This window comes from Medicago truncatula, chromosome 6, assembly GCF_003473485.1.
Source record: "Medicago truncatula cultivar Jemalong A17 chromosome 6, MtrunA17r5.0-ANR, whole genome shotgun sequence".
NCBI lineage: Eukaryota > Viridiplantae > Streptophyta > Magnoliopsida > Fabales > Fabaceae > Medicago > Medicago truncatula.
Genome location: NC_053047.1, coordinates 29,938,164 through 30,010,252, shown reverse-complemented (window position 1 = coordinate 30,010,252; position 72,089 = coordinate 29,938,164). Strand labels below are relative to the sequence as shown.

General features: G+C 34.5%; 1 protein-coding gene and 2 long non-coding RNA genes across 3 annotated transcripts; 2 read left to right on the top strand and 1 right to left on the bottom strand.

The window, feature by feature from the left end:
* Positions 1-4,341: 4,341 nt before the first annotated feature.
* LOC120576085 (uncharacterized) lies at positions 4,342-8,485 on the bottom strand. The gene is made up of 2 exons (XM_039827064.1): positions 8,203-8,485; positions 4,342-7,913 (listed from the first exon to the last, which is right to left on the bottom strand). Exons 1-2 carry the CDS (start codon positions 8,483-8,485, stop codon positions 4,342-4,344), a joined length of 3,855 nt encoding a protein of 1,284 aa, XP_039682998.1.
* A 37,693-nt stretch (positions 8,486-46,178) lies between these two features.
* On the top strand, positions 46,179-48,995 carry LOC120580896 (uncharacterized). Its single transcript, XR_005646660.1, has 3 exons — positions 46,179-46,338; positions 46,432-47,878; positions 48,123-48,995. It is a non-coding gene; the product is annotated as an uncharacterized lncRNA (long non-coding RNA).
* Positions 48,996-58,859: 9,864 nt separating this feature from the next.
* LOC120575959 (uncharacterized) lies at positions 58,860-59,642 on the top strand. Its single transcript, XR_005642214.1, has 2 exons — positions 58,860-59,014; positions 59,143-59,642. It is a non-coding gene; the product is annotated as an uncharacterized lncRNA (long non-coding RNA).
* Positions 59,643-72,089: the final 12,447 nt, after the last annotated feature.

The window sequence follows — 72,089 nt, the reverse complement described above, 5'->3', positions numbered from 1 at the left end:
TGATCGAACAAATACTTCAAACTCTTGTGATCACTAAACACTTCAAATCTCGAACCATACAAGTAATGTCTCCATATCTTCAATACAAAGACTACGGCCGCCAACTCGAGATCATGCGTAGGATAATTCTTCTCATGAATTCTCAACTGTCTTGAAGCATAAGCTACCACTTTACCTTCTTGCATAAGTACACCTCCTAAACCCAACTTGGACGCATCACAATATACCACAAAAGGTTCATCTGACTTCGGCAAAATTAACACTGGAGCAGTCGTCAAACGCTTCTTCAATTCACCGAAACTTTTCTCACACTGGACGTCCCACACAAAAGTTTTACCTTTACAAGTCAACTGCGTTAGCGGAAGAGCTAACTTAGAAAACCCTTCAATAAACCTTCTATAGTAACCAGCTAAACCCAAGAAACTTCTAATCTCAGTAACTGACTTAGGAGTCTCCCACTGTGATACCGCTTCAACTTTAGACGGATCCACTGCAATTCCATCACCAGAAATAACATGGCCTAGAAAACTCACTTCTTTCAACCAGAATTCACACTTAGACAATTTAGCATAAAACTTCTTCTCTTTCAACACTTGCAAAACAATCTTCAGATGCTCAGCATGTTCTTCTTCAGTCTTGGAGTAAATCAAAATATCATCGATAAACACAACCACAAACCGATCCAAAAATGCATGGAAGATGAGATTCATATACTCCATAAACACTCCAGGTGCATTGGTAACACCAAAAGGCATAACTTTATATTCATAGTGACCATAACGCGTTCTGAAAGCTGTCTTCTGCATATCTTCATCCTTTGCTTTAATCTGGTGATATCCTGACCTCAAATCAATCTTGCTAAAAACACGTGCACCCACTAGCTGATCCATCAAATCATCAATTCTCGGAAGTGGATACCTATTCTTGATAGTTACCTTGTTCAACTGTCGATAATCAATACATAGCCTCATACTACCATCTTTCTTCTTTACTAACAAAATCGGCGCTCCCCAAGGTGAAACACTCGGTCTAACAAACTTCTTCTCAAGCAAGTCTTCCAACTGTTTCTTCAACTCAGATAACTCAGAAGCAGACATACGATAAGGTGCCATCGAGACCGGCTTCGTTCCAGGAACAAGATCAATAGAAAACTCAACTTCTCTCTCTGGAGGCACATCAGGAATCTCATCTGGAAAAACTTCAGGAAATTCACACACCACCGGTAACCTATCAATCACTGCTTGATTCTCAATAGATAAAGTAGCCATCAACGAAAACATCAAGATGCCGTCGCGTTTCAGCTGCTTCAGCTGCTTAGTAGATAAAAACTCCGCACCACTTTCCGTTGCAATTAAAGCAAACAATGTCTGTACGATTGCAATCAGCCACCACATGACCCTTCTTACCACACCAGACACACTTCTTGATTTCCTCAGGACAGGCGTTGCTCTTGTGGCCTTTCTCACCACAACTGAAGCACACAATCTCTGCAGCATCCTTCTTCTTAGGCCGCCTAACATCGACCATCTTCTGTTTCCCTTTGTCAGCGGGGGCACTGTACGGCTTAGGACGACTCTGCTGTCCCTTGCCCTTCCTTTCATTCACTACCTTGTAGTGAGCCTTCGTATCCTCTTCGTAGATCCTGCAGCTATTAACCAAATCCTGAAAAACTCTCAGCTGTTGGTATCCAATCGCCCTCTTAATGTCGGGCCTCAAACCGTTCTCGAACTTGATGCATCTCGAGAACTCAGCATTCTCTGCAGTATAGTGCGGATAGAACTTAGACAGCTCCACGAACTTGGCAGCATACTCTGTCACGGACATATTTCCTTGCTTCAGCTCAAGGAATTCGATCTCCTTCTTCCCGCGAACATCTTCCGGAAAGTATCTTCTCAGGAACTCTCTCCTGAAAACAGCCCAAGTCACAGCAGCTCCCTCCTGCCCAAGGGTAGGCAGAAGAGCAACCCACCAGTCATCAGCTTCCTCGGCCAGCTGGTGAGTACCAAACCGCACTTTCTGATCCTCCGTGCACTGCATAACCCGGAAAATCCTCTCAATCTCCTTAAGCCACGTCTGGGCTCCATCAGGGTCATAACATCCTCTGAAAGCCGGAGGGTTCTTCTTCATGAACGTCTCCAACATTCTAGCTTCAGCATTTGCACCAGCATTCACGTTAGGTTGTTGTCCCACAGCTTGGGCAACAGCTTGTAGAGCAGCAGCTAACGCAGCATCGTTTCTTCCAGCCATTTCCGAGATTCTACAAAAGTAGCAACAATAACATAAGATAGTAATATAAATATTACTAAGACTCGACACGACTCTTCTAATTGACCGGACGGATCGACCTGCTCTGATACCAATTGTAACACCCCGTTTTCCCAATATGAAATTTTCTTAAGACATTTATCAGAGTAAGCATCGTAAACAACGGGATATCACATAAACGTAATCCAAAAACAGTTAAATAATGATTTAACCAAATATCTTAAACATCGCAGCGGAAATTATGTCATAGTCATAAAACGTTTTGGCACGCAGGCCTCATCTTAAATCTTAAAAGAAATTAGTTCATAATCATAAACAGCATAAAAGTCACGTAATAGAATGAAGCATGCATAATCATAAAGCCCCATCCCGTTACGTATCAGAGCGACCTAGACGACACGGTGAAGGCAAGGCCACTCACGACGGAAACAGCACACTAAGCTCAATCACCTGCACGTTACCCACGGTCGAGGTAACATTCAAACAGAAGGGGTGAGATTTCATAACAGAATAGCGTTAATCAATGCAATTAAGAATCATAAATTAACATCCTGATCAATCTTGATCATAATCATTTTAAACATAATCGTCATTGTATCCTTAATAAGCATTTATCACGTAATCACATAATCAATCATCATCAACAAAGCATAATAGACATGACAATGTGACAATGCTCCTAGACTCCGTATATGCATGTGGTACCAATCGTCATCATAAGTATAAATATACTTTAATCGTGCGGAGGACAAAGCTCCTAATAAAATGTGGTGAGGACTAAGCTCAATGATATGCTATGCATGGACTCTTAACAACAAAACATCGTAATCATGTGCATTCAATAACTTGAAGCGAAACGTCATCATTTTCATTATATTCATAAGTAAACATTGCATACTCAGTTAAATAACAGCAGCAGCATAGTCAAGTCACATATCAGCAGGGAGATATCAATATATCAACAGCAATTCAATAGAATCATAATCGTTTCATTATATCTCACATATTGCATAATACATTAATCATGCTCAATTAATATCAACATATCTTAATAGCTTTACAGACTGCATTAAACGTTATCATAAGGTTTCATTACCAATTAGGGGTTCACTCCTGATCAAAAGGTGCGACACAGATCGCACAACCACTCAAACAGCTACATTCTGGACTTGCTCGCGAGGCGAGAGTTCTCACTCGCCATGGCGAGTACCACTCAAATTCCCAACTAATGTTGTTTTGGGTTCAATCCTGTCCTAAAATCATTCCTAATCATCTCTAGGTATGTTTAGGCACTTAAAGGCACTCAAGGTCCAACTAAAAAGTCGAAACTACAAAATATGACATGCACTCTGCCTAAGCTCGCGAGGCGAGGATCATAGCTCGCCGTGGCGAGCGATGAACGTTGCTACGGCCAGGCTTCCTAAAAACACAAAAATCCGTCGATTCACATGGTTCTAAGCATGGTTTTGATTCCAGAATTCATCCTAAACATATTCTAAGGTTAAAGGACGGTTCTTTCAACAATCTAAACAAGTTTTACCATTTATTCTCAAATTTTAGGGTTTTGACCTAATTCCAAAACTTCTCTAAATCAATCCTAACTTTGTCAACTAATCATCAGAATTACAGAGATTAATGTTACTGAGTTATTAGTCCCACCCTTACCTGGTTATGAAGAAATCGCAGCCCTCTTTGGTCTCTTGCTCCTCTCTAAGCTTTTTCTCCCTTTTCCAAAAGTTTTCACGTACAAAATGTTTTTTCTAAACCTAGGTCTATTCTTTTATATCTCCTCTTAAAATACTTATCTTATCTCACTTTCTCCCCCAAAACTATCTAAAATATCAAAACAGCCCTCAACTAAATATTTTATATTATTTTCAAATCTTTATTCCATTTATCAATAAAATAATTCTCATAACATAATCAAATCCTCCAAAACTCATAACTTATCACGTCATCAATCAAATCACTAAATTCACCACAAATCATCAAAACATATCAAAATCATGCATATACTATATAATTATAATATAATGGCCTAAACTCGATTAAATAACGATTAAACGAAAGTGGGCGTTACATGTGCCGCCACCCTTTACAAGCTGCAAACTCAATAGCGATAATAAAACCCAGCACCTCCGAATAAAAAACTGACTGAATACCAATATTACAACAAAAAGCTCCTCTAAAAGTACCCAGATAATCACGAAAAATACCCCCACAAGCAGCGTGCCCTCCTAACACTGAGCCATCCGTGTTAACCTTTAACCAAGGGGAGGACGGCGCCTTCCACAAAACCAATAGCATATCCTTGGTACGACGGTTATGATGTGGCACCATGAACGAATCCAGAAACGAGTAATCCGAAGTCATGCATTTACCTTTAGAGGTCGACCCAGACAAAGCAATAGAAGAGTGGATACGTACCTTAGCTGAGTGTAATAAGGGCTGGAACGCAGAGAAATGGATAGCATTGCGAGCCCACCAAATAGAATGAAGAGTATGCAAGATTGCTGCTAAAAAAATGTCGGCCACTTGGGAGGAGCAACTCGCTGGACGACAAGACATCAGGGAATCAAAGGAGGATGCGTCAACAAAATGATTCAGCCTAGAGCCAATCCAATCCCAAAGACAGGAAGCAAAGGCGCAAGAAAGGAAAAGATGCTCAATTGTTTCATAATCTTGCAAGCACAAACTACAAACCGACACCACAATGCATCCACGGGTTCGAATGTTGTCGTCAGTGGGCATTTTCCCATGATGAATCCGCCAATAAAGAAAAGAAACAGAGGGCGGAATGGCAGCACTCCAAATGACTTCCGCCCAAGGCACCAAAGTGGCACGCGGGCACAAAAAAGCGAAGGCGTGCTTGGAAGAAAGGGAGCCATCAGAAGAATGCTGCCAAACAAACAAATCCGGCAGCGGACTGGAGGGTAAAACGATGCTATCCATTCGGGCCTGAATGTCACCAGAAGCTGCTATAGTCGTAGGCAATAACAAGGCACCATTAATAATAGCTTCGGAATGTTTACCTATGAGATGACCGTGAAATTCCTTGTCTAAATTCAACAACTCCACCAACGGAGCACCTAACCAATTATCCGTCCAAAAATTGATGCTATCACCGTTGCCCACTATCCATAAAGAGTTCACCAAGACCGTCCCTATAAACTCTTTAATACCTGACCAAACCGAGGATTTAAAGTAACGTGAGGAGGGCGTACCATTGGAGAAGTACCGCCATTTTAAGAGGTTAGACCATTGAGAATCCGTAGCAAGTAAATCCCAAGACAATTTAAGAATTAGCGCTTCATTAATCAAACGCGTAGGCTTGATATCCAGCCTACCTTCATTCCAAGGTCGACACAAAACTTTCCAAGCCACCGTGCAAACTTTCCTGGTATGAACATCACCACTCCAAATGAAATTTTTTAACCACGAGTCCAAAAGCCGCAATAACCTTCTAGGCCAGAGATACACATGAAAAGAGTACACAAGCATGCCATGAATTATTGATTTAACTAGCTGCACCCGTCCCATAATTGACAAAATACGACCTTTCCAAGTTGCCAATTTATTTTTTATTTTATCGATAATCCCACGGAAGTGAATTGCTTTTGGTTTGCCTTGGAAAATAGTGCAACCAAGATACTGAAAAGGAACAGTTCCCACCGAGAAACCCAGCAAAGAAGCAATCATGTGTGTCCGAGTGCCCGACATAGCTCCTGTATAGAACCTGTTTTTTGCGTTGTTTATAACCTGACCAGACACCTTTGAGTATCTCTGAAAAATACGGAGAAGCTCTCTAATATTACTCTTCAGCCCTGTGCAAAAAATCATAATATCGTCCGCATACAGCACATGAGTCGGAATAAAAGATCCCCGACAATAAGAGATATTAGTAAGGCGCCCCCTGGTAGAAGAGATAGAAATAGCTCTACTAAGAACCTCCTCTACAAGACAAAATAAAAGAGGGGAAAGAGGATCTCCCTGCCGAACCCCAAGGGTGCAAGAGAAAAATCCAACCGCATTACCATTAATTAAAATAGATAAACGAGCAGAGTGAAGAATAGCAAGTATCCAGTTGAGGAAAGTAGTAGAGAAACCGAAGTTGTTAAGCACATCAATCAGGAAATTCCAATCTAGAATGTCGAAAGCTATGGAGATGTCAACCTTAATAGCTATATTACCACCATACTGGCGTTTATCAAGAGAGTTGATAGCCTCAGATGCTATAATGACACAGTCAGAAATATTACGGTCTCGAACAAAACCTCGCTGCTCAACAGATATGATGCGCGACGTTATGCAAGCAAGCCTATCAGCTAAAATTTTAGTTATTATTTTGAACTGAAAATTCGCAAGAGCAATAGGACGGTAGTCACCCATAGCCCGCGCGCCTTGAATCTTTGGAATCAAGACAATCATGCTGGAATTAATATTAGGAGGAACCAAACCATGAAGGAAAAATGCTTGAACGGATTGAACCACATCACTCCCCACAACATCCCAAAAGGTTTGGTAAAAATGACCTCCAAACCCATCTGGTCCTGGTGCCCCATCCGCATTTAGAGCAAAAACCGCTGCCTTGATTTCATACGACAAAGGAAAATGCATAAGCATTTGATTGTCCTCCTTCGTAACTAGCGCTGGAATGATCTCATCCACTAAAGTATTCTGACCACAGTTATTATCCATGCTGAAAATACCCTGAAAGTAAGATAGAATATGCAACTCTATATCCGAAGGCTCTGAGAGAATATTATCACCATCTTGCAACAAAGAAATAGAGTTGGTGGCTGCCCGGATTTTAGATACTCGGTGAAAGTAAGCAGTGTTACGGTCACCATGAATAAAATGTTGGTTGCGCGCCTTCTCCTTCCAAAATTGTTCCTGTACATTTAAGGCATTTGTTAAGAGCATTTGTGCTTCTAAATCCTGCAAATAAAGAGTATCAGAAAAGCCTTCAGTGTCAATTAAAAGTTGAATACGATTCACTTCATCCACCGCTAGTCTCACTTGTCTATCTACATCACCAAAAACATTGCGATTCCAAGCCTTAAAAGAATTTTTAACATTTCGGAGCTTAGCCTGTAACCGCAACATACCCCTACCTCTAACCTCCTTAGACCAAACTTCAGTCACCAAATTTCGACAGTCCACATGTGATGTCCAACCCTTAAAGAATTTGAAAGGGTTGGCGTGTTGAACAGAGGAGAAAACAAGGGAGAGCAAAAGAGGATGGTGATCAGACTGATGTCGAACTAAAGCAAAGCAAGTAGATTGGTGCCAAAAATTCACCCAAGCCTCATTACAAACTGCCCTATCTAGGCGAAGGGCCACATTTTCCATGCCGAAACGACCATTAGACCAAGTGAAAAAAGAGCCCAAAGTAGGGAGATGATGTAAAACATTTGCATTCGTCCAGTTTAAAAAATCTTCACAAGACAAAGGTGGCGGAGGTCGCCTGCCCCGTTTTTCATGAGCACCTAAAATACAATTAAAATCCCCCACAAAAAGCCACGAACCTTGGAAGCATCCTTGAAGGTTAGTAAGATCATCCCAAAGTTCACGCCGTTTAACATAGTAATTATATGCATAAATAGCAGCCAAATAAACAGTTGAATTAAAGCAAGAAATCTCCAAAGCTATACATTGGTCAGAAACAAAATAACAGTTGCAAACACATCAGTACCCCAGAGCGCCCACAAATTAGGAATAGAAGTACCTCTGTCATTTGTGCAATATTTCGTAACTCCTATCAAAGGCCAATACCAAGAAGGAATTTGAGCAAAGCTAACCATTGGTTCCGCCACAAAAATAATAGTTGGTTTATGCGACAAAAATAAATTTTTTAAAGCAAGCCGAGTATCGGAATTACCAATACCGCGAACATTCCAATAGAGAATATTCATTGGGACGATGGCTGGTTGTTACCCCGCGGCCGAGGCTTATGAGGCTGTGTTGCAAGAACGTGTTGAACCTTAAGCTTTTGCTTCTGATTGCGTGTGAGAACCGGCAATAATTCTTCTTTAGTGGCACTAGCTTCAGCTGCAGCTCTAGCATCATATTCACGGACCCGTTCCCATAATTCAAGGCCATGTTGAATGTTTAGGCTAGGGTGAACCTCTTGTCGTTGCAATTCAAGGTCCTTCTCCACGGGCATAGCCTCAGCTGCCACATTAGAAGGTGCGTCAACCACAGGTTCAGTGAAAGTCATGGCAATATCACGGGCGTGCACTGCTACCGAGAGCGGGTCATGAAGGGATGGTCCTAGAACAGTCACACGAGCACCTTGGGGACTCTTCTCCAGCTCCCGAAGGCTCACATGGTCCTACTCCACACCATCCTGAAGCGGTTCAGAAAAATCATCAATCTTGGGGTTCTCCAACTCCTCCCGCGATGTCTGAGTTAACTGAACCTCTCCGTTAGGTCGTACGTCCTCACGCCCAAGAGGGGATGAGTGCGGAACACGCTCAGTAGGGCCCTTGGGACTCTCCCCCAGCTCCCGCGGGTGCCTAAGATTGTGTTCCGGACTATCCAGAAGAGGGGAAGTAACATTAGTCAACGCGGGGTTCTCCAACTCCTCCCGCGCAGACTGATGAGATTCTCCCACTTCCACAGGTTGCACGTCATCGTGCGCTACAGGGGAAACAACCTTCTCCAACATAGGTGTCGCTAAATCCTTCTCTTCATTCGTAGGTCGATCAATAAGATCAAAAACATTGTGAAGCGGTAGACTGAAAGAGTGTGAAGAGATGTAGGAAACTGGTACTGAAGTTAAAGAAACTGGAATTGATTGCGTGAAATTACTGACAGAAGTAGCCTGTGTTGTCGTGGCAACAGATGTCCTAGTAGTGGTGGTAACTGTGGAGGGTAAAGGAATCCACGACGCTGCACCTTGCAAGGTCGAAGTAGAAGCACCCCCACCCTTGTGCTCCTGATGGGCCGCTCCAACACTCGCCTTGGCCGGTTGTTTCCCACGATCCAATTTCTCCTTTGTCCCTTGCGGATTTAACCAGCGACAATTGTTAACATTATGCCCAATAGAGTAGCAATGATGACAAAACAATGGCCTTCGTTCATATTGAATTTCCACCATAAAAGCAAACCCATCGCGTTCGACCAGAACCTCATCATAAGCTTTCTTTGAAAGATCAATATCCACTAGGATGCGAGCATAGTGACCAAAAGTACGGTTGCGAGTTGGCCCATCAATATCTATAGCTGTGCCAATGGCACTTGCAATTTCCTTCAATGTACGTTCCCGCCAATACTCTTGCGGTAACTCAACCAAACGAATCCAAAACGATACATGCGTTTGCTTCTGCACCAAAAGTTTGAAATCTTTTGTCCATTGAGAGAAACGTAACAATCCAGGTTTGAGGTTTACCGTGCCAGTTGCCCAGACTTTTTGTAAATCATCCACCGATTCAAAGTGAAACTCATGAAATCCCTTACCTAGAGGAACCATTTTCCATCCTGCCGTCGTCTTCCAAATCTTACCAATTTTCTCCCTGAGATCACGGGCAGAAATTGGTTTATCGCCCTTAGAAAGCGTCAAGCGCGCTCGTAAAACCCTACTACAATCCTCAACCCCCTTCTGGTACTCATCCTGACAAATTTTGATGCTTAAAGCATCACCTTTGATGCACGGAGAAGGGAAAGGTCGTTCGTCCAAGGATTTTTTCCCTGAAACAGCAGCAGCAAATGATAGCGGAGTTGAAGCTGACGCTACCTGCGGTGGAACCCGAGTTGCCAAAATTTCCCTAGTCTGATATGGTACAGCCTCAGTTATCGTACGAGCAATTGATGCAGACTCCAAATTGCGCGGTGCAGCTGATGACAATTCTGCCTGCCAGTCGAAAGACATGGCAGAACCCTGAAAAAGCAGTCAGTGTTGTAAGAACAGCGTGAATGAACCAGCAGTAAAAGAACAACGGAGAAAATTCTTCAGAGAAAGTAGAATGATTGATTTCGCAGGAACAGGAACAGATCAAAGAAATCAAGAATCAGCAAGAAAGAAGATTGCGCAGGAAACCCTAGCAGAGCAAAAACGCGCCTTCATTCTCTAGCATACCCTAAGAAATAAAGCAAACATTGGCAAAATTTCCATGAAGAATACAAAAACACATATCAATTACTTTGAATCTTTCTACAATCCACTGTCAAAATAAAAATTATAAAACCGACAAATGTTTGTAAAACGTAAAATTAAAATTCACAATAAAAGATGATAAGAAGCAAATTTCTAGATGAAATGATATGTAAATTGCAGCGGAGAATAACAATGAGCTTACCTTTTAAACTGATTCCGTTTTGATTTGGTCATGTTTCTTGTGCTTTTTTTACTTGCTGTTTTAGAAATATTTTGCAGCACATACTCTTACGGTGACCAAGAATAACATAATTTGACCATCTTATCCTTTTTGCATATATTTATGCTCATCATTACCCCGTAGTGCTTCTTTCTCTCTTATAGGTTCATTATTCTAAATGTAGTTTAAAACTTTAAGAGTAAAAGTAAATTGGACACTCAAAACCGAAATTTGCACCCTAAAAAACAAAATAAAAAATAACAGTGGCAATTTCATTGTTAAAAGGTTAAAACTAAATATTACTGAATTTTCAAGGCTAAACTTTGGGTAATGGTTGATTTATGCGTGATTTCTGTAAAAGGGAATTAAAAAAATTAGAGAAGAAATGTCACAACAACAGAAGAGCAGTAGTGGAATAAATTTTTTGTTGCTATTCAACGAAAAGACGTTGTGATCAAACATCAAATAAGAATAAGTGAATGATGAATCTATCATGTGTTAGAGGACGTTCACAACAACAGAAAAATACAACCATAGAAGGATGAATTTCAACAATCTAGTAACTCGCAATACAAAATGGTAAATATGTAACTCATTAGTTAAAAATTACATAAATGACATAATTCTTTGGGCAAAATTAACAGTAGTGGTGATCATGACTAATGAATTACCAAACTACAGTTTACATTCTTTGAAGCATTACCAAACTGTTAAGACATGTTCATAATTTCATTTTTTATCACACTCTCACTCTACAGAAAATGGAAAGAAGAAAATTGGATGTAGAAACATAATAACAAATAGAGTTTAACAAAAAAAAAACAAACAAACCTCGTTTTCTCACCATTGGCGCAACCTTCCCCTTTTTCTTTCATCATTTGTTGGTAGTGGAGAGAAGAAATATATGATATGGCTTTAATTATCTCAGTGTCCCAATGGTAACCGTAACCTCTACCGGTTCTTTCATCATCATGATTTCCATGCTTCAATTGTTTGATTCTTTGCGGTTATAGTTTTGTAGTTTTTGGGAAAGGATCGGTTAACCCATTATTCTAAGTAGTTATTGCAAACGTAAATTACTAAATTATACATTCAATTACTTCTTAAAGTTGAAGAAATTGAAGGGTAATTTGGGAATAGAAAATATGCTACACCAAAGTAATGTATTGCCTTTATTAATAGGTATAGATAAATATATAGTGATTCTCTTTGGTAGTGTCTCTAGTAATTATAATTGAATTTACACTCTTTCTTTAATGCACATATGTGTTATTGTCGGTTTCTATTGCTATTTATATGGTTATTGGAGTTGAAACTTAAAAGATATGTGATAAATTGCAAGATATAAGACCAACTTGTATACAAGGTTAAACCAAACCAAACCAAGATATAAGGTTGAGTATTGTCAAATTATGATTATTAATGCATAAAAGAAAAGTTATGAGTTACTTCCTTATATTTAACGCATATAAACTAAAAGTTATGAGTTTATATTTGTTTACTGTTAAATCTTATTCAAGTCATAGTATATACCAACTTAACATGATCATTTATAAAGTTTATGACACACAAAGGTACACAAAATTCACCAACTTGTATGTTATCCAAAGAATAATGCAAAGTAATTTAATGAAAGTTAGTGGAACCTGTATCTTCTTGTAGTAGCCAAAATTGTTTGAAATGGTCCTCCACGTGATATCCACAAACATATTTCTTCTTCTCTCAATAATGTTTCAACCATTCAAGTGTTCAATGGATTTGGTTCCTTTAATTTCGTTTGATTTTTGTTTTGAAATAAATGATAGATTTTTTGTTGAGGAAGAAACAAAGGATGGTTGTAAGTTGCAATTGTTTCAATGTTTAAACTACCTGCAGTTTTCTTTTTCTTGCAGTTAACAAATTTTTCCCTTGCACCAGTTACGTGAAGTTACTTATGAAGTTATTCTTTTTGTTTTTTGTTTTTTTTTTTTTTAAATAAAAATGAAGTTAAAGTGAGTAAATTAGAGTAACCGTTGAGGGTAATTATGGAAGTAAATTAGGCTACATCAAAAGAAAAGTATTGCCTTTATTAATAGGTATAGATACAAGTCTATCAAAACCATTAAACCACAATTATATTTAGACAAAGGAAGAAATTCGATTTACAACGGAAGAAACAAAAGAGAGATGATGAGGTTTAAAAAAAAAGTGGTCATTGATTGATTAATTCACATTCGGTAATTGTTTTAAATGGTAATTGATTTAAATGTTATAAGTGTGTACTATAATTAGTGAATAATAGTTTAAATCTTTATCACATTTGTTCTTTTGTTTTATTACAAAACCATTAGACAATTATTTTGGTTACACAATGAAGATTATCAAAACCATTAAACCATATTTATGGTTTCAAGAATAATTTCAATGTATAACATCTTAATCATTATTTAAAACCATGTACCAATAATAATTTAATTTAAAACCATTACACAATTATCTTGGTTTGACATACAAGACTATCAAAACCATTAAACGATACTTATGGTTTCAGTAATAATTTCAGTGTATAACATCTTAATCATTATTTAAAACCATGTACCAATAAACATTTAATTTAAAACCATTACACAATTATCTTGGTTTGACATACAAGACTATCAAAACCATTAAACGATACTTATTGTTACGATTGGATCTTTTTGTCAAGGCCCAACTCCACGACCTCTAACCCTAATTTGTGTCCATCTTATTACTCATTATATAAAGAGCCGCCGATGCATATCTTTTTCTTATGCATTTTTATTCTTTATTTCTCGATTTTGATTTCCATTTTATATATCTTTTTTTTATCAGCTCTTTGTATCATTTGTTATTTGTTTCCAGTGTTGTTGTGTATTCTTTGTTCTTATACAACAACTCATCGCTTAAACGATTTATCCATTACTAAATCTATGATTTGGTTGACAAATTGAAGAGCAAATCGAGTCTCTTAACAATAGTACAAATGATTTCGATAGTAGTTTTGATCTTACAATTTTATAGGACCGGCTACGTTTTTAGTTTTGGGTCAAGTTAATATCTACGCTCAATAAAGATGAAGGCAAATATCTTGTCAAAAAAAAAAGATGAAGGCAAGGATGATGGGTTAGATGAAGATCTTCTTTATAAAATTAATCATTTATCGTACATATCAAATCGTTGAAGTACCACAGGTATATCGAACACTTGTTAATATTTGTCTTTATTATAAATAGGTATTGAACTTTCAATTTTATAACACAAATAAATTATTTATCGAATTGATCATATTTTTATCCATCTATTTTCTTTAAAATATTTCTGCATTTATATCATATTTTATAGTCTTATGATGTATGTGATAGTATATTATCTTTGTATTTAATTCATGTTTTTATCTAATCGTATTTTATTGTTTGTTAAAACTTTGTTTTAATTTAAAGTTTTTATTCTTTCTCTATAACATTAATCAAATATTCACTAAAATGATTGTTATTTGATTCATGTGTTTTTTATACTTTAATTTGATGCTTGGGACTCCAACATTTTTTTTTGTAGTATTCATAAAATCATATTCTTCTTTATGCAGTCCCATATTTGAAGCAATTTTTAGCTTAACTGCATCTTCACTTCTCAAATCACTTCAAGTGTGCTAAAAAGGATATTAATGAACGTTAACATTAATTCAAGTGTATATAATCATGACCTTTGACAAAAGTGTGTTTAATGAACCATAACATTGATTCAAGTAAAAGGGGTGTTTTCTCTCATGTGAAGGGTCATATAATGCACTATAAATGCTTGACATTTGGGCATTAGTTTGACACAACAACAACTATACACAATTTTGTACATAATTATGTTACATTAACAACATAATTCTCCATCCTTCTCTTACTCTAAATCATCAATCAATTCTCTAATGCATGAGTAAATTGCTAGAACCATAAATCTATAAAATACTGTTATGAGATACACTTGGTGTGGTTGTGCAATACACGTTAAGGAACTCATAGTATCATGAAGGGGATTCTCTGGTCATTCCTATTGCTTCCAATATACAGTTATTGCGGGGCAAATCGAACCTAAAGGTTAGTGTCACAACCCCATATGGGTTTTGAGTTTTACATGCATAAGCATTAAACTTTTAAGGTTTCAAGTGCTACAGCCTCTTCCCAACAATCAAGATATACAACAATATTTGAAATTTTTGTGCACTCTTCATCATTTTCTTGGTGAAGTTATTGCAGCAGACCTCCAACACAAACAAAATCCAACAATATTAATCAAACCTAAAGATTGTTGGATTTTGTTTGTGTTGGGGGTCTGCTGCAATAACTCCACCAAGAAGATGATGAAGATGAGTATGATGAAGTTTGCACATAAATTTCAAAGATTGTTGTATATCTTGATTGTTGGGAAGAGGCTGCTGCACTTGAAACTTGAAACGTTTAATGGTTATGCATGTAAAACTCAAAGCGCATGGGGTTGCCATACAAACCTTTAGGTTCGATTCTCCCCCACCAATAACTGTATATTGGATGCAATAGGAATGACCGGCGAATCCCCTTCAGAATACTATATGAGTTCCTTGACGTGTATTGCACAACCACACCAAGCGTATCTCCTAACGGTATTTTACAAATTTATGGTTCCAACAATTCACTCATGCTTTAGAGAATTGATGGATGATTTAGAGTAAAAGAATGATGGAGAATTATGTTGTTAATGTAACATAATTTTGTACAAAATTAATGCCCAAATGCCAAACATTTACAGTGCATAATATGACCCTTCTCATGAGAGAAAACACCTCTTTGACTTGAATCAATATTATGGTTCATTAAGCACCTTTTTGCCAAAGGTTATTATCTTATACACTTGAATTAATGTTAAGGTTCATTAAACACCCCTTTACCAAAGGTCATGATCATATACACTTGAATCAATGCAAAAGTTCATTAAGCACTCATTTACCAAATGTTTCAATGTATATGAAAGATCACCTAACATGTTGCTGTAGAACAATCACTAGCAAGGTGATGCATGACATGAATTTGACTTCACGAATTTGAGGAATTTTTCATTACGTAAAGTCCATAGCTTGCATCATTCTTTTAGTGAATGATCTAATGTATAATTTACCCTTATATATAGTTAAGCTTCAACTTAACATTGCAATGCTTTTGTATCATAAAGAGAAAATAGATTTTTCCATGGAATCCAGTTCCAAATATGAAGTTTTAGACAACGAGAAAATAAAATATTCTTCTTAAAGCGATATGTTTTTTAACGGTGATGCATGACATGAATTTGACTTCACGAATTTGAGGAATTTTTCATTACGTAAAGGATTACGTAAAGGAATTTGATGAATTTGACTTCTTGAAGCATTACCAAACTGTTAAGACATGTTCATAATTTCATTTTTTATCACACTCTCACTCTACAGAAAATGGGAAGAAGAAAATTGGATGTAGAAACATAATAACAAATAGAGTTTAACCAAAAAAAAAACAAACAAACCTCGTTTTCTCACCATTGGCGCAACCTTCCTCTTTTTCTTTCATCATTTGTTGGTAGTGGAGAGAAGAAATATATGATATGGCTTTAATTATCTCAGTGTCCCAATGGTAACCGTAACCTCTACCGGTTCTTTCATCATCATGATTTCCATGCTTCAATTGTTTGATTCTTTGCGGTTATAGTTTTGTAGTTTTTGGGAAAGGATCGGTTAACCCATTATTCTAAGTAGTTATTGCAAACGTAAATTACTAAATTATACATTCAATTACTTCTTAAAGTTGAAGAAATTGAAGGGTAATTTGGGAATAGAAAATATGCTACACCAAAGCAATGTATTGCCTTTATTAATAGGTTTAGATAAATATATAGTGATTCTCTTTGGTAGTGTCTCTAGTAATTATAATTGAATTTACACTCTTTCTTTAATGCACATATGTGTTATTGTCGGTTTCTATTGCTATTTATATGGTTATTGGAGTTGAAACTTAAAAGATATGTGATAAATTGCAAGATATAAGACCAACTTGTATACAAGGTTAAACCAAACCAAACCAAGATATAAGGTTGAGTATTGTCAAATTATGATTATTAATGCATAAAAGAAAAGTTATGAGTTACTTCCTTATATTTAACGCATATAAACTAAAAGTTATGAGTTTATATTTGTTTACTGTTAAATCTTATTCAAGTCATAGTATATACCAACTTAACATGATCATTTATAAAGTTTATGACACACAAAGGTACACAAAATTCACCAACTTGTATGTTATCCAAAGAATAATGCAAAGTAATTTAATGAAAGTTAGTGGAACCTGTATCTTCTTGTAGTAGCCAAAATTGTTTGAAATGGTCCTCCACGTGATATCCACAAACATATTTCTTCTTCTCTCAATAATGTTTCAACCATTCAAGTGTTCAATGGATTTGGTTCCTTTAATTTCGTTTGATTTTTGTTTTGAAATAAATGATAGTTTTTTTTGTTGAGGAAGAAACAAAGGATGGTTGTAAGTTGCAATTGATTGATTGATTAATTCACATTCGGTAATTGTTTTAAATGGTAATTGATTTAAATGTTATAAGTGTGTACTATAATTAGTGAATAATAGTTTAAATCTTTATCACATTTGTTCTTTTGTTTTATTACAAAACCATTAGACAATTATTTTGGTTACACAATGAAGATTATCAAAACCATTAAACCATACTTATGGTTTCAAGAATAATTTCAATGTATAACATCTTAATCATTATTTAAAACCATGTACCAATAATAATTTAATTTAAAACCATTACACAATTATCTTGGTTTGACATACAAGACTATCAAAACCATTAAACGATACTTATGGTTTCAGTAATAATTTCAGTGTATAACATCTTAATCATTATTTAAAACCATGTACCAATAAACATTTAATTTAAAACCATTACACAATTATCTTGGTTTGACATACAAGACTATCAAAACCATTAAACGATACTTATGGTTTCAGTAATAATTTTAGTGTATAACATCTTAATCATTATTTAAAACCACTACACAATTATCTTGGTTTCACATACAAGACTATCAAAACCATTAAACCATACTTATGGTTTCAGTAATCCATACCCCTAAGTTTGTTTCAAATCATCAAAATTCAGACATCATAGAAAACAAAAGAGGAGTGTTACAAGATTGCAAAGAACTTCATGAATCAACTTTTACTTCCTTAGAAAGATCATTAACTGAAATCATAAACTGGAAAGAACATCTAGAAATTTAATTGATTCAAGAACATATCCAGAAATTCATCATAAACTTGATACAAATCCAGAAATTCATCAACATCTTTATACAAACTCAATAAAAAAAAACATTAAAACTAATCCAGTCCTTAATCGGATGTTACATATCATGTTGGACGTGCTAGCTTTTGAAGCATTTCTTCATAGTAATGGTTTTAAATAATGATCAGAAGCAAATAAAGTTATGCTTCTGAAGTGATTAGTTTTTTATTCGTTTTCTCCTAAGCTAAAAATACTGATCAAAAGCAAATAGAGTTTGACTTATGAAGTGATTTCCATAACTAAATAGCAGCGGATAAAACAGAGAGAGAAAGAATAAAGACACAAAGCAATTATACAGGCTCCTTCCACAAACCGGAAGTCAGTCTTGTCCCCCTTGCACTTCCAAGGAGAGTTCACTAAAATGTAATATCTGATTACAACTATTCACTGCTAAAACTAGCAAGAGAATTCAAATACTCAAGCACAACTGCAGGAGACTTCCTATGCTCCTGAACACAATCAAAAGACTTCTAATGCTCAACCACAACTGCAAGAGACTTCCAAATTCAAACAGAATTACAAATAAAAATGTTTGAGGTTGAACACTTGATATACAATCAGTGGTGTTCACAATACAAATCAGATACAAACTCTTAAGACTCTAGAATTTCTAAGATATGGAAGTTTCTAAGAAATTCTAAGTGAACTGCATAAAAATTTTGACAGAGTTTAAGCGCTTTCAAATTTTTGTTCAGTCATGTCATTCTCTAAGTCTACAGTCCTTTATATAGAGGTGTGAAAGAGACGTTGTGAATTGTCAGATCATCAAAATAGATTCGTTCGAAGGTTTGATCAATCACCAATGATCTTTTGCCTGATATGATTATTGTCCTCTGAAGGATCAATTTCAAATCCATTCCATGTATGTAGGAACATTGTTGCAGACAGAGCTTTTATTCTTGTCTTGTATCAGAGACACTTCGTACAATTGTACTTTGTCAACGCTCTTCAAAGAACAAGCATCCAATGCCTTCAAATCCTTTCAAAATAGTTGTTGCTTCACTCTTCCAATCTTCTGCAATGCTTAGACGAGATTAAATCCATTGAACAGCCTTTGAAACTTTAAATCCATTGTAAAAAAAAAAAATTGTTGATAAGCACACAATGCATACAAAATGTCTAAAATGAAAAAGAAATTTAAATTTGAAATAAATGTACATAAGCTGAACAACAATAATCCAAATACTTACTAAATCCATCAAACCCAACTTTTGAGTTTGAGAGTTTTTACTTTTGAGACCACAACAGCTAAAATCCAAAATCATAACATAGCTTCACAACCTAAAATCACAATCGAAATTGGAAAAAAGTTCATAATGTCAACAAAAAAACCATCCAAAAAATTACTAAATTTATCAATTTTAGAATTTTAAATCCACAACAATGAAAGAGATATTGATGAGATAAAACCGCAAGTGCACGGTCTTATCGAAATAGTATGAAAAGAGTATCGTTCCGACAGGGAGTAGTTTAATTCAATTAACCTTTGATAATGATTAGAGGAGAAAAGAGTTGTAAGTTGGGGTTTTCAAGTGTTTGAAAGATAATAATAATAAAAAGAGCCTTGGGATTATTGGTTCATCTAAATGACAAGTCCTTCACAAACCAAACTGTAAGCTTATAACTTTATGTTAGACCTAATTTCTCAAGACAGTTTCTCTTTTGTTCCTCTAGCAACCAAACCTATTTCGCTGACTTGATTACTATTAGATTTTGGTTCCTCTAACAACCAAGCCTATTTCGCTGACTTGATTATTATTAGTTCCCTTGAAGATCGAAACTATATGTCTCAAAGATTGCAAAGACTATTTCGCTGCCTTTGCAATCCTTGTCTAAATTCACTTGTTCGAATATCAAAGCTCCACTTTCGTTTTATGAATTGATATTTGAGATGATGGATAAACAATTATTAAACCCTCCACTTTCATTTCCACAGTTTGATAATGGTTGATCCATGTTAAAGCGGTGAATTTAGATAAGAAACTAGGGTTACATAAAATTAAGGCTTAGAGCTTGGCTTGATTAGGATTATGTCACTTAGACTTATCCAACAATCCCAAGACAAGGAGAAGTCTACTCACTCATGTTCATCGTAGACATGGGGAAGAAGAGAAAAAGCATAAAAGTAAATGACAAGAAAATAAAGGAAAAGAAAAGAACTTTTATTAGAAAAGAAATTGTCACTTATTGAATTCCAAGAAAAGATGAATATTTGTGATGGATGACTACTCTATTTATAGCATACATTCGAATTAAAATCTAAGCAATTACATTACTGGAATGTTCCACAAGAAACTGCGGGCTAAAATAGAGTAGCTTAAAATCTAAGCAAAAGCAGCGAAAGTGACTCTGGAGGGTGGCACGGGCCGTGCCAAGCTTCTGACTTTGGGGGAGACGTATTTTTGTCTCCGAATCTTCGTATTTTTGCATTCAATCAGCTCCAAGACTCAATCCATCCAATATTCATTCCTTAAATAAAATAAAATGCAATTTGTAGTAAACTATCTTAAAAATGAAATAATACTAATATAAAATAAAATAAAATCTAATTAAAACTAAACTAAATAGCATATAAAAATAAGCAATAAATGACTCATCAGATATTTGAGTACATACCTTTTGATGGAGAGTTTTTACTTTTAAGAGCACAACAACCAAAATCCAAAATGATAATATAACTTCACAATCTAAATGCACAATCAAAATTGGGAAAAAGTGCATAATTTCAACATAAACCCATCCTCCAAATAGTTACTAATTTGTCAACAATGGATTACCTTGTGCTGCAAGTAACAATCCCACATAAAGCCAGAAATTATGAACTAGTTTGGAAATATACCAACAATGGCTCTCTAAGCTTGAAGGATGCCTACAACTTTAAGTCTCATCATCTCCAAGAGGTTAGATAGGGCAAGATCTTGTGGTCCATTCAAATTCCTCCTTCAAAATCTCTGCTTTCTTGAAGGTTAATGCAAGAGGTTAAGGCAACCAAGAGTGAAGAGTTTAGTCTTACCTATAATTTTGGTGTGCTAGAACTATGAATCAATTCCTTTGTCTCTGTGCAAATGACAAAAAGTTTGAGAGATCACATTTTTCGAACTATGTTTCCTAGATTTTTGAGAAATCAAACAGTCATTGAAATTAAACATATAAATTACTAAGAATTAAACCAGCTCAATTTGTGATTATCCCTATGAATGGTACTATTGAGGATGATTGCAGCTATTCAAGAAGTAATCTTACAAATTCAACATTCATTTCAAATTTCAATAAGGTTAAATATATTTTCGACAAGACATCAAGCCTAGCGCAAATAGTCAAGATTTTGGCAAAGCAAGGCTGAAAGAGAGATCGTGTCGAAGTCAAGCATTCAAGGCGGGAAAGCACGATTTTAAGCATAAAAACAGTTTTCTTTAGTGGAAACGTGGGGCAAGCAGTTGTTGTAACACCCCGTTACCCAAAAGTAAATAAATAACAATAATCATCAGAGTATTTCACCAAACGGGTATGCTACATTGCAATTTCAAAATTGTTAAATAGAAAATAAAACTATTTAATCAAACCACTTGATAAAATATGAAAACATAGCAGCGGAATAGTTTTCAATCCAACAACATCCTACGGCATTAAAGGCCTTAGCTTAATTCAACAACATTATTCAAAAGACAATAAAGGCTCCTCATCACAAATTCAAAATTCGATACATGGAAAAGAAACAACAAGAATATAAATAACAGTTCCCATCCCACGTATCAGAGCCCTAGACACGACTCTTGAGCCACCACCTACTACTCAGGATCACCTGCAAGTTACCCATAGGAAGGGCAACGTTTTCAAGCAGAAGGGGTGAGATTCACAACAACAATATAGATATTAAATCTTCAATTGAATCTAACACCCTATAACTTCAAATATATCATTTTGCAAATATCCATAATTATTCACAAGTCACAACAACATCAACAATACACCAGAACCACAATGAATACATATATATATATATGAATGTATATCCAACATCAATATCAACCAGATAATAACTGAAATAACAACCGAGACTCATGCAAATGACATGACCACTGCTAAGATACCATCTTAGACTTCTGAATGAGATGCATTATGCATGTGGTACCAATCAGGACCGAGGCCCTCACCGCTTTTGAATGGTTAAAGCATTCATCAGGACCGAAGCCCTCACCGCTGTTGAGCAACTAGTACTCCAGGACCGAAGCCCTCACCGCTGTTTTATGCATATGCAATGGACCTACTTGTGTATATCTACATACAACTGACCATGCAATGCAACTCCATGTGACTCCACTTAAACAATATGTATGATTCAATACTTTGCATACATTTCATTCATCATCAGTAATCATCAATTCAGCAATCAAATCAACCACAATAATGTATAATTATACGCAACCATACTCAAATACAACAACACCAACCACTACTAATCAAGCTAGCAAAACAACACTCTGGAACTGCACTAGCTCGCCTCGCGAGCACATCTGCTCGCCACGGCGAGTACACAAAAACACTAGCTCGCCATGGCGAGTTCAAGGCGAACTCGAGGCGAGTGAAAAACAGGTGCTCTCGGGAAAAAGTGACATTTTCTCACTCAAACTTCAATTCTAAGTTCCCTATTCATCTTTTTAACCTAAAACTTCCACCATTCATCATTATTATTATCTAGGTACCTTAAACCATCCCCAAAACATCTTATAACAACTTTTCAAAATCAAGTTTTAATCTGGGCTACTCGCCATGGCGAGTTGGATTGCTCGCGAGGCGAGCTATGAAGTTGCTCACTCGCCATGGCGAGCACAGCTACTCGCGAGGCGAGCGATGAACTTCTGTACGGGCAGAAAACTGGTTTTACCCCAAAATCCCATTTTTCTCCCAATCACTCCCCAAATCAGTTTACAGATGAAAAATAAATGTTTCTATGCAACCAGAACCCAATTCTAACATCAAAACAGCAATATCTACCCCAAAAACCATTAATTCAATTCATACCCAATTCCTCAATTTCACTTTAAAACCTGTTAAACTCAAAATCAGAATTTAAAATATACACTATTGAAGTAAACCCCACCCTTACCTTAGAAATTGACGAAGAATGCACAGCAAAAATCAACTCTTGGTTCTTCCTTGGTTCTCTCTTGCTTTTCTCCCAAAACTGGTTCTACGTGAAACTGGTTTCTAACTTCTCTGTATTAACTTCCCACTAAAATGTAACTCCCTTCTATTTACACTTAACTCCCATAAATTCTATTAACTCCTATTATTTCCCCAAACCTCAAAATAATTACTATTCCATACTTTATTTAATTATTATTAAATAAACCATATAATAAAATAATATATACCATATAAATCACCCAAAAATCACAAATACACACATAAATGCATATACTCCACATAAATCACCAAACCATCATATATAAATATATATATATATACTCCACATAGTAAAATAATTAAATAAATAACTAGGGCGTTACAACTCTCCCCAAATTACAGAATTTCGTCCTCGAAATCTTACCTCAAGCAAACAACTCCGGATACGACTCCCGCATCTTACTCTCCAGCTCCCAGGTCAAACTTTCACCAGTCGCTCCACCCCAAACGACCCTCACAAGAGGTATCTCTTTACCTCTCAAGGACTTCACCTTTCTGTCATCGATCCTCAATGGCATAGTCTCAACTGTCAGGTTGTCTCTGACCTGTACATCATCATCCCTCGGAATCACATGAGAAGGATCCGCAACATACTTCCGAAGCTGAGAAACATGAAACACATCGTGCAAGTTCGAAAGATGTGGTGGCAACCCAACTCTATACGCCACAGTACCAACTCTCTCTGAAATCTGATATGGACCAATAAACTTAGGAGTCAACTTCCTCGACTTCAAGGCACGTCCAACACCCGCCAAAGGAGTGACTCTCAGAAAAACATGATCACCCTCCTGAAATTCAAGATCCTTTCTTCGCTTGTCATGGTAACTCTTCTGCCGACTCTGCGAAGCTTTCATCTTTTCTCTTATCAACCTGACTTTCTCAGTAGTCTCATGCACCAAATCCGGTCCCAACACAACACTTTCACCCGACTCAAATCAGCATAAAGGAGTCCTACACCTCCGACCATACAAGGCTTCGAACGGTGCCATACCAATACTCGAGTGATAGCTGTTGTTATAAGTAAATTCAATCAAAGGCAAGTGACTGTCCCAAGCTCCACCTTGCTCAAGCACACACACCCTCAACAAATCTTCCAATGATTGAATTGTCCTCTCCGACTGACCATCTGTTTGAGGATGATAAGCCGAACTCAACTTCAACTCTTCATTGTCAGGAATACAAACTCTACCTCTGAACCTCAGAACACCCCGATCATCAACTTTGAAATCACTATCCTCAGTGCCATTACCAGAAGTCAACAAATCAACAAACTTCAAATCCTCTTTCTGAGCTTCTCGGATACTGTTCAAAAAGTTACTATCAATTTTCAACATTCCCAACTGAATACTCTGGGGTGACAACTCACAGACAAGGCTCATGTCTCTGAACTGTTCTAACAACTCAAACTCTTTCACCATCAAAGCAGACATGTGCAAAGTTTTCCTACTCAAAGCATCAGCAACCACATTGGCCTTACCAGGATGGTAATTCAAGCCAAAATCAAAATCCTTCAGTAACTCTAACCACCTCCTCTGCCTCATGTTCAGTTCCTTCTGGTCAAATAAATATTTCAAACTTTTATGATCACTGAACACCTCAAATCTGGATCCGTACAAATAATGCCTCCAAATTTTCAAAACAAAAACCACCGCAGCTAACTCCAGGTCATGTGTAGGATAATTCTTTTCATGAACACGTAACTGCCTAGAAGCATATGCTACCACTTTACCATCTTGCATCAGAACACCACCTAAGCCCAGCTTAGATGCATCACAGTACACCACAAACGGTTCTTCTGGTTTAGGCAAAATCAAAACAGGAGCAGTTGTCAATCTTCGCTTCAACTCATTGAAACTACTCTCACACTGAGTATCCCACACAAAAGACTTACCCTTACAGGTCAACTGTGTCAACGGAAGAGCCAACTTCGAAAACCCTTCTATGAACCTGCGGTAATAACCAGCCAAACCCAGAAAACTTCTGATCTCAGTTACCGACTTCGGAGTCTCCCATTGTGATACCGCATCAACCTTTGAAGGGTCCACTGCAATACCACTACCAGAAATAATGTGACCCAGAAAACTTACTTCATTTAACCAGAACTCACATTTTGATAACTTAGCATACAACCTCTTTTCCTTCAACACTTGCAATACAATTCTCAGATGCTCTGCATGCTCCTCCTCATTCTTGGAATAGATTAAGATATCATCAATAAACACCACAACAAACTTATCCAGAAAAGCATGGAAAATTCGGTTCATGTACTCCATAAAAACACCAGGCGCATTAGTAACACCGAAAGGCATCACTTTGTACTCGTAATGACCATAACGTGTCCTAAAGGCCGTCTTCTGCATATCCTCATCCTTCACTTTTATCTGATGATAACCAGACCTCAAATCTATCTTACTAAATATCTTAGCACCAACCAATTGATCCATCAAGTCGTCAATTCTAGGAAGCGGATATCTGTTCTTGATCGTAACTTTGTTCAACTGACGGTAATCTATACACAATCTCATACTACCATCCTTCTTCTTTACCAACAACACCGGTGCTCCCCAAGGCGAAACACTGGGTCTTACAAACTTCTTATCTAACAGGTCCTCCAACTGTTTCTTCAACTCAGCCAACTCAGAAGCTGACATACGGTACGGTGCCATCGACACCGGCTTAGTTCCTGGAACAAGATCAATTGAAAATTCAACCTCCCTCTCCGGCGGTACATCAGGAATCTCATCAGGGAACACTTCTGGGAATTCATTCACTACCGGTAAACCATCAACCACAGCTTGATTTTCTAACGACAATTGTGCTATTAGAGAATACATCAGGATACCATCACGTTCAAACTGTTTCATCTGTTTCGTAGACAGAGGCTCAACCTCACCTTCTTCTTCAGCAGAAGAGAAATGTACCGTCTTACTAAAGCAGTTGATATGAACCCGATTATATTCTAACCAATTCATACCAAAGATAACATCCATACCCGTCAACGGCAGGCAAACTAAGTCAATCACGAAATCTCTACCAAACATAGAAATGGGACACCGCAGACAAACAAGAGAAGTGGTTACTGAACCCTTAGCTGGAGTTTCAACAACCATTTCCCCTTTCATATCAGATATATCCAAACCCAACTTATAAGCACATTCAATAGCAATAAAACAGTGAGTAGCACCAGTATCAATAATAGCAATTAAAGGAGTACTATTAAAGAAACAAGTACCTCTGATAAGTCGGTCCTCATTAGGAGTCTGCGTACCAGTCAAAGCAAACACCTTCCCACCAATTCTAGTCTTCTTCGGCTCAGGACACTGCGAACTAATATGGCCTTCCCCATTGCAGTTGTAACAGACAACGTCCCCACGCTTGCATTCAGCTAAGTTGTGACCCTTCTGACCACACCTGAAGCACTTTCTATCATCTCTACCACAAACATTACTCTTGTGGCCTTTCTCACCACACTTGTAGCAAACAATCTCAACTGGAGCATCTCTCCTCTTGGGCCTCCTATCATCACCCATCCTCTGCTTTCCCTTGTCGGCAGGAGCACTGTAAGGCTTAGGACGATTCTGTTGTCCCTTACCCCTCCTGTCACTCATAATCTTATAATGAGCCTTAGTGTCTTCTTCATAAATCCTACACTTGTTAACCAACTCAGAAAAGACTCTGATCTGTTGATATCCAATGGCTCTTTTGATGTCAGCCCTCAGCCCATTCTCAAATTTGATACACTTGGAGAACTCAGCCGTCTCCGCACTATAATGAGGATAGAATGTGGCAAGCTCCACAAACTTTGCAGCATACTCTGTGACAGACATGTCACCCTGTTTCAACTCCAGAAATTCTATCTCCTTCTTACCTCTGACATCTTCTGGAAAATACCTGCCTAGGAACTCCTTCCTGAACATGGCCCAGGTAACCACAGCATCACCCTGTTCCAACACAGGCAGCAAACTCACCCACCAATCATCAGCCTCCTCAGCTAGCATGTGCGTCCCAAACCGCACCTTCTGAACCTCGGAACACTGCATGACCCTGAAAATCCTTTCAATTTCCTTCAGCCACTTCTGAGCAGTCATCTACTTGGTTTATTTCTCAGGTTCAGCATCCTGGTTCCATCACCACCAGTCTCAGCCTTAGGTTGCTGTTGAACAGCTTGAGCTACAGCCTCAAGCGCAGCAACAAGAGCAGCATCACTACTTCCAGTCATCTCGAGATTCTACACGACAAACAACAACTCAGAACAACAACAAAAAGCAACATTAAAGTTGACACTCTATCCTAGGTGGCTCAACACGACTCTACTACTTGGCCGGACGGACCAACCTGCTCTGATACCAAATTGTAACACCCCGTTACCCAAAAGTAAATAAATAACAATAATCATCAGAGTATTTCACCAAACGGGTATGCTACATTGCAATTTCAAAATTGTTAAATAGAAAATAAAACTATTTAATCAAACCACTTGATAAAATATGAAAACATAGCAGCGGAATAGTTTTCAATCCAACAACATCCTACGGCATTAAAGGCCTTAGCTTAATTCAACAACATTATTCAAAAGACAATAAAGGCTCCTCATCACAAATTCAAAATTCGATACATGGAAAAGAAACAACAAGAATATAAATAACAGTTCCCATCCCACGTATCAGAGCCCTAGACACGACTCTTGAGCCACCACCTACTACTCAGGATCACCTGCAAGTTACCCATAGGAAGGGCAACGTTTTCAAGCAGAAGGGGTGAGATTCACAACAACAATATAGATATTAAATCTTCAATTGAATCTAACACCCTATAACTTCAAATATATCATTTTGCAAATATCCATAATTATTCACAAGTCACAACAACATCAACAATACACCAGAACCACAATGAATACATATATATATATATGAATGTATATCCAACATCAATATCAACCAGATAATAACTGAAATAACAACCGAGACTCATGCAAATGACATGACCACTGCTAAGATACCATCTTAGACTTCTGAATGAGATGCATTATGCATGTGGTACCAATCAGGACCGAGGCCCTCACCGCTTTTGAATGGTTAAAGCATTCATCAGGACCGAAGCCCTCACCGCTGTTGAGCAACTAGTACTCCAGGACCGAAGCCCTCACCGCTGTTTTATGCATATGCAATGGACCTACTTGTGTATATCTACATACAACTGACCATGCAATGCAACTCCATGTGACTCCACTTAAACAATATGTATGATTCAATACTTTGCATACATTTCATTCATCATCAGTAATCATCAATTCAGCAATCAAATCAACCACAATAATGTATAATTATACGCAACCATACTCAAATACAACAACACCAACCACTACTAATCAAGCTAGCAAAACAACACTCTGGAACTGCACTAGCTCGCCTCGCGAGCACATCTGCTCGCCACGGCGAGTACACAAAAACACTAGCTCGCCATGGCGAGTTCAAGGCGAACTCGAGGCGAGTGAAAAACAGGTGCTCTCGGGAAAAAGTGACATTTTCTCACTCAAACTTCAATTCTAAGTTCCCTATTCATCTTTTTAACCTAAAACTTCCACCATTCATCATTATTATTATCTAGGTACCTTAAACCATCCCCAAAACATCTTATAACAACTTTTCAAAATCAAGTTTTAATCTGGGCTACTCGCCATGGCGAGTTGGATTGCTCGCGAGGCGAGCTATGAAGTTGCTCACTCGCCATGGCGAGCACAGCTACTCGCGAGGCGAGCGATGAACTTCTGTACGGGCAGAAAACTGGTTTTACCCCAAAATCCCATTTTTCTCCCAATCACTCCCCAAATCAGTTTACAGATGAAAAATAAATGTTTCTATGCAACCAGAACCCAATTCTAACATCAAAACAGCAATATCTACCCCAAAAACCATTAATTCAATTCATACCCAATTCCTCAATTTCACTTTAAAACCTGTTAAACTCAAAATCAGAATTTAAAATATACACTATTGAAGTAAACCCCACCCTTACCTTAGAAATTGACGAAGAATGCACAGCAAAAATCAACTCTTGGTTCTTCCTTGGTTCTCTCTTGCTTTTCTCCCAAAACTGGTTCTACGTGAAACTGGTTTCTAACTTCTCTGTATTAACTTCCCACTAAAATGTAACTCCCTTCTATTTACACTTAACTCCCATAAATTCTATTAACTCCTATTATTTCCCCAAACCTCAAAATAATTACTATTCCATACTTTATTTAATTATTATTAAATAAACCATATAATAAAATAATATATACCATATAAATCACCCAAAAATCACAAATACACACATAAATGCATATACTCCACATAAATCACCAAACCATCATATATAAATATATATATATATATACTCCACATAGTAAAATAATTAAATAAATAACTAGGCGTTACAGTTGTGATGACCCAGAAGCACCACTGCTGGTGGAATTAGTCATTGTTTCCAAAGCTTTACCACTTCTTAAATGCATGCACAAAATGAGAATGTTTTCCTCATAAAAAGTTTACTAAAAATAGCTGCTAATTTTCAGAAAACAGTTTTCACAAGAAAGGTTTTTAGAAAAAAGTTTGAAAAGTTAAGGAATTTCTTCTAATTATTTTTAAAATAATGCACAAACAGGGTCCCGTTGGCCGTGCCAATATGTTTACCGGTGATTTTGGTAAACAATAAGGGATGGTTTGATTATTAAAAACAGGATCAAACCAGATATCCTAGGACGTGTTGTGGATTTGTTTTTAAGAAAATAGAGTTTGCGTTCATCAAATTCATAGGTTGCTTTATGAACAAGACGAGACCGAATGGCATCTTTCAACAGAAAAAGGTTTAAAATCAAAGAAAAAACAGTAAATGCAAAATAAAGGCTAAAAGTTAAAAGTGCAGAAACTTAAAGAAATGATAAATTGCATTGCTTTAAAAATAAAGGTGGTTCGACAAATCCTTTACATACATTCTGTATAACTCTTTTCTCGCGCCGGTACTCGAGTGTTGTAGAATTTCTATAAGTGATTTGTGACCCGTTTTCCCTATGGAAAACTATTTATACATAGCAAACTAACTAGAAATAGCCTAACTCCACGATCAACACTTCTTCCATTTGGACAACCGCTTATCTCCCAAATTTCCATTGAGGAAACCATTTCTCTGTGGACAACCGCTTGGCTTCGACAGTCTTGCATCTCTGACTGACGTCTTGTAGAACTCTAGGGCTTTTAGTCCCTTTCATGTTAAGTCCGCATTTCGTCGAACTGCTTAAGTTTGAAGGAAAAAAGCGTTAATTCCTGCAAAGATAAAAGTCAACATATGTTGACTGCATTAAATGAGCCTTTTGAAATTACATACTAAAACAAGGTCACGCTTATATAGGTGGGCGTTGAAAATAACTGCCTTCGGGTTTCGTGGCTTATGATTAGGGACGGCTAGAGGACACATGTAATGTTATCCTCGTGCGGGGGCACACTCGTGTGTGGTGTGGTGCACTCGTGCATTGAGTCTTACGGCGGTGTAAGTTAGGCCACATGTCAATGTGTGGTTGATCTTCTGACCGGTCAATAATGTAAAGAGTTAAGATCCCAACTTAGCTAAGATTTCCTCATGTCTTATGATGCTTATGTACGATCATGATATAAAGAAAAATGTTAAATGCATTTTTCTATAACAATTTCTGTACTTTTATCTATTATTATGATCCTAACCCAAACAACAATATTTTAGAGGAATGAGAATCAAAATTTAAAGAAGGGCAAGATCGAAAAACAAGAAAGTTAAAACATAAAATAATTATAAAAATTACCTTTCTTTGTAATTGATGGCATTCTGCTTCAGGTAGTTGGTTTGATGTAGAGCCAATAAGTCAGTATACCGATATTAATGTGGAAGTTGGAAAAGAAAAGAAGGTAGAAACTCGTTTATTTTTTTGGCTTGTTGTTGTAAAATAAATTTCACATCAAAGTTGATTGTCTCGTGGTCATTGAGATTTATAGTATTCTTTAGAGAAAACCATTAATATAAAAATAAGAGGAAGAGGCTGGGAAAGACTTGTATATTGGAATATTTTAAATTATATAATTTACAGCATGCTTTTTTCTCCTTTTCAAAATATAGTATTTGAAACAGGAGTAAAATTGGAAATGCAGACTGCATGCGAGAAGCATAAGGGTGGCAAAAGAAAAAGCATTTATGCATTTGTTACGATTGGATCTTTTTGTCAAGGCCCAACTCCACGACCTCTAACCCTAATTTGTGTCCATCTTATTACTCATTATATAAAGAGCCGCCGATGCATATCTTTTTCTTATGCATTTTTATTCTTTATTTCTCGATTTTGATTTCCATTTTATATATCTTTTTTTTATCAGCTCTTTGTATCATTTGTTATTTGTTTCCAGTGTTGTTGTGTATTCTTTGTTCTTATACAACAACTCATCGCTTAAACGATTTATCCATTTCTAAATCGATGATTTGGTTGACAAATTGAAGAGCAAATCGAGTCTCTTAACAATAGTACAAATGATTTCGATAGTAGTTTTGATCTTACAATTTTATAGGACCGGCTACGTTTTTAGTTTTGGGTCAAGTTAAGATCTACGCTCAATAAAGATGAAAGCAAATATCTTGTCAAAAAAAAAAAAAAAGATGAAGGCAAGGATGATGGGTTAGATGAAGATCTTCTTTATAAAATTAATCATTTATGGTACATATCAAATCGTTGAAGTACCACAGGTATATCGAACACTTGTTAATATTTGTCTTTATTATAAATAGGTATTGAACTTTCAATTTTATAACACAAATAAATTATTTATCGAATTGATCATATTTTTATCCATCTATTTTCTTTAAAATATTTCTGCATTTATATCATATTTTATAGTCTTATGATGTATGTGATAGTATATTATCTTTGTATTTAATTCATGTTTTTATCTAATCGTATTTTATTGTTTGTTAAAACTTTGTTTTAATTTAAAGTTTTTATTCTTTCTCTATAACATTAATCAAATATTCACTAAAATGATTGTTATTTGATTCATGTGTTTTTTATACTTTAATTTGATGCTTGGGACTCCAACATTTTTTTTTGTAGTATTCATAAAATCATATTCTTCTTTATGCAGTCCCATATTTGAAGCAATTTTTAGCTTAACTGCATCTTCACTTCTCAAATCACTTCAAGTGTGCTAAAAAGGATATTAATGAACGTTAACATTAATTCAAGTGTATATAATCATGACCTTTGACAAAAGTGTGTTTAATGAACCATAACATTGATTCAAGTAAAATGGGTGTTTTCTCTCATGTGAAGGGTCATATAATGCACTATAAATGCTTGACATTTGGGCATTAGTTTGACACAACAACAACTATACACAATTTTGTACATAATTATGTTACATTATATAAAGAGCATTTGTTACGATTGGATCTTTTTGTCAAGGCCCAACTCCACGACCTCTAACCCTAATTTGTGTCCATCTTATTACTCATTATATAAAGAGCCGCCGATGCATATCTTTTTCTTATGCATTTTTATTCTTTATTTCTCGATTTTGATTTCCATTTTATATATCTTTTTTTTATCATCTCTTTGTATCATTTGTTATTTGTTTCCAGTGTTGTTGTGTATTCTTTGTTCTTATACAACAACTCATCGCTTAAACGATTTATCCATTACTAAATCTATGATTTGGTTGACAAAATGAAGAGCAAATCGAGTCTCTTAACAATAGTACAAATGATTTCGATAGTAGTTTTGATCTTACAATTTTATAGGACCGGCTACGTTTTTAGTTTTGGGTCAAGTTAATATCTACGCTCAATAAAGATGAAGGCAAATATCTTGTCAAAAAAAAAAGATGAAGGCAAGGATGATGGGTTAGATGAAGATCTTCTTTATAAAATTAATCATTTATCGTACATATCAAATCGTTGAAGTACCACAGGTATATCGAACACTTGTTAATATTTGTCTTTATTATAAATAGGTATTGAACTTTCAATTTTATAACACAAATAAATTATTTATCGAATTGATCATATTTTTATCCATCTATTTTCTTTAAAATATTTCTGCATTTATATCATATTTTATAGTCTTATGATGTATGTGATAGTATATTATCTTTGTATTTAATTCATGTTTTTATCTAATCGTATTTTATTGTTTGTTAAAACTTTGTTTTAATTTAAAGTTTTTATTCTTTCTCTATAACATTAATCAAATATTCACTAAAATGATTGTTATTTGATTCATGTGTTTTTTATACTTTAATTTGATGCTTGGGACTCCAACATTTTTTTTTGTAGTATTCATAAAATCATATTCTTCTTTATGCAGTCCCATATTTGAAGCAATTTTTAGCTTAACTGCATCTTCACTTCTCAAATCACTTCAAGTGTGCTAAAAAGGATATTAATGAACGTTAACATTAATTCAAGTGTATATAATCATGACCTTTGACAAAAGTGTGTTTAATGAACCATAACATTGATTCAAGTAAAAGGGGTGTTTTCTCTCATGTGAAGGGTCATATAATGCACTATAAATGCTTGACATTTGGGCATTAGTTTGACACAACAACAACTATACACAATTTTGTACATAATTATGTTACATTAACAACATAATTCTCCATCCTTCTCTTACTCTAAATCATCAATCAATTCTCTAATGCATGAGTAAATTGCTAGAACCATAAATCTATAAAATACTGTTATGAGATACACTTGGTGTGGTTGTGCAATACACGTTAAGGAACTCATAGTATCATGAAGGGGATTCTCTGGTCATTCCTATTGCTTCCAATATACAGTTATTGCGGGGCAAATCGAACCTAAAGGTTAGTGTGACAACCCCATATGGGTTTTGAGTTTTACATGCATAACCATTAAACTTTTAAGGTTTCAAGTGCTACAGCCTCTTCCCAACAATCAAGATATACAACAATATTTGAAATTTTTGTGCACTCTTCATCATTTTCTTGGTGAAGTTATTGCAGCAGACCTCCAACACAAAGATTGTTGGAGTTTGTTTGTGTTGGGGGTCTGCTGCAATAACTCCACCAAGAAAATGATGAAGAGTGCACAAAAATTTCAAATATTGTTGTATATCTGATTGTTGGGAAGAGGCTGTAGCACTTGAAACCTTACAAGTTTAATGGTTATGCATGTAAAACTCAAAGCGCATGGGGTTGCCATACAAACCTTTAGGTTCGATTCTCCCCCACCAATAACTGTATATTGGATGCAATAGGAATGACCGGCGAATCCCCTTCAGAATACTATATGAGTTCCTTGACGTGTATTGCACAACCACACCAAGCGTATCTCCTAACGGTATTTTACAAATTTATGGTTCCAACAATTCACTCATGCTTTAGAGAATTGATGGATGATTTAGAGTAAAAGAATGATGGAGAATTATGTTGTTAATGTAACATAATTTTGTACAAAATTAATGCCCAAATGCCAAACATTTACAGTGCATAATATGACCCTTCTCATGAGAGAAAACACCTCTTTGACTTGAATCAATATTATGGTTCATTAAGCACCTTTTTGCCAAAGGTTATTATCTTATACACTTGAATTAATGCTAAGGTTCATTAAACACCCCTTTACCAAAGGTCATGATCATATACACTTGAATCAATGCAAAAATTCATTAAGCACTCATTTACCAAATGTTTCAATGTATATGAAAGATCACCTAACATGTTGCTGTAGAACAATCACTAGCAAGGTGATGCATGACATGAATTTGACTTCACGAATTTGAGGAATTTTTCATTACGTAAAGTCCATAGCTTGCATCATTCTTTTAGTGAATGATCTAATGTATAATTTGCCCTTATCTATACTTATTAATAAAGGCAATACTTGCTTTTGGTGTAGCCTTTTTTTTTTGCCAAGTTTACCCCTAAAATGAATATATAATTCCACTTTACACCCTTCATGGCATGCAAGTACTTAGACGGTTTCTATTATAAAGGGAATACTATTTTTTGGTGTAGCCTTTTTTTGTAAATCCCAAAATGCCCTTTTCAATTAGATTTAATTTCGGTTACTTACTTTCCATTAACTTCTCACCTCACAGAATTGTTAATAACTACTTCCCTATTTCAATTACAAAAATACATGTTGCTACACACAATGATACAATCATCAATTCTACCATTTTTTTTCATTTACAATTTCTATCTATTGTTCCTATCAACAAAAAAAAATAATCTCTATCCATTGTTATCTTATCTCTCCATTAATTCATTTCATTCATTTCACTGTCAACCATTTTTACTCAAAAAAAGAAAATTAGAACATTTCATCATGGAATGATGTTGTTGACTTACGGTAAATCATTCTTACTTTCTACAATTGTAATTGTATGTACATGACTTTATTATCTCTTTCTTTCCTGTCAAATTTCCACCACTTTGGTATTCTTTTATTTCTTCTCTGTATACATTCTTCTATCTTTTTTGTTATGAACCTTCTTACTTACAATCGTTGTTAATCTCTCTATAGCTTCTTTTTTTTTTATTGTTGTTAATCACTCTTTTTATTTCCTTCCTTTTTACCTGTTATTTATTTACTATGAGTTTTGTTTATGGCAGGGGAGTTTAATTTGTTTGTGAATGAAGATGCCTCAAAATTTTGATGTTAGTTTAGTTTTATAATATAATATCGTACACTTTTTTCGCTTTTGTTTTGATTAAAAGTTCTCTTTTCCTTCCTTCTAAGATCGTATACTCTAACACCCTCATATCCAACCAGATATGTATCTTCAAAGTTAATTTGCATTCTCTTTTGAATTTTAAGATGATTATATTTAGATCACAAATAGACCTCGCCTTCCATTGATGCTATGATATTTAACTTTTACTCTATAATTTGAACACCGTTGGTTCGAAGAAGTATAAATATCAGTGATAAAATTTGGCATATTTTATTGTTTTAATCCTTGCTACTGCAATAAGAAAATAATTTTTGCTTTAGACATTTTAGTTATGGACTTAATGAGTTTCAGTGGTTGGGTTTAGTTTTCCATTCAAAATGGTACATGATTTGTGTTAATTTTTTCCCGCTTATATTTTCTATCTTCTTTTTGTTAAGTTTATACATTTTCACATTCAAATTGAGTGCTGTTGGTCTTTTCTTCACATTTCTAATTGAGATATGAATGAAGGCTATTTCGGATTCCTCATAACTAATGTCACAGGAGCCACATCAGCCTTACACCCAATCTTGATATTCTAGAATAATGCAACAACCTTGAAAGTTAATAGAGTTATAGTGCAAGTAAAGCACAAATTTAGTTGCACAAAACAAATGATGCATGTCCTGTTAGTTAGATTATTTTAGACATAGTTAAAACACTTTGAATCTACTTCAACATGAAATTCCATTATTTTAAACATAGTTAAAGCACATTTGAATCTGCTTATGCATGAAGTTTCAATATATCACTTACATTGAAGGTTTTATGCTACCATGTTTATGTTTTAACATATGTGAAATTTTGAATTGATATATTAAATATTGATATGAATTGTTTTACAAACTTTGGATACAAAGATGTTTGTTTATTGATTTTAGTTAAAATATTTTCTTAATTTGTTTCTACAAATGGATGCAATGTTTTAATATATGTTAATTACCATGACATTATATTTGGGATGCATATTTCATGTCATCCATATATATATATAGTTATGTGGATATAAAATTATACAAAGAATGTTATTGCAATACACAAACAAAAAAAGGAGGATAAAAGGGCATCAATAAATTTCTATTCATCAGGTTTTTAGTTCTTATATTTGTAAATGACAAACTATATATTAATTTATTTTATACAAAAAAAAAAAAAAACAAGGTAAAATATATATGCGTTAGCGCAGTAGAAAAAGCGGACAGACGGGCACTCCCCTGGACGCTAGTCTATACTTATTTATAAAGGCAATACTTGCTTTTGGTGTAGCCTTTTTTTTTGCCAAGTTTACCCCTAAAATGAATATATAATTCCACTTTACACCCTTCATGGCATGCAAGTACTTAGACGGTTTCTTTCCAAAAGGAAAAAAAAGTGCTTAGACGGTTACAAAATAAACTGCTACCGTCTCATCTATTAAGGTTGATCATATGTGTGGTGCGCAGAACAACATGTGAAGATGGACTTAGAAAACGAGAAGAATAAGGAAGTTTACAAAAGTTGATCCCTGGAGTATTCATCATCATGGTACCACCACAAACTTAAATTATTCTATTATCAAGGGGCATAAAATCCCACACAATTACATCAAGCCTTGTGCCCACTTTTTCAAGAAGAACGAATTACAAGCATTTTTTTCTTAATGATTGAAGCACTATTTCAATATTCTATTTCCTATTTATTCTATTTCCATTTTGTATTTGTTGTATATCTCACTCATTTACTTTCAATTGGCACCAAAGGGGAATGGTTGCATAAGTATTCATGCATGGTCGCAACGACGGAGACAAAGTCACACATAGTCAGAATATGAAGGGGGAGGGTTGCAGAAGTTCACACATGTTTACATAGTCACACATGTTTACATATTTTCATTTTTGATTCTTTCTTGGCTTTGATTTGTATTTGTTAGTTTTATGCTTACGAGGGAGTCTCATATTTTAATTTTCTAAATTTGTCAGTGAAAATCAACACACACAAAAATTGAATTTCCCTAAAAGCATATTTGAAGTTCAATAATTAGAGAGACTCTGGTTTTGACAAATTCAAATAATAAACAAATTGAGGAATGGGAATAATTGCTTGATTTGTGAGGAAAACATAGGAAGTAACTATAGATGAAGGGGTATCAAAATTTGAGATAAACACGGGGTAAAAGTATGTCAACGACAACCAAAATAATATACATGTATTATTTATAGAGAGATATCGAATAGGGGATAGAGATTCATGAGTATAAATTTTGGTTCCCTATATTAACTTCCTTCTGGTTTCTTTCAATAAAGAATTTTCACTTTCACTATTATTTGATGGTGATACACCTTCAACATTGATGGTTTACATTGCCAATTTCTAATTGAAGGGACAAAAGTCATCGAACGGAAACATAGGTTAATTGAAAAAAGTGAAATCACTTACGGAAGAGGAAAAAAACTTTGCCAAGTGTGTTTCTAAATTTTAATTTTATTATCTTTTTCTTTCAAAATTCATTTACGAATAATATTCATGATACAACATTTACTTTCACCACTACGTTCATTCCTTCTATCTGTTTTTTAAATTAATTTTAGAAATAGTTTGATTTCCACTTCCGTGCAATAACACGACTACAATGGCGGAAATCGGGAAATCATCCATCGGAAAGAGAGAGATAGACAAAGAAGAAACATGAGAAGACAAGAATGATAGAGAGATGATGGGTTTACATGTTTATTAGAGAAAGAGTAATTTTTGTTTTGCATCAATAGTGACACAAGTTATTTGGGTTAACAGGCTTTTGAGAAAGGTGTTGAAGGTAGTGGACGTTAAAAGATTCTTTCTTAGCATTTCATGGTTCAGAGAAAAAGTATGGTTCTTATGTCTGGACATTATACGATTTGTGAATTCTCATCACTTGAGTTTATAAAATAAATGTTGTGTCTCATGTATTTCCATTGCAATATCCTTTTTCTTCTCTTTAAATCTCTTCATCTCTTTTCACGTCTTAAATTTCTTTATCAGCAACTTTTTCAACATGATCAGGAACTATCTTTTCGCTCTTCCCATGTAAGTAGTTATTATTTGTGTTCATACTATATATGGTTCATTGACCTGTTTTCCATATCCATAATGATCCGCATAAAAAGACATCAATTTGTTATTTGTACTTTCCACAATCAGGGAGTTGTATACGCTTATACAAAAGTCAGGTTTTTCTTTAAGGGTTGTTCAAGTAGATGATATTTACATTAGGGACTGTGAGGTTAACATTATTTTAGTTTGCCTTCACTTTGTAGTTTGTTTGCATTTTTTTTTTGAATAACCATTTTATTTAATGAATGTGCACTCTATTTATGTCAAAACATTCTCAACCAAAGACAACAAATGGATGTCACCAGGCAACATGCAAAGTGATCTGACTCATATAATTCAATTTTTGGACTATTTAGAGATAATTGTTTCTATCAAGTTAAGTGACTAATGCTGATTTAAATTTATTTTACTTTCAAATTTTGTTGATCATTTTGAATTAACGATCAAGTGATGAATTTGATTTAACGACATAAGTTGAGAGAACTGCTTCTTCTAATTCAATTACATGGAAGTAATTGGTATCATACAAAGTTTTACGGTTAGACATGTTATCATACATATACGACTATACTATTATTGATATGCCTTATGTGATGATCATAAATTTATCTCCATTTACTTACAAAATTTATGCTTTTTATAATAAAAAAATCCAAATTCAACATAGAACCAAATAATTGTATTATTCACTGAATAATTGATGAATCGAGAAAATATTTGGTTGTATGGCCGTGTAGCAAAGCATCCGAACAACGATTTGAGAGATAGGTTAGTAGGATAGTTGTATGGTTGTGTCCATGTCCATGAGGGAGGGAGCAAGAGAGGGAGGGAGGGAGGGAGGGAGATGGGGGAGAGATAGAGACAGAGAGAGATAGATAGATTGATAGATAGATATTCCTAGGATATGGAAGGAGGGTTCATGGATGAAAAAAAAAAGGAAGGGGTGGTTGTGGGAAGGGGCTCTTGCCTTATATTTTTCCAAGATTTCTCAAATAAGAACATCACTTATATGCCCCAGTTTAATTATCATTCCACGTTCCATGTTAGATTGACTTTTTCAGTCAAAAATTTCGCAAAGTATGAATAAGTAATATGACTAATGTGATGATTAAAATCTGTAAACCTTCTTTCGCTCTTTTTGAAATGTCTTCGCCCTATGTATGACTTGGATGTGTTATCAAAGTTTTGTTCTATTGGTTAGCCTTTGATTTTTTGTAATTTTATATTTTGCGACAAATTCTATATTTTTGAGGAAATATTTTGCGACATATTTTTTACTTTTTTTTTTGTGAAATATTCTGCGACAGATTCTAATTGCTCTAGAAATAATTTAGAGCATATGTGTACTGGTTTCTTTAAATTGTGTTAACGATGAGAAATATTTAATGGCTTCATCAAAACCACCCCATAAATGTCACTAATGTTTCATGCATATCATCATCCATATATGGCTAAGAAAAGCAAAATTAGGGAGTGAAATTAGTGACGGAAAATTTAAAACCCCTCACAAATTCCTTGGTCGCAAAATTTAGTGACGGAATTAGATAGGAATTTCTCATTTTCCCTCTCTAAATTTCCTTCACTAATTTTCGTTTTTTTTAGTAGAGACGAGTGTGCATCACAAAACTTAGTATATATAACTCCATGTTAAAGAAGATATCTTACATTTTTTTTATCCAATTCGATACTTTTTTTTAATCAAGCTCAGTCTTTCTTTTAATTATTATAATTTTGTTCAAGATATATCAAGAAAAACTAAATCAACATTGATGTTGAAAAACATATTGTTTATGAGTTACATGCCTTAACGTAGTAGAAAAAGAAATGATGATTACGGGAGACACTGATAGTTCCTGAGCCTGCGACTGACGACAATATCAGGGGTGGCATTTTCTTCTTACTTGGTATTTTGTAATTTTCTATGGTTGTTTTCTTTAGGTTCGACAGGTTCTTTGCGAATGGGTTTAAAGTAAATGTTGGAGTCACGATGCGGTTTGCAAGGGAGTACCAATTTATACTTTATATTATTTTTGTTTTAATATGTGTTAATTATCATTACCTTATAAGTGCGGATGAATATTTCATGTCATCCATATTCTTTTTTTTTTTGGAATATGTCATCCATATAAATTTTTTTTGAAGAATGTCATTCATATATATTTATTTGGAAATTAAATTATACAAAGAAGGTAAATATATTGTATACATATTTTATCGAAACAAATAACCAAAAAAGGGAGGATAAAAATGGCACCAATAAATCTCTATTCATTAGGTTTTTTCTTCTTAGAAGTATTCGTGAATGACAAACTATATATTAATTTATTTTATGTAAAAAAAAACAATCATGAAGTATATATGCGTTAGCGCAGTAGAAAAAGCGGACAGACGGGCACGGGAGTGCCCGTCTGGACGCTAGTATATAGTTAAGCTTCAACTTAACATTGCAATGCTTTTGTATCATAAAGAGAAAATAGATTTTTCCATGGAATCCATGTTCCAAATATGAAGTTTTAGACAACGAGAAAATAAAATATTCTTCTTAAAGCGATATGTTTTTTAACGGACTTCTTAAGGACTGTATAAAGATGTAGAGTATGATATCTTTTTTTTTTTTTTTTTATAATACAGAAAGATGTAGAGCTAATAAGTGTGGTGTTCCCTCATGCCAATATGTGTTGTGTTCCCTCCTACCAGAAGCAAAATGCCATTAGTTACATAGAAAGTTAATTTTATAATTTTTTTATATTTTAACTTTCTTGATTGTGGATATTACCCTTCTTTAACTTTTGGTTCTCATTCCTCTATTTAGATAAACAACCAGTCATGGTTAACTTAGAAGATGACAAAGAATAACAGGAGCAATTGACAATTTTTAATACCTTATTATCATCAAAACTCTCAAAAGTTAATGTTAAACACATTTTGTTCCTACACAGTTTTGCCTTAAACACATAATTCTGTTTCATCTCTTTCAGTACTCCATACCAATACATTGTTTCTGATTTCGATCTCGGGTTGTTCTCCACAACGATTGATTAATTCTTCCCCATCCCGATCGTGTTTCATTCATTCATTCCAATCATTTCAAGTATACCAAATAGAACCTATTGCTTTTAAAGTGAATTTGAAATTTGTACCACATGAATGATGGGATTTTCATGTCTATTGATTTTGGATTAACATATGATGTCTTTAGCTATGTTTTTAGTGTAATTATTTGCATTTGAAGGTAAATTAGAAGTCTATTAGAGGAATTGTCAATAGTTTGAGGAACTTTTTGTATTGTTTTCATTCGTGTCGTTTTAATTCACACTTATCTAAAACTCATTTGGGTTGGCCTAGTGGTGTTGGCTTGGGACCTTGGAGTTTGCTCCTCCTCAAGGTCTAGGGTTCAATTCTCTCCGGTATCAATTTAGGTGGGTTAGTTTAACTTCTTCAAAAATTAAAAATTCACTCTTATCTAAATCATGCAACTCCATAGGTGTTTTGAGAGTTTTGTAGTGAGAAATCCTGTAAATCAACAAATCAAGACATCACGTGAAGGATTGACGATATGAAGATTGAAGACAATGGTTGTTAGAAGTTTTATGAAGAAAATACAAAGTGAAGAAAATTTATTTCAAGTTCCAAGGCGTCACAAGATGGAAGAAGGGCCGAAAAAGGGTCGAAAATTGTTGATAACACACAGGAGAGATGCCTCATGCGCCCCTGGGCATGAGGCCACGCGCCCTATGCATGGATCATCTTTAGCTTTTGTCCTATGCGCCCTTGCGCATGAAACCATGTGCCCCGATAATGGACACGACCAGGAGTTGCTATTTTCCAATCCGTTTTGGGTGGAAAATGTAACACCACATTTTTCCAACATATAAATAATATTAAATAAATCAGAGTTCATCGCAAACAGGATGTCACATTTCGTTCTTCAAAATATCATTATATTTAATTAAACAACTCCTTTCAATAATTGAAACAATGTCGCAGCGGAAAATATTCAACGTTTAGACAATCCTTGGCACTAAGGCCTCAACATCAACAACATAATAAAATTTCACCTAAAAGTAGTCCAAGATCAACTTAGAAAAAGATACGTAACAAAGGAAAACAAAACACATAAACATCCTCATCCTGTTACGTATCAGAGCATGACTCCTATGACGACACGAGGAATTAACTCACATCAGCGGTTACTCCTGGTTATCTGCACGTTACCCAACTACAAACAGAAGGGGTGAGATTTGACATTCAATAATAATAAGTAATAATTCTATAAAAAAAATTAACAACACAAAACATCATCAATTCATCATTAACAATACTAATAAGCAATAATTCATGTAAAAGAATTTAATTAACACAAACAGCAACAATTCATCATCAATAATACTTCACATAATTCAACATATTTAGGCTCTCTGGAACTCGACATATTTAGACACTCGTGAGGGCAACAAGGTCCACTCGCCATGGCGAGCGATGACAACTCTCTGGAACTCAACATACCTAGTCACTCGCGAGGCGAGCAAGGTTCACTCGTCGTGGCGAGCGATGACATATAGCTCGACGGGCAGAAATCAGTTTTCACCCAAAAATCCCAATTTAACTTCCTAAATCCCAAATTTGATAAGAAACATTGCCTATTATTATTCTAAAACCAGAACATCAATTTTTATACTAATTCATTGAATTACCTACACTTTCAACAATTAAATTGCAATTTAAACCTAACTTCTATAACATCAAAACTATCAACAACTACAAAATTAAACCCTTTTTCATAATTATATACTCATGATTAAAGAAGGTTAGTCCCACCCTTACCTTAGATTGGTTAAATTCTGAATTCTACAAGCTTTCCCTTCTTCTCTTCTCTGACTTCTCACTTTTTTCCAAAACTGTTTTTACGTGTTCTGACTCTCTATTCCTAACCTCTCATATTCTTAACCTAACACATTCTCCCTTATTCCAATTCTGTCATTATGTCTCATTAATCTATTTTAATTATATTCCCTCACTAATAATGCTCATAATAACTACTAATAATTACCAAAATATAACACATCACCCGTTATTCAAATAAATTATACCAAAAAAGGCACTAAACTCGATAAAATAAATAAATAATAAAATTGGGCGTTACAGAAAAACCCTATTTTCACTCTCTTAATTATCCCCTAAGTAATTATGCACTATAAATAGAGACCCTTGCACACTAGTTTATTCATTCATAAAACTAGCGGTACAGGGTAAGGGGTCAGAGCATCATCGGCTTCAAAGCAGAGGATCTCCATCCTCCTCTTGTTCTCTCTAGAGAATGATTTTCTATTATTTTGTAATGATGTCGGTTACCATGAGCAACCAAACTTCTTTGTTTATGGTTCCAAGATGAACCTCTTCTTATTTGTTGGATTCCATTAACAAAGTATTTTTTTTTCAGTTTATAATCTAAAGTCTGATTTAATATGTATATGTCCGCAAGTTTATCAAAATCATAGATAGATCAATATTAGGATTTAATATTGACAACCGATACGTCTATTAGAAACTAAGAAATTCATTATTAAATCAGACTTAGATTCATACATAGATTCAATTATATTAGAAACTAAGAAATTCATTATTGTCTAATATTCGTTAAATATGTTAATCACTTGGAAGCACCATTACTGGTGGATTTAGTCATTGTTTCCAAAGCTTTACCACTTCTGAAATGCATGCACAAAATGCGAATTTTTTCCTCATAAAAAGTTTACTAAAAATAATTGCTAATTTTCAAAAAACAGTTTTCACAAGAAAGGTTTTTAGAAAAAAAGTTTGAAAAGTTATGGAATTTCTTCCAATTATTTTTTAAAATAATGCACAAAGCTGGTCCCATTGCGCGTGCCAATATGTTTACCGGTGTTTTTGGTAAACAATAAGGGATGGTTTTGATTATTACAAGCAGGATCAAACCAGAAATCCTAGGACGTGTTGTGGATTTGTTTTTAAGAAAATAGAGTTTGCGTTCATCAAATTCATAGGTTGCTTTATGAACAAGACGAGACCGAATGACATCTTTCGACAGAAAAAGGTTTACAATCAAAGAAAACACAGTAAATGCAAAATAAAGGATAAAAGTTAAAAGTGCAGAAACTTAAAGAAATAATAAATTGCATTGCTTTAAAAATAAAGGTGGTTCTACAAATCTTTTAAATGCATTCTGTATAACTCTTTTCTCTCGCGCCGGTACTCAAGTGTTGTAGAATTTCTATAAGTGATTTGTGACCCGTTTTCCCTTTGGAAAACTATTTATACATAGCAAACTAACTAGAAATAGCCTAACTCCACGATCAACACTTCTTCCATTTGGACAACCGCTTATCTCCCACATTTCCATTGAGGAAACCATTTCTCTTTGGACAACCGCTTGACTTCGACAGTCTTGCATCCCTGACTCACGTCTTGTAGAACTCTAGGGCTTTTAGACCCGTTCATGTTAAGTCCGCATTTCGTCGAACTGCTTAAGTTTTGAAGGAAAAAGCTTTGATTCCTGCAAAGATAAAAGTCAACATACGTCGACTGCATTAAATGAGCCTTTTGAAATTACAGGCTAAAACAAGGTCACACTTATATAGGTGGGCGTTTAAAATAACTGCCTACGGGTTTCGTGGCTTATGATTAGGGACGGCTAGAGGACACATGTAACGTTATGCTCGTGCGGGGGCACACTCGTGTGTGATGTGGTGCACTTAAAGTTGGCGTTTCCTTCAGGCATGGAGTCTTACGGCGGTGTATGTTAGGCCACATGTCAACGTGTGGTTGGTCTTCTGACCGGTCCATAATGTAAAATATTTAATTATAGTAGATGTTTAAAGAGTTTATATTAATATTTTTTTAAAGATATGTAATTTATATACATTTCATTTATCATGTTTTTTTATTTTTTATTTTTAGCAATGTTTTTTATTATTTATACATATGTCAAATTAGTTTTTGGTAACAACATTATTTCAAATTTATGTCGATAATTATACTTTTTCTAATTAGGGATAGTCATCTTCATAAATTTATAAATTCTCTTTCAATTTTGTTTTTTTTATAAATTTAAAAGTTTAATGTGAAATGCATGAATTATAATATACTGAGTGGGCTGAAGGGTCACAGACAAATACTAATTGAAAACATTTTAAAAATATTACTCTTTTTTAAATTGCTTTTCGCTAGTTCTGAGAGCAAATAACTATTGAATTGAAATTAAAAAAGCATTCAAGTTTTAACTATAAAAGGATCAAAATAAATCTCTTTAGTACATTCAAAGGATGAAAAATATGGCACAGTTTCTTCTGTTTATTTATTCCTTGATTATCTTTCTTTCTCTATTTTTTGGAGAAGCAGCGTACGAGAGGACTGAACCCATAATGCGTATGCATTTTTCACACCATTTTTAAAATTTTCTATTTTTTTTTTGGGCGCCCTATTTTATCATATTTTTGTAACATTTTTATTCTTTATCAGACAATGGAGAACCAATCAATTTAATTCCTTGCGTTACTGTCGCTGATTGTCCAAGGATGGATGAACCTCTTCATATGACGTGTCTTGTAGGTGCTTGTTGGCCATGTATTCGTAGTCTGTATTAATTGCACAATTGAAACTAGGGGACATCACAATATTTCAACTTTTATTGTTTATTTAAAAATATAAATAATGTTTATCTAGCTGTCAAATTTTATTTTATGTGTATAAGCTGCACTCTTTTTTCCTTCATCAAGTTTTATTCCATTGAGAATTTCTCTTAAGGTTTGTAACGAGGCGGTTTTCTATAGTATTTGTTTCCTTGGATTTGGCATAGTCCCCCAATTTTTATTTTAAATAAAATGTTTCTTTGAGGTCTTATAAATGATTGTAATGAGTTAAGATCCCAACTTAGCTAAGATTTCCTCATGTCTTATGATGCCTATCTACGATCATGATATAAAGAAAAATGTTAAATGCATTTTTCTATAACAATTTCTGTACTTTTATCTATTATTCACCAAACTTTTATCTAATAATTTCTGCTAGGGTTTAGCCGAAACACCGTTTCACTAAACTTTCAAAGAAACATCATGAATCATCGATTCTTGATTTATCGATTCATGCTATTCAATACACAACTGATTGTATGCCTTATTTTGTCCTACGTGCTTCATTCATCTCCCTAATTAAGTCGTTAACGTGTTGTAATCTTCTTGATTTTGGTGAGAGAAAGAACTTTCTATCATTACGTGAGTGGGTTGTTAGGTGCTTCTTATTGTTGTTCACCATATCCTTGCCGATCACCGTTCACGCCTCTGTCATGCCTTTTGTAAACATCCCGATTTTTGCTATTATTATTTATTTGTTTATTTATTTATTATGTGTTAAATTGCTTGTTTGTATGTTTGATTTGAGGGTTAGGGGATTTTTAGGCGTGAAGAGTATATTAGTCATTTTAGAACTAAGGGCATTTTGGTAAATTCAGGAGTGAGGGTAAATTCATAATTTTAGAACGAATTGTATTATAGTAATTTTGGTGTGGAGAGTTATTTTAATAGAATTGATAGTAACTTGAGGTAATTGTTAAGGAAAAAAGTTATGGTGCATAACGAAATCTTTATACACCGTGCATAAACACTTCACAACCATCAGATCTAGTGTACACATGTAATAATCCTAGGTTTCTCAGCTCACACTCTCACAATCTGATCGCACACACTCTCACAATCTGATCGCACACACTCTCATACGACTCAACCTTGCTCGCCACTTCGATGTGCTGACCCTTGCTCGCTGCTCCGACGTGGTTTATCCGGCTAGGTTACGACGACGTGATTGCGACGTGGTTTATCTGGCTAGGTCATCGACGAGGTTGCACGGATTTCACCCTTGCTCGCGCTACGACGTGATTTCTCCAGCGGCATTCGTACTGCAATTTGAAGAGGTATATGATTTTTGTTGTATTTAGCTTTTGATTCAAATTTCAGATTTGTTACTGGTTTTTTGTTCTTAGGATCAATTTAGTGATTCAAATTTAGTGATTCAATTGTTGATATTAGGATCGATTTAGCTTCAGTTGTAGCAATTGGATAAGGATCAATTTTGCTTCAGTTTTAGTTTCAACTTATGATATGTAACAGAACAATTTAGCTTCAATTTCATATCTAATGGTTCTTTGTTCTTAATAGTGTTTGTTGCTGTTTTCAATGGATTTGATATCAACTTCATCTGAGAGTGGACAATTGAGTGTTGAAACTTCATCATTGATTCATGCTGATAGTTCTCAATGTTACTCCCGTAGCAATAAAGAATCAAGGAAGTCTTTAGTCTTTAAATTTATTAAAGAGATTGAAGATTTTTATGGTAATTATGCATATAACACTGGATTCTCTATTAGGACTATGTTGAAGTCGAAGAACAATTCAAAAAAATAAGAAATGAGATAAGGTACATTATGTGTGTTATGTTTGTAACAAACAAGGTTTCAAGAAGGGAAGTCTGCTTAATCATAACAACAGACCAACATCAGACAGTCCAGTGGTTATTGATTTTGTGAAAGTGAAAGAAAAACCTGAGGAAAGGGTTGGTTGTAAAGCTGGAATATGTTTGAAGCTGGATAAAGTTTTTAATGTCTATAAGATATATAGATGGGATGTGGCTCACTGTCATCCATTACATAAACCAGAGCATTTGTGTTACCTGAGATCATTTCGAGAAGTAAATGAAGTTCAAGGACAACTCGCTGTAATAAATTCTAAAGCTGGAGTGTCGATGAGAACGTCTTATGAAGTTATGGGTCAAGGAGTTGGAGGCACGAAGAATCTTCCTTTTCGGTTTTCGGACTTAAAGAACTATCTAATGACAATTCGTCAAAAGGAGATGGTGGTTGGTGAAGCAACTGTAATTCAAGAATTCTTTAGAAATGAAGCTCTCTCGAAACCATCTTTTTACTATGATATCCAAGTTGATGCTGCAGAAGACATATGTAACGCCCTAATTGTTATTTAATTATTTTTAGTGGATTTAAAGTCTTTTATATGATTTTAAATGATTTATGTTGATTTTGTGGTGTGGTGTATTTTATTAAATGGTTATTTTCATTATTTAATAGAATAAGTGGAGAAATATAGTTATTTTGGAGTGTGGGAGTTAATTAGGATTTAATAAAAATTAAGGGAGTTTAATGAAATAAAGGGGGAGTTATAGTTTTAGGAGTGAGGAAAAGAAAAGGTCAGAAGCAGTTTTACGTGAAACAAGTTTTGGGAGAGAAAATCAAGAACAAGGGTGGGAAGAACAAGTGGAGTCAGAGAATCTGATTGTTGTGCTTTTGTTCATCTAAATTAAGGTAAGGGTGAGGCTAACCTTCAATGATTATAATATATGGTTTCTGAAAATTGTTTTGATTAGAATTGTTCTTGAAAAATAAGAATTTGAGAATTAGGGTTCTATACTGATTTTGGAAGAAAAGAGTAAGGATTCATGTTGATTATGCTTAGAATTCATATTCAGATCAATTTTAGGAATTATAATGTTGCTGTAATTCGAATTTGGAGAGGTTAGGATGGTTGGAGAAAAATTGGGGGAAATTGCAAGATTGTGAGAATGAGATGAATTGTTGTTGTTGATGCATGTTTTATGTTCCTTTAGATGCTTAATTGTATAATGAACCTATAAACAATCTTTGGAAACATGTTTCGGCATTGGGAGATCAAAATTGGGAGTTTTGGGATGAAAAATGATTTAAACCCGTGAAAAATTATGCAGAAACGATGACTGTTCGCTTAAGCGAGCCGAAAGCGAGCTGTAAGCGAACAGCTACTGTAAGTAGTTCGCTTAAGCGAAGTGCCTTTTGACAGCATTTCTTATTTCGTGTTCTTGTGTCTTTTTCACACGTCTCTGTTTTGAATTAGCCTTTGGTGTAAACATGAAAGTTGTAGATAATTTTGTTAGCTTTCCAATGGCTTTGGTTTGACTGGAAAATGATTTTTAGTTTTTGAGATATGATGAAAATACTCCAAGTAGGTCTTAGTGAAATCTTATGATAATTCAGCACAACCGTTTCCAAGTTAATCCAAAACTTATGGGATAATTCCAAGGCTCAAAACTAGAAGTAATATGAGTACAATTAAGGTGTTTAAGAGTATTTAACCCATGTTGTGAGTTGACCCTTGGGGTAGGAATGGAGGTTGATTATAGTACTGTTGATGTTGAGTGAGTCAGATATAATATGATTTGATGTTGTTAGTAATGAGATATATTTGTATATGCATTGTATGGATTATATAAGATGTTTAAGTGATGTTGATTATCATTTGATATTGTTATATCTTGAGATGTCTATGTGCTGCCTATGTTGTTGTTGTAAATTGATTAAGCTGCATGTGACGGTCTAAGATGTAAGATGTCGTCCAAAGTATTGGAGTCTTAAGTTGTTGATGTTGACCAAGTTGTGGAGTAAGTTATAATTATTTATGCACAGTTGTCGTTGTCTACGTTGTCGTTGATGTTGCCGTTGTTGAGTTTAGTGAATTTGGAGATGATTGAGTATGAAACCAAGTGAACATATACTATGTTTAATGAACTTGATGCATTAGTTTGATTATAATTAATTGTGTATTTTCTGGAATCATTGGATCAATTATGATGGATTATTGTTGACTGTGATGTATATTTATATTTAAATAAATTATACATGTTGCTGAATTCTTTTCAAAGGTTGAAGTATTATTAATTGGATTGTCGAGGTGAAGTCATATTTACATATATGCATTGATGAGTAGTGGTTGTCGTTGATGTTGTTGAGTTGTATGTAGATATACATAAGTGGGTCAGTTGCATAAGCATAAAAGTGGGAGAGCTTCAGCTCTGGAACGCCTTGTCGTTCAAAGCGGTGGAACACTAGTTGTTCAAAGCGGTGTTGAGCGGTGAGGACTTATGTCCTGATGAGAATGCTTTAACCATTCGACAGCGGTGTGGGTCACGGCCCTGAATATGGTACCACATGCATAGTTGCATTTGTGAGGAGTCTTAGATGTGTCGTCATGTCTTTGCATGAGTCGTTGTCGTTGGTTTGAATTGCCATCTTATTGATGATGTTGTTGATTATGAAATATATACATATATTGGATAATTATTGTCGTTGTTGTTGAATCTTGTTGTTATCGTCGTTGTTGGTTGAATTAGTAAGTGTTACTAAAGTTAAAGAAGTAAGAACATTATTGTTGAATATATGTAGATGTTTATATTGTTATGATGTGATGATTATGTTGTGTCGTTTATATTATGAGAAGATGTTTATGATATTGATTACGATGTTATGATGACTGTTTATGGTGTTGAATATGAGGTTGTTATGATGTTACATGATGATGATTATGAATGTTGTGATGATGATTATGTGATGTTATCTATGAGTTGTTAAATGTACTTGATGATGGTTATGTTAAGTTGATAAGTTGTCTTTTATTCATGAATTGCTAATGGAATGTTTGATGAATAATTATTATTATGAAATGATTGATGTTACGTATAGTTGCTAAGTTGTCCTCTATTCATGAGTTGTTAATAAGGTGCTTGGTGGAGAATGTTAATACGAATTAATGATGTTGTTATGTTGTATATGAACTATGAATATGATGTTGTTACGTTGTTTATGTCCATTGATTATGAAGTTGTCATGTTGTATACGAATTATCAGTATGATGTTATATGATTATGATTAAGATGTTGATTATGAAGTTAAATGATGTTGTTATGATGTTGTTTATGATATCAAGTTATGACTGTTGATATGATGAGTACATGATATGGTTTAGGAGTCGTTAAAAGAATTATTATTACTAATTGATGGAGTTTAAGTTGTTAGATGCATTTGATGAATTATATATTATTATTATTATTGATTGTGAATCTCACCCCTTCTGCTTGAAAATGTTGCCCTTCGTATGGGTAACTTGCAGGTAATAAAGATTAGTAGGAGTGGTGGCTCAAGTGTCTTAGGGCTCTGATACGTAACGGGATGGTGAATTGTTGCTATGTTTATCATTCCTTTATGTGTCAATTTTGGAACATGTTGTTGAAGCTTTTATTGTCGTTGAATTAATTCCGCTGCAAAGTTTTAATTATTACGCTGTTGAAATTTGAAGGATAATTATTTAATTATTCCATTTGTGATTTTTAAGAAAAGAAGTGTAACATTCCGTTTAAGGTGTTTTACTCTGATTAATTTATGAAATTTTTATGTTGGGAAAACGGGGTGTTACACATAGGTAGCATTTTTTTGGGCAGATGGAATTATGCAACTAGATTATTCTCTATTTGGCGATGTCATTAGGTTAGTATTTTGTACTTCTCTCAGGTTTTAAATTAGTGTTTACTTTCATTATGTTGTATTTTGTTCTGGCATGAATAGAATAGGTAGGAGTACATTTTTTTGGGCAGATGGAATTATGCAACTAGATTATTCTCTATTTGGCGATGTCATCAGTTTTGATACAACTTACCCAACAAACAATCAATATCAGCCATTAGGTTACTATTTTGTACTTCTCTCAGGTTTTAAATTAGTGTTTACTTTCATTATGTTGTATTTTGTTCTAGCATGGATAGTATAGGTAGGTGTACATTTTGAACTGCCTAGTGTCTAGGTGTGTGTGGCATATGTGTCCGAGTCTGTAGTTTAAGAGATCTCTAGTCTACTGATTTTTTTTTTTTTCCAAATGCATTTATGTTTAAGAAATCAGTGGGCAACTTGACTGTAAGATTGATAAGGTTGCAGGCATACTTGAAACAAACCACCCTGATCATAAGAATGCTCTTTACTGAGCAACCATTAAGCAAGGATACGTCTTGTTGAACAAGATCCAGAAATTGTCTCGTGTGATCGATCTTTAGGCCATTTTATGTTTAAAAAGTGTATTGAATTGAAAGGCAGAGATACTGACAGTATCAAGGACATCTGTTGAATCCATTTGACTAGGTGGGAGAATGAGCCATGACATCTCAGTAGTCCATTTGATTTTCAAATTAATGAACATCCAAGCTGGTCGAATCATCTCAATCAATTTCAAATTATTTTTTTCAAACAGTTTAATTATGGCTAAAATATGGTTTTAGTCCCTGCAAATATGTCTCGTTTTGGTTTTAGTCCTTGTAAAAAAAAAAATTGTTTTTGGTCCCTGCAAAATTTTTTGTTTTTACAATTGGGATTAGATGATGAAATTTTTTTTTGATGGAAGACCTACTTCAGACTTTAGGTGGCTTGTTCAAACTCACGGAAATCGTATGCATTGGTCCGAAAACGACTCAGTTAAGCGAGTCTTGCAATGCTTTTCTTCGTGGATTTTTGCAGCCAGACCATTCACTTGTTCGATTCTTTAGTCATTTCAACATTGTGGTTCAGAGAATGAGGGATAATCATGCTGAGTTTGACTTCAAGGCTGCAAACACTAGAACAAAAAATAATTATCCCAACAGTCAGCTGATGCGGTCCGTTGTAATCAAGTACACACCAGCTTGCTTTGCATTTATTCACAGGCAGTATGACCTTTCCTTCAAATACTATTATGAGGAGGACACAACAAAAGGGTCTGCCTTGAACAAGTTTTTCAAATTTTCACAATTGTAAAGGTTAATGATAATTATGATGATGTTGATAATGATAATGACGGGCCTTCCAATGTCGATGTTTTGGATGCATAACTTCAAGAAAACATTTTCCCAAGTTTTGAAGATCATGGTCGACTTGATGAAAGGGTTGTCACAGTTGACATTAGAAGCAAAAGTTTTAGTTGTTCATGTCGTATGTTTAAGAACAAGGGGCTTCTTATGTCGACATGTTTTTAAGATCTTGGAGTTCTTAGGTGGTTATGTGTAATATCATTTTTTGAAGACAATACCAGGACAATATGTTTTAAAGCATTGGACTAGAGATGTGCGTCCGTCTGTCGATAAGCTAAAATCTACCATCAATGTTGGCAATGAAGACAGCACTCAAGCACAACGATATCAACAAATTTTGTTGTTACAGTTAAGCTTTCTACACGTTTTTGCGTAGATCCGCAGGCATCTAAAATTTTTCTCCACGGTGTTCTTGAAGCTGGGAAAAAGGCAGAGGAGTTGCTTCTTTCTAAAGGTATTCGTACAGACCCATCTTCCGTGATGCCATCTAAATCTTCAAAAGCAGCTGCTGTCGGTGAACCATCTGCAGGGGTGAAGTCCGCTGCACCAAAGTTCAAATAAAGTCTAAATCCAATTAAGTCAAAGAAGCGACTTAAAAGTGATTATGAAAAAGCTAGAGACAGGCAGAAATTACTTATAAATCGGAAGAAACAAAAGAGAGATGATGCGGCTTTAAAAAAAAGAATGGTCACTGATTGATTGTTTTTATGTTATAAGTTTGTACTAGAGTTTATTGGAAATATTTTGATATGATCTATTGGAAATTATACATTTCACATTCTTTATTGTTATGTATTGATGATTATAGTTTGTTTTACTTCCTTAGAAAGATCATTAATTGAAATCATAAACTAGAAAGAACATCTAGAAATTTAATTGATTCAAGAACATATCCAAAAATTCATCATAAACTTGATACAAATCCAGAAATTCATCAACATCTTTATACAAACTCAATAAAAAAAAATTAAAACTAATCCAGTCCATAATCGGAGGTTTCATATCATGTTGGACGTGGTAGCTTTTGAAGCATTTCTTCATAGTAATGGTTTTAAATAATGATCAGAAGCAAATAAAGTTATGCTTCTGAAGTGATTAGTTTTTTATTCGTTCTCTCCTAAGCTAAAAATACTGATCAGAAGCAAATAGAGTTCGGCTTCTGAAGTGATTTCCAGAACTAAATAGCAGCGGATAAAACAGAGAGAGAGAAAGAATAAAGACACAAAGCAATTATACAGGCTCCTTCCACAAACCAGAAGTCAGTCTTGTCCCCCTTGCATAACAAATTTGATAGAGTTTAAGCGCTTTAAAATTTTTGTTCAGTCATGCCATTCTCTAAGTCTTCACTCCTTTATATAGAGGTGTGAAAGAGACGTTGTGAATTGCCAGCACATCAAAATAGATTCGTTCGAAGGTTTGATCAATCACCAATGATCTTTTGCCTGATATGGTTATTATCCTCTGAAGTATCAATTTCAAATCCATTCCATGTATGTAGGAACATTGTTGCAGGCAGAGCTGTTATTCTTGTCTTGTAGCAGAGACACAAACTGAGTAGTGGAGGTAGTGGTTGTACACTTCGTAAAATTGTACTTTGTCAACGCTCTTCAAAGTACAAGCATCCAATGCCTTCAAATCCTTTCAAAATAGTTGTTGCTTCACTCTTCCAGTCTTCTGCAATGCTTAGACGAGATTAAATCCATTGAACAACCTTTGAAGCTTTAAGTCTTGCATTTCCTAATGATTTTTAGCTTCTGGTGATCTTGCTTCTGATGAGATGTTTCTAATGAACTAGCTTCTGATGACCTTGCTTCTGATGACGTCGTCACTTCATGAGCACTTTGACTTAAGGAGCACTTCTCTTCAGACACTTTAAGCTTCATTTTTGTTGATTCCTTCGCTCTCTTTTGTTCTTCCAGAACCTAATAATGATTTCAAATTTGTGTCTATGGTCATGTACACTTGAACAAATATTAGCGTATTCAATTGACAATTTTTAATACCTTGTTATCATCAAAACTCTCAAAGGGTAATGTTAAACACATTTTGTTCCAACAGATTCTTGTAAAATTAATTTCACATCAATGTTGATTCTCTCTGTTTTGTTTTATGGTCTTTGTTTATCGTTTTATAAATTTAAAGGTCAGTTCGCAGCGATTCTAAGTTTTGTAGGTTTGGATTTTCAAAGTTAAGTGTGAAAACAATGTGGTAAGCAGGGTTCTCACCGAATTTGTAAACATTTTTATCCTAAAATTCAAAACCACAAAAATAGGTTTTGTGTATGGTTTTCAATTGTACGCAGAAATGTGTACATTCGAGGCTAATAATAGTTCTCCAGTTGTATAATGGTCATTGAGATTTATAGTATTCTTTAGAGTGTGTTTAAATAAGGTGAGGTAATTGTGAAATTTTAAAGAATTTAAAATTCTAGACTATTTAAATGATTCAATAAAATTCCTTTCATTTCTCGATACTTTTGTTTGGGTGGAGTAATAAAAAAATTTGAGGGATAAAATTATAATTTTTGAAAAATTTCAGGTGTCAATTTATAATTGTTTGGAAATTTATTGGGGTCAAATTGAAAATTTTGAAAAAATTGAGGATCAAAATGAAAAATTTAAAAGATTATGACAATGAAGAATTTTGAAATTCTTACCTATTTGGTGTCATTTGAAGTTCTCTAAATTTAACTTGAACAATATACTTCATAAATTCCCATCATTTTGAAAATTCTTCAAATTATTATCCAAACAATGGAATTCACCTAAGTATTTGAATTCTCTCATAGCATTACATTCCCCAAAACAATCCCCCATCCAAACACACTCTTAAAGAATTTCTCTCATAGTATTTGAGAAATTTTGAAGAATTTAGAATTCTAGGTAATTTAAATGATTCAATTAAATTGCTTTCATTCTTAAATATTATTGTTTGGATTGAGTAATAAAAACTTTTATTGTCATTATTTTTGCGCAACTTATAAATTTCAAATTTTTTGGGCCAAATTTGAAAAATAAAATTAGGGGTCAATTTGCAAATTTCAAAATTTTTAGGGGCCAAATTATAATATTTGGAAAATTTTGGGGTCAATTTGCAATTTTTTAAAATTTATTGGGGTCAAATTGAAAATTTTGAGGACCAAAATGTAAAATTTGAAAAAATATGACAATGAAGAATTTTGAAATTCTCTACATTTAACTTGAACAAAATACTTTATAAATTTCCATCATTTTAAAAATTCTTCAAATGATTATCCAAACAATGGAATTTACCTCAAAATATTTGAATTTCCTTAAAAAACATTCCCCCATCTAAACACACTCTTAGAAAATTTCTAGTTTTTATCTGTTATCATTTTCTGAATTTATTATTCTAATGAATCCTTTTTGATTTGCAGCAACAATGCCATTTTCAAATTCTGCGTTATTCTTCAATATTTATTGAGAATTAGTGTGTATCAATGAGAAACTAATTAAACAAAACATTTATCTCAAATCATGTGTAATTGAACAGCACAAAGATTCTGAACCCTCATGAGTATGCTTGAACTATACATGAAAGAACAAAATGAAGCATAAAAATTAACTTCCCATTAATATTCCTTTCTACAAATTAAATATTAAAAACATCTTCAAGTGATAGATTGTTGTACGTACTCCACATTATTTTAATTGAGAATAGTCATTGTTTCCAAAGCTTTACCACTTCTTAAATGCATGCACAAAATGAGAATTTTTTCGTCATAAAAAGTTTACGAAAAATAGTTGCTAATTTTCAGAAAACAGTTTTCACAAGAAAGGTTTTTAGAAAAAAGTTTGAAAAGTTAAGGAATTTCTTCCAATTATTTTTAAAATAATGCACAAACAGGGTCCCGTTGGCCGTGCCAATATGTTTACCAGTGTTTTTGGTAAACAATAAGGGATGGTTTGATTATTACAAGCAGGATCAAACTAGAAATCGTAAAACGTATTGTGGATTTGTTTTTAAGAAAATAGAGTTTGCGTTCATCAAATTCATAGGTTGCTTTATGAACAAGACGAGACTGAATGGCATCTTTCGACAGAAAAAGGTTTAAAATAAAAGAAAACACAGTAAATGCAAAATAAAGGCTAAAAGTTAAAAGTGCAGAAACTTAAAGAAATGATAAATTGCATTGCTTTAAAAATAAAGGTGGTTCGACAAATCCTTTACATACATTCTGTATAACTCTTTTCTCTCGCGCCGGTACTCGAGTGTTGTACAATTTCTATAAGTGATTTGTGACCCGTTTTCCCTATGGAAAACTATTTATACATAGCAAACTAACTAGAAATAGCCTAACTCCACGATCAACACTTCTTCCATTTGGACAACCGCTTATCTCCCACATTTCCATTGAGGAAACCATTTCTCTGTGGACAACCGCTTGGCTTCGACAGTCTTGCATCTCTGACTCACGTCTTGTAGAACTCTAGGGCTTTTAGTCCCTTTCATGTTAAGTCTGCATTTCATCGAACTGCTTAAGTTTGAAGGAAAAAGCGTTAATTCCTACAAAGATAAAAGTCAACATACGTTGACTGCATTAAATGAGCCTTTTGAAATTACATACTAAAACAAGGTCATGCTTATATAGATGGGCGTTTAAAATAACTGCCTTCGGGTTTCGTGGCTTATGATTAGGGATGGCTAGAGGACACATGTAATGTTATCCTCGTGCGGGGGCACACTCGTGTGTGGTGTGGTGCACTGAAAGTTGGCGTTTCCTTCAAGCATGGAGTCTTACGGAGGTGTAAGTTAGGCCACATGTCAACGTGTGGTTGGTTTTCTGACCGGTCCATAATGTAAAATATTTAATTATAGTAGATGTTTAATGAGTTTATATTAACATTTTTTTAAAGATATGTAATTTATATACATTTCATTTATCATGTTTTTTTTATTTTTTATTTTTAGCAATTTTTTATTATTATTTATACATATGTCAAATTAGTTTTTGGTAACAACATTATTTCAAATTTATGTCGATAATTATACTTTTTCTAATTGGGGATAGTCATCTTCATAAATTTATAAATTCTCTTTCAATCTTTTTTTTTTATAAATTTAAAAGTTTAATGTGAAATGCATGAAATATAATATACCGAGTGAGCTGAAGGGTCATAGACAACATATTGATCAGATACATTTTAAATTAATTACTCTTTTTTAAATTGCTTTTCGCTAATTCTGAAAGCAAATAACTATTGAACTGGAATTAAAAAAGCATTCAAGTTTTAACTATAAAAGGATCAAAATAAATCTCTTTAGTAGATTTAAAGGATGAAAAATATGGCTCAGCTTCTTCTGTTTATTTATTCTTTGATTATCTTTCTTTCTCTTTTTTTTGGAGAAGCAGCGTTAGAGAGGACTGAAACCACAATGCGTATGCATTTTTCACACCATTTTTAAAATTTTCTTTTTTTTTTTGGACGCCCAATTTTATGATATTTTACTTTTTTTTTTTTTTAGGGAATTTATCATATTTTACTAACATTTTTTTTTCTTTATCAGACAATGTACAACCATCCCATTTTATTCCTTGCTTTACTGCCGCTGATTGTCCAATGATAGATGAACCTCATTATATTGAGTGTGTTACAGGTTTTTGTTGGGCACTTATGCGTAATCTGCATTAATTGCATGAAACTAGGGGACATCACAATATTTCAACTTTTATTTTGTATTTAAAAATATAAATTATGTTTATCTAGCTGTCAAATTTAATTTTATGTGTATAAGCTGCACTCTTTTTTCCTTCATCAAGTTTTATTCCATTGAGATTTCCTGTTAAGGTTTTTAACGAGGCGGTTTTTTATAGTATTTGTTTCCTTGGGTTTTGACATAGTCCCCCAATTTTGATTTTAAATAAAATGTTTCTTTGAGGTCTTATAAATGATTGTAATGAGTTAAGATCCCAACTTAGCTAAGATTTCCTCATGTCTTATGATGCCTATGTACGATCGTGATATTAAAAAAAATGTTAAATGCATTTTTCTATAACAATTTCTGTACTTTTATCTATTATTCACCAAACTTTTATCTTAATAATTTCTGCTAGGGTTTAGCCGAAACGCCGTTTCACTAAACTTTCAAAGAAACATCATGAATCATCGATTCTTGATTTATCGATTCATGCTATTCAATACACAACTGATTGTATGCCTTATTTTGTCCTACGTGCATCATTCATCTCCCTAATTAAGTCGTTAACGTGTTGCAATCTTCTTGATTTTGGTGAGAGAAAGAACTTTCTATCATTACATGAGTGGGTTGTTAGGTGCTTCTGATTGTGTTACATATTGTTGCTCACCAAATCCTTGTCGTTCACGCTTCTGATTTTGGTAAATTGAGGAGTGAGGGTAAATTGATAATTTTAGAACGAATGTTATTTTAGTAATTTTGGTGTCGAGAGTTATTTTAATAGAATTGATAGTAACTTGAGGTAATTGTTAAGTGCAAAAGTTATGGTGCATAAGGAAATCCTTATACACCGTGCATAAACACTTCACAACCATCAGATCTAGTGTGCATATGTAATAATCCTAGGTTTCTCTGAAGGTGAGAAAAACAGGAGAAGTGGGGTTGAATTGTGTTTTCTTTTTCTCCTAAAATTCTTTTTCTGATATCACTTCAGAAGCTGGTTGAGAGTGCTTCTGATGTGATGTTCAGAATCAGATTCAGATACGCAGCGGAATAAAAACAAAGTAGAGAAAAGAAAGAGAGACACAAACAATTATCCTGGTTCCTTCCACAAACCGGAAGTAGTCCAGTCCCCCTTGCACTTCCAAGGAGATTTCCACTATGAAATAATCACACAGATTACAACTGCTCAATACTATCTAGTATGAGACTTCCCAAATGCTCAAGCACGCAGGCGAGAGACTTCCAATGCTCAAGCACTAAAGCAAGAGACTTCTAATCAAACAGAATTACACAGAAAATTGTTTGACTTGAACACTTGATATACAATCAGTGGTGTTCACAATACAATGCAATAAAAGACTCTAGACTTAGGAATTTCTAAGATATATCAAATCAGTGCAGAAATTCAAAGTGCTTTTGAGAACAAATTTGGCAGAGTTTGGGTACTTTTAACTTGTGATAATGTTTCTACTGATCTTCAAGTCTTCACTTCCTTATATAGAGGTGTGTAGAGAGACGTTGAGATCTTAAGCACGTCTAAAGAGTCGTTGAGTTCCTTTGATCATCCACCAGTAATCTTTTGCCTGATTTAGATGCAGTCCTATGAAGGATCAACTTCAAATTCATTCCTATCTTGAAGGAACAACTTCAACTTCAAATGAACGTTGGCACTTCCCTTTTGATCCTTCGCTCTCTTAGACGAGGTTAACTTAAAGAGACAGCTCTTTTAAGATTTCAGATCGAATCTTCTGATCAACTGTAGCTTCTGGTGATGATATAGCTTCGGATGAAATTTTGCTTCTGATGAACTTCTGCTTCTGATGACGTCATTACTTCAGAGGCACTTGAAACTTCAGACGCAGTTTTCTTCAGATGCTTTAGGTTCCTCTTCTTGATGGGTCCTTTGCTCTCTTTTGTTCTTCCAAGACCTATTGAAATTGATTAACTTTGCCTATGGTCCTGTACACTTGAACAAATATTATCAATAACCAATTGACAATTTTTAATACCTTGTTATCATCAAAACTTATTAAGGTTTATTGTAAAACACATTTTGTTCCAACAATCTCCCCCTTTTTGATGATGACAAACAATAGTATTTAAAATGTTCAATTGTTGTTGATCTAATTAACAAATTGACTGCTAGGTAAGAGGTTTGTAAGCTCCCCCTTAGTCTAATAGACCTTTAAGGTGAGGTTTGTAAGCTCCCACTAAGTTCTATACAAGTTAATTAAATTTTCAATAAAATGCGCACAAGGTAATAAAAAATTTCAGAAGTATTTAACAGACTAAGAGTTTAGACGATGGTTCTATTAATTTAACTTAATTAAATTAATGGGGCTCAGAGCCTAAAAATACTATACACGTACTCCCCTTTTTGTCATCAACAAAAAATATAGAAGAAAGACAAAACGAAAGAGAGTAAAAAAAAAGAATGAAGATAAGAAATAATCAGAAGCAGTTAACAATATCAGAGCAAAACATTTATATTAATCAGAAGCACAAATGAGTTCAGAAACATTTAAAAAACAAGAAAAATAAGACAAGCTAAAACAAATGTGTGCAACTAAGGGTTGGCTTGTTTACTAAACATTTCCATCATCTGTTTAAGCAACTTGTTTGTTTCTTCTTGCTGCTTCTGCAATGACTCTTGCTGAAGCTTCATCTCTTTCTTGAATTCTTCATTGCTTCTGATCAAGATCTCTTATCTTGTTCTGGCTTCTACAAGTTTAGCTTCAGTAACATCCTTGTATTCAAGCAAAAGTACCTTCTACTCTAATAAGTCCTTCTAAAGCTTCTTGACTCTTTCTTCCAAAGCAGCATTCCTCTGAATCAGTTCAAGGTTCGGAGATGCTGACTGGAAGTTAACTGAACTCAAGAAGGATAAATCCAAACTTCTGGGATGCACAAAATTAGGAATGAAGTCAGTGGCATCTCTTCCTCTTAAGCTTGAAGGATTCTGCACCCATATTCTCAGGATTTTGACTTCTTGAAGACTGTTATCAACTCCTTTTAACCAGTCTTGAAACTTCTTCTGAGCTATATCTTGTTCATCCAGACAAGTGCTCGTAAGAGCAGATAGAATGTAGTTGACTCTTTCATTCAGTCTGTTCCACTGCTTCTCATAATCATCCTGATGAATCAAATCATTCCTAGCTTGAATGAGTTGATTCAATTCCTTGAAGATTTTCTCACACACATCTGTCAGTAATGTAGAATCAAGAAAGATGGTTGGAGGTGAGGGTATCTTGGATGGCTTTGGAGAATTGATTGGTTGAATGGTTAAGTTAGATGAAGTTTGATGGCTGTTTGAGGAGGTAGGTAGGTGATCAGAAGCAGATTCCATGATCACATCAGAAGAAGAGTTAAAGGGCTCTTCCTCAGCATCAGAGACATCTGATAAGATCATAGGTTCTGGTTCTGATTGAGTTTCAAGGGTAGATTGCTCAGAAATAGTTTGTTCAGGAACAGATAGTTCAAGAATAAATTGTTCAGAGAGGTTAGAGGTGGAGGGTTCAGATTGTTGGTTTTCTGAAACAGTCTGTTGAAGAACTGTTTCAGAGGCTTTTTGTGGAGTTAAACACATCTCACCACCTAAATGCTTCTCTAAAGAGCATAGAGTTGATGGAGAAGATGGTTGTTGAGGTTGGGGTTGTTCTGAAATAACTTCTGTTGAAGCTACTTCAGAGGCTTCTTGTGGTTCTGGGTTGGTTTCTGGTAAAACTACAGAAAGAGGTTTGAGAAAGGCTGAGTCACGATTAAGAGGGTGATCAGGTGGTAAGTGCTCAGTCACTTTCATCCTTTTTGAGGCTAGTTCGTTGATATGTTCAAATATACTAGACTCTGGTTCTTTGTGGATTTTGGAGGATGGTGAATGGTTTTTAGAATGAATATTATACCTTTGACTAAGTGTAATATCATCTAGGTCGAAAGAAGATGAGGTTGAGTCAGATGAGATAGATGGGGTTGAATCTGATTCTACATTTACATATTCAACAGAGTGTGAAGAACTAGGAATACCTTTTAGACTTTCTGAGATAGTGACTTCAGATTCTGATGCGTGAGCTTCTGATGTGCCTTCTCCTCTTCGCACAGCTTCTTGTAACAGAATAGTTGTTTCCTTAACTGTCTGTTCTTGAATTTCAGTAGTCAGAGACCTAATTTCAGAAGCATTCTCAATAGATTGAGGATCCACTTCAAGAAGTCCTGCAGCCTTGAGCTTCTCATCTCTTTGTTGTCTGTAGAGTTCAGCTAGTTCCTTCCTCTCAGCAATGGCATCTTTAAAATATTCCTTTGCCATACGTTTCATTGCTGGAGTGACTACAAAACAAGGTGACTCCATTGACAAAGGCTTCTTAGTCTTCTTCAACTGAGGCTCCTCTTCTTCCTTTTCTACCTCTTCAGAAGCTTCTATCACAGCTTTCTGATAATCTCTTTCTCCTTTGTATCTTTTCTTCTGAATGACTTTTTCACGAAGAGCAGCTTCTCTGGAAGCATCCTGAACCTCAGGATTGTCCTCTCTTGAGATGGAGGGGAAATCTGTCATAAGATCTGATTGAACAGTCTCTGTCTTCAGATTCTCTTCACTCAAAATTGGTTCATCAATTAACTTCATGGACCTGAGAGTTTTCCCATTGATGATCTTGCCAACAACGGTTCCAAGCTCTTCATCTGAGGATACTCCTGATTCCTTCAGATACTTCAGAAGCTTTCCCTGAACAAAAATCTCAGACAAAAGCCTTCCAAAAGGAATCTGTCTTCTACCAATTCTTTGGCTTTCCCTCAGAGCCTAGCACATATGATGCAGTATGTACTTTAGAAGATTTACTCTCTCATAGGTGGCAAGGAAGAACAGAACCAGCTTGTGATCCAGAGAAGGAGAATCAGTACCTCCTCCCTTTTGAAAGATGCATTCTAAAAGGATCTTCTTCAGCATCCTATGAGTTGGAGACAAGTCAAAAGATTTTGCTTTTGGATTTCCTTTGAATAGAACTCCATTAATCTTCTTCTCCCATTGGCCTTTAATAGCATCCACTTGAAACTGGCCATCAATTGAGCATTTGCATGCTCTAGCGATTGTTTCCACTGTGATGGTAATTTCCATACACATCACTGCTGATCTGATTTCTATTCCGTTGAATGGTCTTAGACCCATTTCTGTTCTTGATTTCCCTTTGAGTTTGGGATTCTCCTTTACAGCCCTAACTTCTTATTCTACAACATTTCTTCTGTCGAACACTTCTACCCTGACCCAAAAATCCTTGACTAGATTTTCATAGGAAGGTCTGTTAATCATAGTGAAGTAATCCAACATGTGTTGAGCAGCAAAGTATCCCTTGATATCCATTCCATTCCTTTCTAAGGAACCAAGATCTACAGTGGCTTCTACTTGAACATCCAGTTTGTTCAGAGGTACGGTCACTGTTCTTTCTTTGAGAACATATGATTCGTTGGTGTTAATTTTGATTGAAGGAACAAAGCTTGAGGAAGCCATTTGAATGATTATGAAGTGAATTGGGTTTCTAGGGTTTTGAATGAAGATGATGCGCTTACTTCGTAGAGAAGGTTAGAGAAAATGAAAGTGTAGGTTGTGAAGTGAGTAGTGTGTGTTTTGTCAAAGTGTTTTAAGTAAAACGTTTGCGATCCATAAGGGGACAAACAAACATAGCATTAATGACAAATTGGGGGCGCATGTAAGTATGTTTAAAAGCTTATAAATTCATCATTGCCCTTTTAGTAATACTCCAATACAAATAGACCACGTCAGAGACTTTTCAGACTAACAACATTGGTTAGTGGGACAGGTGTTACTAAGATGTAACTGCCAACGTTTCCACTAACCCTGCTATTCAGAAGTAAAGAACACAACTTCTGAAGTTTTAGTGCTGACGTCATCTTCAGAAGCACATTTTCCTCAGAACCTCAGTTAAGAGCTTCTGATGGACCAATGCTTCTGAACAGACTTCAGAACCAAACTTCTTATTCAGAGGCAAGCAAATCTTAATCAGACACAAAGTGTATGTTCAAATTTTTCTTAATAAAATCAAATCTCTCAACAGTTAAAGGCTTTGTAAATATATCAGCCCATTGATGCTCAATATCAATGAATTGTATATCTAAAACTCCTTTTTGAACATATTCTCTGATAAAATGGTGTTTGATTTCTATATGCTTGGATCTTGAATGTAGAATTGGATTCTTTGACAAACAAATAGCAGCAGTATTATCACAAAAGATGGGAATACTGTTAGCATTAATCTGATAGTCTTCCAACTGATGTTTCATCCAAAGTAGTTGTGTACAACAACTTGCAGCTGAAATGTATTCTGCTTCTGCTGTACACATAGCAATTGTTGCTTGTCTTTTACTTGCCTAAGATATCAGATTCTCTCCCAAGAATTGACAATTTCCACTAGTTGATTTTCTTTCAATCCTGTCACCAGCATAGTCAGCATCACATAATCCAACCAATTGATAATCTCGGGATTTCCTATACATGAGTCCAAGATTAGTTGTTCCCTTCAAATACCTGAAGATTCTCTTAACTGCAGTTAAATGAGATTCTCTAGGATCTGACTGGAATCTTGCACACAAGCATACACTAAATAAAATATCTGGTCTAGATGCAGTGAGGTATAATAGAGAACCAATCATACCTCTGTACAACTTCTGGTCTACTTTAGTTCCAATATCTTCTTTGCTTAAGGTGCAGGTTGGATGCATTGGAGTGTTCATCACTTTACAATCTTCTAGCTTAAACTTCTTCAGAAGCTCCTTTGTATATTTTGTTTGATGAACATATACTCCTTCTTTGCTTTGATTAATTTGAATTCCAAGAAAGAACTTTAATTCTCCCATCATGCTCTTTTCAAATTCATCCTGCATTAACTCAGAAAATTCCTTGCAAAGAGATGCATTAGTAGAACCAAATATTATATCATCAACAAATATCTGCACAATCAGAATGTCTTTCTTAAGAGTCCTTCTGAAGAGTGTTGTGTCAACTTGGCCTCTCTTAAAATCATTTTTGATTAAGAAATTACTTAGTCTATCATACCAAGCTCTGGGAGCTATTTTCAAGCCATATAGTGATTTCTTAAGTTTGTTGTAACACCCCGTTTTCCCGACTTAAAAATTTCATTTAATTAATCAGAGTATTCAACATGTAAACGGAATGCTACACTTCATAAAATCATAAATAAGTTAATTAACTAATTTATCCTTCAACATATTAATTCAAACTTTGCAGCGGATTAAATTCATTAATATAAAAAGCCTTGGCACGAAGGCCTCATCAAAACATCCCATAAAAATCCAATTAACAACTTAATCATGTAAATTTATAAACAATACGTAAGGAATAGAAAAGCATGCAACTAAGTTCCCATCCCGTTACGTATCAGAGCACCTAAACGACTCAGTGAGGGATAGCCACTCACGACAGCAAAAACACAGCAACCTACTCTCGATCACCTGCAAGTTACTCATACGAAGAGCAACATTTTCAAGCAGAAGGGGTGAGATTCACAATCAATAATAATAATATAAAATTCATCAAATGCATCTAACAACTTAAACTCCATCAATTAGTAATAATAATTCTTTTAACGACTCCTAAACCATATCATGTACTCATCATATCAACAGTCATAACCCGATATCATAAACAATCATCATAACAGCATCATTTAACTTCATAATCAACATCTTAATCACAATCATATAACATCATACTCATAATTCATATACAACATGACAACTTCATAATCAATGACATAAACAACGTAACAACATCATATTCATAGTTCATATACACATAACAACATCATTAATTCATATTAACATTCTCCACCAAGCACCTTATTAACAACTCATGAATAGAGGACAACTTAGCAACTATACGTAACATCATCATTTCATAATAATAATTATTCATCAAACATTCCATTAGCAATTCATGAATAAAAGACAACTTATCAACTTAACATAACAATCATCAAGTACATTTAACAACTCATAAATAACATCACATAATCATCATCACAACATACATAATCATCATCATGTAACATCATAACAACCTCATATTCAACACCATAAACAGTCATCATAACATCGTAATCAATATCATAAACATTTTCTCATAATAATATAAACGACACAACATAATCATCACATCATAACAATATAAACAACTACATATATTTAACAATAATGTTCTTACTTCTTAATCTTTAGTAACACTTACTAATTCAACCAACAACGACGATAACTACAATTATCCAATATATGTATATATTTCATAATCAACAATATCATCAATAATAGATATCTAACTCTTCAATTTAATCTTACACCCTGTCATCGTAATAATTCATCAATATATAAGTATATCATCATTAACAACATCAACAACAAATGGTAATTAAAACCAATAACAACGACTCATGCAACAACTCGACACCACCGCTAAGACTCATGCAAGACATGACAACTCCACTAAGACTCCTCAACAAATGCAACTATGCATGTGGTACCATATCAGAGCCGAAGCCCTCATCGTTATAGAATGGTTAAAGCATTCTTTTATCAGGACATGAGTCCTCATCGTTAACATCGTTTTGAACAACATAGTGTTCCATCGTTTTGAACGACAAAGCGTTCCAGGACCGAAGTCCTCATCGTTTTTATGCTTATGCAACTGACTCCACTTGTGTATATCTGCATACAACTCAACGACAAATGCATATGTACTTATATGACTCACCATCCTTTAATGCAACTGACTCCACTTGTGTATATCTACATACAACTCAACAACATCAACGACAACCACTACTCATCAATGCATATATGTAAACATGACTTCACCTCGACAATCCAATTAATAATACTTCAACCTTTGAAAAGAATTCAGCAACATGTATAATTTATTTAAATATAAATATACATCACAGTCAACAATAATCCATCATAATTGATCCAACGATTTCAGAAAATACACAATTAATCATCTCCAGATTTACTAAACTCAACAACGGCAACATAGGCAGCACATAAACATCTTATATAATCCACATAATGCATATACAAATATATCTCATTACTAACAACATCAAATCATATTATATCTGACTCACTCAACATCAACAGTACTATAATCAACCTCCATTCCTACCCCAAGGGTCAACTCACAACATGGGTTAAATACTCTTAAACACCTTAATTGCACTCATATTACTTCTAGTTTTGAGCCTTGGAATTATCCCACCAGTTTTTGATTAACTTGGAAAATGTTTTGCTGAATTTTCATAAAATTTCCCTAAGACCTACTTGGAGTATTTTCATCATAACTCCTAAACCAAAAATCATTTTATAGTCAAACCAAAGCCATTGGAAAGCTAACAAAATTATCTACAACTTTCATGTTTACACCAAAGGCCAATTCAAGACAGAAACGTATGAAAAAGACACAAGAACGCAAAATAAGAAATGCTGTCAAAGGCACTTCGCTTAAGCGAATGAGTCTTCGCTTAAGCGAACTACTTACAGTAGCTGTTCGCTTACAGCTCGCTTCCGGCTCGCTTAAGCGAACAGTCATCGTTTCTGCGTAATTTTTCACGGGTTTAAACCATTTTTTACCCCAAAACTCCCAATTTTGATCTCCCAATGCCCAAACATGTTTCCAAAGATTGTTTATAGGTTCATTATACAATAAGACATCTAAAGGAACATAAAACACGCATCAACAACAACAAATACAGATCACTCCACCATCATACAAATCTTCATCAATTCATCCAATCAATCATAATTTCAATCAATTTATGATCACAACAACAGTATAGATTAAGTTTTCATTCTAAACATTACATTACAACAGAATTAACATGATCAATACCCATTCCCCTCAGAATCATCATCAAACCCTAACCCACAATTTATCTTCCAAAAACTATGCAATTAGGTCAATTTTCAGAAATTATAGATTATGATTATTGAGAGATAGTCCCACCCTTACCTTAGAATTGTATAGACAAAAAGCACAGCAAATCCGTTCCTAAGTTCTTCTCTCTTGGTCTTCTCTCCTTGCCTTCTCTCCTTCTCCCTTTTCTCCCAAAAGCTAATTTTCTTACGTTAAAACGTTATGACTGTTTTTCTTTCTTTTTCTAACTCCCAAACTATAACTTCCCTATTTCATTAAACTCCCTTAATTTTTATTAAATCCTAATTAACTCCCACACTCCAAAAATAATTATATTTCTCCACTTATTCTATTAAATAATGAAAATAACCATTTAATAAAATACACCACACCACAAAATCAACATAAATCATTTAAAATCATATAAAAGACTTTAAATCAACTAAAAAATAATTAAATAACAATTAGGGCGTTACAACTCTACCCCCTTAAAAGAATTTCGTCCTCGAAATTCAAAGCACACAAGAAAACGATTTCAATTATTGGTTAAATATCTTAAACTATATATAGCCAAATAGAAACTTCAAACAAAACATACAAACCACATTAAAGTCAATCAATCAAACATGATCACAAAATAAATATAACCATTAATCAGTAAACACAACGACAATCAAGACAACGTAAGACAATATTACAACTGTTACTCAACAAGACACGACTCAACTACTTGGCCGGACGGACCAACCTGCTCTGATACCAATTGTAACACCCCGTTTTCCCGACTTAAAAATTTCATTTAATTAATCAGAGTATTCAACATGTAAACGGAATGCTACACTTCATAAAATCATAAATAAGTTAATTAACTAATTTATCCTTCAACATATTAATTCAAACTTTGCAGCGGATTAAATTCATTAATATAAAAAGCCTTGGCACAAAGGCCTCATCAAAACATCCCATAAAAATCCAATTAACAACTTAATCATGTAAATTTATAAACAATACGTAAGGAATAGAAAAGCATGCAACTAAGTTCCCATCCCGTTACGTATCAGAGCACCTAAACGACTCAGTGAGGGATAGCCACTCACGACAGCAAAAACACAGCAACCTACTCTCGATCACCTGCAAGTTACTCATACGAAGAGCAACATTTTCAAGCAGAAGGGGTGAGATTCACAATCAATAATAATAATATAAAATTCATCAAATGCATCTAACAACTTAAACTCCATCAATTAGTAATAATAATTCTTTTAACGACTCCTAAACCATATCATGTACTCATCATATCAACAGTCATAACCCGATATCATAAACAATCATCATAACAGCATCATTTAACTTCATAATCAACATCTTAATCACAATCATATAACATCATACTCATAATTCATATACAACATGACAACTTCATAATCAATGACATAAACAACGTAACAACATCATATTCATAGTTCATATACACATAACAACATCATTAATTCGTATTAACATTCTCCACCAAGCACCTTATTAACAACTCATGAATAGAGGACAACTTAGCAACTATACGTAACATCATCATTTCATAATAATAATTATTCATCAAACATTCCATTAGCAATTCATGAATAAAAGACAACTTATCAACTTAACATAACAATCATCAAGTACATTTAACAACTCATAAATAACATCACATAATCATCATCACAACATACATAATCATCATCATGTAACATCATAACAACCTCATATTCAACACCATAAACAGTCATCATAACATCGTAATCAATATCATAAACATCTTCTCATAATAATATAAACGACACAACATAATCATCACATCATAACAATATAAACAACTACATATATTTAACAATAATGTTCTTACTTCTTAATCTTTAGTAACACTTACTAATTCAACCAACAACGACGATAACTACAATTATCCAATATATGTATATATTTCATAATCAACAATATCATCAATAATAGATATCTAACTCTTCAATTTAATCTTACACCCTGTCATCGTAATAATTCATCAATATATAAGTATATCATCATTAACAACATCAACAACAAATGGTAATTAAAACCAATAACAACGACTCATGCAACAACTCGACACCACCGCTAAGACTCATGCAAGACATGACAACTCCACTAAGACTCCTCAACAAATGCAACTATGCATGTGGTACCATATCAGAGCCGAAGTCCTCATCGTTATAGAATGGTTAAAGCATTCTTTTATCAGGACATGAGTCCTCATCGTTAACATCGTTTTGAACAACATAGTGTTCCATCGTTTTGAACGACAAAGCGTTCCAGGACCGAAGTCCTCATCGTTTTTATGCTTATGCAACTGACTCCACTTGTGTATATCTGCATACAACTCAACGACAAATGCATATGTACTTATATGACTCACCATCCTTTAATGCAACTGACTCCACTTGTGTATATCTACATACAACTCAACAACATCAACGACAACCACTACTCATCAATGCATATATGTAAACATGACTTCACCTCGACAATCCAATTAATAATACTTCAACCTTTGAAAAGAATTCAGCAACATGTATAATTTATTTAAATATAAATATACATCACAGTCAACAATAATCCATCATAATTGATCCAACGATTTCAGAAAATACACAATTAATCATCTCCAGATTTACTAAACTCAACAACGGCAACATAGGCAGCACATAAACATCTTATATAATCCACATAATGCATATACAAATATATCTCATTACTAACAACATCAAATCATATTATATCTGACTCACTCAACATCAACAGTACTATAATCAACCTCCATTCCTACCCCAAGGGTCAACTCACAACATGGGTTAAATACTCTTAAACACCTTAATTGCAC

Bases quoted from the DNA above. Each gene is read 5' to 3' on its own strand.
- LOC120576085 (XM_039827064.1), bottom strand. From the start codon at position 8,485: ATGACTTTCACTGAACCTGTGGTTGACGCACCTTCTAATGTGGCAGCT. The intron at 7,914-8,202 runs GTAACAACCAGC...ACCAATGTATAG, and splicing joins TCATAAGCCTCGGCCGCGGG to CTTTGGAGATTTCTTGCTTT.